Genomic DNA, 72,089 nt, shown 5'->3' on the forward strand with positions numbered 1-72,089 from the left:
GTCAAATGATTTTAAAAAGTGGATTCTTCCATGCAGATCCTCATCCAGGAAACATCCTGATTTGTAAATCATCAGAGGCAAGTCATAAAATATATTTCTTTTTTAATATCTCTTTTTATGTTATTTAATCTCTCTTCAGGTGAATCCTACTCTTATTTTAGAGATGTTTTAATCAAGAGGAATTTGATGTGGAAATGACCGTAATAGTGGGTAGAATATTGAAAATCAGTTTTCAACATTGATGCCTAAAATAATTTTCTTTCTTTTATTTTGAACTATTAACCATCCTAATGTTAGTGACTTCCCTCAATTCAGGTTGCCTTGCTAGACTACGGGCAGGTGAAGGATCTACCAGAACAGTTGAGGCTTGGCTATGCTAATCTAGTTCTTGCAATTGCTAATGGTGATCCATTAAGAGCTGCAGAGAGCTATAGGTACTGAAATGAAACTTGTCTTATCCATGTAATGCTCTCTTGTTTGTTGAAAATCAGAACAGAAGTATATATCTTAGCTAATACTTAGTTACAAACTGCACTGCCAGTGCTGTTGGGAATAGATAACAAAATCAAGGGTTAATTGATGTAGAATATAATTAAGGTTTAAGAGATAAGGAGATTAGAGAGGAGAAATAATAAATTGAGGTAAATGTTGGAAAAAATGAAATATCTATATTAATTCTTCATTGGTAACAATAAGATTTGATGGCTTTCTGTATTTCCTTCATTATACCTTGAGAAAAGAAACTGGATTTGGTACCTTTAAAGTGAGATGTAAGAATGCATTTACCCTTAATTTAAATTATAATATCTCACAAACTTAACCCACTTTAAGTCGAGGGTGGATGCTCCCTTAATTTGTCACTTTAACGGATCCAAAATCCAAGAAACCGTGACTTGAATCTCAATTTGTCTACAATAAAATTGAAGGTACCCTGAATGTATATGAAATCGAGATTGGGTCAAACTATATAGTAAACGGTAATAAAAAAATCTAGTGCCCAATATATATATACCTTGGTATCCTTTCCTAAAGTTGATTTTTTTTCCCTTACTTTATCTATCTCTATAGATACTAAAGTGTTTCACCAGAATGGTTTACTGCTAAAGATGGACTATGTGAAATATGAACTTTTGGAGGATGGCTGGCTTTTTAACTTCGTATTTTGATTTGAAAATGATAGCCAGTTAGTGCGTATCTGCAAATCAAATTATCTAACTGCTTGTTTTCCTCTTTATTTTTTAGGGAACTTGGTATTGAAACCTTGAGCAGTTGTGAAAATGGGCTACAAGAATTGTTTAAACTAGCAGAGACAATGTTCGATACAAAATTGCCTCCTGGGGTGGTAATGCTGCAACCTTTCTCAGATGAATCTTCAATTAAAAAAGTTGCTGTCAAGGTATGTTATAGAATCCAATTTACCGTTTCCCATTTCCTGTTCAGTGTATAAAATTTGTCATGTTAAAAACCTGAGATTGAGGTGTTAGTTATGGATAAAAGAGAAAGTTAATCCCGGGAGGACTTGAGTAGAAAACAGAAGAAAGAGGAAATTTGTTTTTTTAATGGATTTATATATATGATTTTATTTATTATGTCGAGAGAAAGGGATGGAGGTGAGGTTGCAACCTAAGACCTATTGCTAACTACACAAACCTCCCAACCACTAGATCGACCCGATGGTTAGGGAGTTGAATACAAAGGGAAGAAGCCCAACTATACCAGAGCAATATCAGGTTGCGAACTCCCTCATGACCCCAAATTTCCCAACAATTTAATATCATATTTTGATTGTTTTGGTTAGTCTGTGTTATGTATAATGATAATGCGGTACTTTTGAATGTTACAGTAACTACAATGCGAGAAAAAGTCTAGTTTCTTTTACGTCCAACATTGCTGGTGGAAAACCTTTTTTTTTTTGACAACTCATTATTAGTAGATGGAAATATTTTGGCACTGAATCAAATTATTAAATAATGTAGTAACTATTGATGCATGTTAGTTAATGATATCTGTAGAGATGGAATAAGCAGGCAATACTTGTTAATGTTTATGCTGCTAATTTTTATTTACTGAACTTTGGTTTCTTTCTGTGCCTTTTTACTATAGTCCTTTCCAGAAGAACTGTTTTCTGTACTTCGGACAGTGCATCTACTGAGGGGACTTAGCGTTGGACTTGGAATCAATTATTCTTGCGCAGAACAGTGGAGGCCCTTTGCAGAAGAAGCTTTGTCCCAAGCTGGCAGATTAAAAGGTGGCGCTATGAATGACCCTTGCTTAAAACAGACTTTTGATAATAGATGCCAATAAACCGTTTAAGATTCATTTAATTTTTTATAATCTCTTGCCTTACATGTTTTGGATTTGGAGTGTTTTCATTCATTGGTCGCTTTTATGTGTCTATGTCTGTCATATTAAGATACCTTTCCATCTTACTTAGCTACCTCACTTGATGTTTTCACAGATAAGAATGTTAAGACCAGAGGCAGGTAAATAAACTTTTGAAGGGATCAAATGGGAAGATCTATCAATCTAGTTTGTTGATTTTGATTAACGGGTCACTTCTGGGAAGTTGAAGAAAGGTAAATTCAAATGATCTCTCTTATATACGGTAAACTAGTTTGACATTGATGTCATTCACAATAAGATTGTGGTGCCTCCTCAGCAAGTATTCGTTTGGAATTTTAGAATGTTTCGGGATTGTACACGTTTCATTTATGAGTATTACATTGCCAGTATTTTGAAATTTTGAGAAAAATGTTTAATTTATGCAGCCTATCCCTTGATTAATAGAGCAACATACTATTTGGGTGTCCCATCCTTTTCTTAAATTTATTGTTCTTTCATACTACTCTAGTGCAAATAAAATAAGTTTTGCAAGTTGCTTAACAAATTAAGACGCGCGGTTAAGGATGGCTTAAGAGACTTCCTCGGCTTATTCATGAAATGGGTATTATTGAAAAGCTTTATTATATTAAGTGTCAGAGTAAGAGTCTCTAAAGTTGACATAATCATACTATTAGGAAAAGTTAACTGTGACATTTATTTTAGCCCATGGATGAGATTTAATAATTATTGGTACTGCTGTGCTGTAAGTTGAGAAGAGGAAACATTCTAACTGTTGCCCACAGAAGAACTTGATGCACAAAACTAGAAGAAGCTTGATTAACAGAAGCTAAAGAAGATTTGATCTTCTTGTTTAGATGGATAACCAGTCAACCTGTGACACTGATTCTTGACATGACTGATGATTTCACAGTGAGCACACATGGGTCTATCTTTATTGCTCTTGAAATCAAAATCATTCTTAACTACGAAGGTATTGGAAGATTCAATATTGACTGAACTACCAATCTCCTACTGCTTCTCTTCTTGGATGACCAGAGAAAACACCTTGGTGATGGAGGAAAAATGATTCATTGAAAGAATCCGCCCCTAATCGAAGAATAGACTTCATTAAGACCCATAAAAAAGTGCATGACATAATCCATTTGATCATAATCACATCATGGTTGGATGTTGTTGCAGGTACACGAATGAGCAGACTTCAGTTCAGTTAAAAATTTCCAAATTTATCTTAACCTTACTTAATATGATAAGATTGACACGGATCCTTGTTGAAGTGATATAAAATCGCATTTTTTTAAGAAATCAAGGATACATTGTGTTGTTGAAAGCGTTCTTGGACATAACTCCAAACTTGCTTAGTTGAAGAACAAAACACTCATATGCATGTCATGTCCTCTGAAAGGGAGTTCATGAGTCATGAACCAACAATGTTGTTGTTGTGAAGCCAAAGAGAATGTGCATCAGATCCAACATGTTTTGGAATAGAACCATCTACAAAACCATATTTGTTCTTACTACATTCTTCCATGAACTATATTGTCTCCATAAACATGACATGGAGTATTAACTCTTGGAGGGTGTTTGGTACAATTTTTTTTTTTAATTTTAAGGAATGAACAATTATGAATGTTAGAAATGAATAAGATCTGTTTTGTTGTTAAAATATATTTCTTGAAATGTTTACAAGTTTCCCTACGAATAAAAATGCAATGCATTATTTTACTAAAACACTTATTTTTTATCACATTAATTGATTTAATAAAAGTAATATTTATGAATTTGAGAAAGATTTCCACCTCTACTAATAATGAAAATGATTTTTAGAAATTTAAAAAAATTATATCCAAGAAACAAAAAAAATAGAAAAAATATTTTTTCAACTTTAAATTCCTGGAAAACTAATTTTTTCTCGTGTACCAATCGTTCTCTTATACTGTGTTTGTTTCAGGGGTGACATGGTTGTTGACGAGGGATGTGTAAGTGCCACCCCTATTTGCTTCAAGGGTTTAGGGTTTATTTGTCATTTTACATATGGGGGTGCAGAATGCAACTTCCTAAAAGATGACATGTAGTTGGGCTATAGCCCAATCCAAAAGAGAACCGCGTACTGGCTGCTTCTTCCTGCACCTCCATACCTTCTTCTCTCACCTCCATAGATTTTCGTATTTCCAAAAATGACCCTCTGTAATATTCCGGATTACATAATCTGGAAATCATTTTTCAAATTTGTAATTAGCTTCCGGATTATATAATCCGGAAGTCTTTTTTCAGATGCAGGATTACTTTATGGATTACATAATCCGGAAGTCTTTTTTAACTTCCGGATTATGTAATCCGGAAGTCTTTTTTCAAATGCATTTTCGGATTACATAATCCGGAAGTTATTCTATGGGGGTGGCACAAGAAGGATAAAAATGTATTTTCATGTTGTGTATGGAGGTGCCAGAAGAAGATATGGAGGTGCAGGAAGAAACAGTCCCGCGTACTTGGTTGAGTACTTTTGAAGGGAAAAAAAATCAGAAAAGAAAAGAAAGAGGAAAATAGTGAAGTCCTAATAAAAGAAGGGTGCGGGGTACGATTCCCGCTTTAATTCTGCAATTCAATCAGAAAAGGGCGCCAACAAAATCTGCTCCTCTGTATTTATACTTTTCTCTCATCTTTGCGTTGCGGATTACCCGTCCCCCACAGAACCAAAGCCAAGAGAGCATCACAAATGTTCGGCAGAATCAGGGCATCGACTTCATCATTGGAAACCTTAGAGGGTTCTCCTTCCAAGATTCTCAAAGATGACACTCTCTCCATCTACGGTACTCTCTCTCTCTCTCTCTCTCTCTCTCTCTCAATTCGCTTAAAGAAAATTTAGGGTAACGATTTTAATTTTCAATTGCAAAAATGTGAGTAAAGAACCTAAAAGAAAATCTTGAAATGTTCATTTTTGCAAGTTTAGATTCAATACGAAAGACAATTAACCTGAGATTGTGCATACTCCGTACCACTCTTTGCGTCAGTGCGTAATTAAAAGGCACTGTTTGCGTATATGACTTGATATTATCCTTATTAAAATGTCTTTCCTTCGATTCAGAGGCTACTCTCATGAAGCTAAAGATTGGTGCGCGACTCGATACAAGTGAGGTTATAGATGATTCTTCAGTTAGTTCACCTTGTGCTAAAGAAGCAAATCAGCCAGATTTTAATCCAGAAAGCACTTCAAGTCCTGAGACAACGATGATGGACACCGAGTCTGATAACTCTTCGCCTAGGGTTAGTGACATTGTTTCTAGCGGGGACTCGGAACAGAGAAGACAAGTTAACCTTTCAATTCTAAATTTCTTCAAAGTTGTGGATACCGGACATGAACGTGCTTCATCTTCTGTAAAGACAACAACTTCAACGGAGAGTGGAAGTTCTGAATCTATCTCATCAACTTCTGTTGAATATGATTACGGAAGTGAAGTGGTCGGTGTTCAGATTTTGCACGATTGTGAAATGTCGGATTAAAGATGTATTTATAACCTGGAAGCAATGAAACGAGTAATTATGCCAACACAATACCTTCCACTGCTGTTATCAGTTAAATTCCATGAAATTATTTTCTGATGTGTTGTATTGTATATCTTCTGTTTACACTTCAGGTGTGGACCATGTTTTGTTTCAAGTATATTAGATACTCTAGTTTTTAGAACTAAGTTTGGTAAATGAATAGTGTTTGGGAAAATCAGTGAGTAAATGGGTATGAGTTGAAATGCTAGTTAAAAATCAATAAGCGAGAGTATATGTATCTCCAGTGATCTGAGACTTCGCTACTCCAAAAATCTTTCCGTAACTTCAAAGAAATGTACACTATAAACCTTTTTCCTGTTTTGGTCATTATTCTTGTTCACTGGCTGGGCTCGTTTTTATGAGTAAATTTCACTAGATTGTGGATTTTCTATTTTCCTTTAATCTCAACACTTGTTTGCAAAAGTTAGTATTCAAGTAACATGACCCATTTAAATCTGACATGATAGGAAAAGATGGTATGGGCTAGAAGAATCCCGAGTCAAGCAAAATTTAACAAAATTTGAGTAAGTGTTTAAACACGAAAATTAAAGCAGTGCTACACTTGCCACTGAAAACAATTGATGGATTATTGAAACTAAAAATGGCATGAACATTGTAACTGGAAATCTGTGATTTTATTATTCTCTAAGCCACGGTGCTTGAACAGGGGTCCATTCGCATAATTCGCCTTCCTTGAACCATAGAGCTGGCATACATGGAAATAACAGTAAATCAGGAATCACATTATTATGAGTACCATCTACACACATTCCTCTAACTATTAAAATATTATTTCCAAACACGATAGCATCCTGTTTACTAGCATCAGATATTAGTGCCCAAAATTACACCAGAAATTAAACGGGAAAATGCCATCCCAACCCATTATTGTTTAAAAGAATAATCTGGGAGAAGTCAACAAAACATTTACTATCTTTAATAAACCAGATTATTTGGTTTGCATGACATATTCAAAAGATTAAGAATATAATTTTATTTATGATTACAACCTTAAAAACATAGATGGTAAGATGGTCTAAGGCAGCATTTGATTTATTGGCGAACATGGTAGAAGTTCAGAATAACAATGGGTAGGATTATTGCATAGATGTTGATCTAATAATGTATTCAATATGCATTACAATTGTCTGTAGTTAAGCTAAGCTAACTATTGGAAATGTATCTTGATTCTCCAGTTAACTCTCAAACGGTTGCAAGTTTACAAGAAGAGGGCACAGGTAAGTTTTGTGTATCTACACTAATTGAAGTTACAAACTTGGGTTTATCAATGGTTTCAACCTCAAAAATTGATCTTGTATACTCAGCTCGAATTACTATGCTCTGAAACATATATTGAGATTATCATGCTAATTTTAAGTTCTCATTGTTATTTTTTTTCATGTTTTGTCCACTAAAAAATAATCAAGTGCTGGGCTAAGCATAATATAGCAGTTTGGTCAATAGAATTATGTTTCATATTTTAATACCTTAAATTGCTTTATTATGAAGTTGGAATGTTGGATATCAGTTAGGATGCTACTATTTTATGTTTGGATCCTGTAAGTATGTTCTAAATGATTATTTTATAAGTGTTTGCAAGTCATGCTTTTAGTTTACAAATGTGATTGATAGATAAAATTTCATTAAAAGTATCAAGAGTTTTCGACAGTGATTAATTTATTGGTAAATACTTCGCACCAATGTCATGCTGAAAAAAAAAAACTACATCAGAGGTCTTACCTATTTCACGCTTGCCATTCTCAGGACTGTCACTGCCATGAACAACATTCCTGCCAAGTCCAACAAAAAAATCTTGTCACTCCAGAATCCTGTTACTCGAGTCAACAAGAAATACACATGCTCCGCAGCATATCTTGATTCTTAAAAGAGTGAAGAATCTCAAAAGCGAAAGTTAGATGTGAAAGATTAAAGGCCTTACCTTCCTGTTTGAACAGCAAGGTCTCCTCTTATTGTGCCTGGTTCAGCTTGAAGAGGATCAGTAGCCCCTATAAGCTTACGTGCGGATGCCACTACTCCAACACCCTCCCAAGCCTTGCAAACATGGCAAAACGAGAAAACAAATTCAGCAGGTACATTACAAAAATGTAGGTGAAAGTGGGATTCTACTGGATCGGGTTTATACCATAGAAACAACAGGACCTGAAGTAATATAGTCAATGAGCTTGGGGAAGAATGACTTTTGTTTTAGGTCCTTGTAATGCTCCTGGAACCATAAACAGTCACCATAAGCCTTATAAATACAATAAGAACATTAAGATAGACAAACACGATAGAATCAACATTACTGCAAACACAAGATGTAAGTCCACATCATATGGTCAAGTATTCAATTATTAAAATATGGAACGAGTTATTCAAGCACTCCATATTGTTGCAGTACATGCAACTACAATCAAATCAAATAGACTGTGTTATTAATTGTTAGAAAAGTATTTTATTATTTTTCTATTGGAATCGTATACACAAAATGATTGATCTAATATACCTTTCAAATGATACAACATTTAGAATATATCATAATATCTTTGGTGTACCTTGAAATGCTTTGAAAGATCTTTCTAATACATTTTATATTCTTATTGTAAAAGCAATATTCTCATTGTTTTTCTCTTGTTTAGTTAGGGAAAAGAATAATCTTTATTGTATCATTGGTATAAATAGGACCACTGAGTTAATATTTTGTAATGATATCACTATATATTCTACTAATTTCATAGATTAGAATTAGGAGGCTCCTTTCTCTATTATCCTCCTTCCCTACCCAAGACCCCATAATCAGACCATGGTATCCACCTTGAAGAGAGCCTCTTGTCTCAAGTTTATGGATCTCATTAAATCTTTACTCACCTCCACCAAACCCAGTTGCTGTTTTTCTTCTAATCTCTTTTACTCTGTTCTGTTCCAGCTGCATTTTAAACCGTAAAATTCTGCTCCAGTCTCCCTCTTACTACAGATTGAATCTGTTTGAGCCTGTCTAAGAACATGTTGGGTCTGTTCCAACCTGTCCTTTTCCAGATTGGCTCTAGAGCAAAATGTGGTTTGGCTCCTCTCCCATTGTGTTCCCCAATGAGGGTACTTCTTCCGGCATGCTCCTTGACAAGAGCACGTCTCCTATCGCATGAATTACTGAACATAGAGTTGTTTTTGTGTTAATTTATAGCAACCTAGAGTCTATAGAAGAATTGTTACTATTGTATCCTCTTTGTGTCTTTGAGTATCATAGAAGATCTTCAGAGAATATTTTGGGTAATCATTTAGTTTTCTAATCAAAGAAAGGATTTCCTTAGTTAATTATAGTTAATTGTAGATTTAATACTGTGTATCATTTCATAGTCATTATTATCCATATCAATTTAATAGAATATCACTGAGCCTCCGCTCTCTCTTTTCCTCCTTTCCTACCTGCACCCTATAACCCCAACAATAAAAATAAACAATGCACTCAACACAAGATATTTACACAAGCAAGCACAAACCTCAGCCAATTCTTTAGAGCACTGGAAGAGCTTCAAGCCAGTCAACTTAAACCCCTTCCTCTCAAACCTAGAAATAATTTCTCCCACCTATCAGTTCAACACAACAAGAAAATTCAGCATTGAGAACAGGGAGCCAAATCAACAATGACCTAAAGATAAGCATAAAACAACTACAAGCTTAAACTCAATTTTTCTCTCCTTTATTCCTCAAACCAGAACAAATGAAATTGCAATGAAGAAATCAGGAGGCTTACGAGGCCACGTTGCACGCCGTCAGGCTTCACCATTATGTATGCCTGGTCAACTTGTTGCTGCAGAATAGAATAAATAACAATTACAGATAGGTTCTGAGAAATTAGAGTAAGAAAATTGAAATAGTTGAGAGAGGGAGAAAGAGTAAACCAGAGAAGCAATTAAGTGGGGAAGGAAAATAGCGGGTTTGGTAGTGTTTCTGGCGCGGAGGGTTTTGGCATAGGGTGGAGATTGATACGAGAATAGATGGGATTGTGAAGGAAATGGTGTTAGGTGTTCGTAACTGACTCGGTACACAGGAACACTGCTTCTGGTAAGCCTTGCTGAGCGCGGAAGAGATGCTGTGACGCAAACCCCCCTTCCACACACACCTTCCATCTTCGTCTACGGCTAAGCACCACACTTCTTCGCTCTTTCTTCTTTCGATATTTTCTTCTCAATAGATTTAGAACATTTATCTTCTTTATATACACAGTGGTAATAAAATTCTTGCCAGGAAAGAAAAAAAACAAAATAAATTCCCCCCGACATTTAATTTTATTTGTTCTTGTAAGGATGATATTTTATATATATATATATATATATATATGCATAAATTTTGGTAAAAAAATTACACGAAAAAGTAAATTTTAAATTATTTAACGACTGATGATAAATTGTATTTCAAAAGATAATATAAAAAATTGTTCTTTACAATATAATTTACTTTTTAAAATAAATCAAAGAATTCATTTCATTCCCCATTTAATATTTGTTTAAATAATAAAGAAGTTTTAAATGGATGTACGATTTACCTTTTTCTTTGAAGTTTTGAATTGATAATATATGACTAGAAAAATTTATTACATTAATTATTATCTAAGATCATTACATTTATTAATGTTTTATTTAATTTTAAGAAAAACAAAATTATTTTTATGAATCGATTTTTTTAAAATAATCGTAAACGTATCATATAATCAAGATTTTAAAATTATGACGTTGAAGTAAGACTACAAAAATTCTCTATCCTAATGATTTATCATAATTTGTTACATTGTAAGTCATCTTAATATCCAACTATCACCTACACAATCAAAATTCTTATACTTGTATGAATATTTACAAATAATTATGAATATTTACAAATAATATATCTCAACATCTTGGGTAACTTTCGGAAAATTAAATAATCCACTCGGCATGAAAAAAAGATAAAGGTTCTGTTGTTTTGAGAATTGTTATTTTCGAGTAGACTATAAATCTACATTAATCACATAGATTAATTTGAAAATTAGTTCAAACTATCATTTTAATTACTATATTAAATAGTAGACCCAAAGAGATATGGGTTTTTATTAAGTTCGTGAGTATTATATTAGTATAAATAGGACCATATTTCACCTTAAGACATTTGTTTTGTCTTTATAATAACATTAAAATTGATAAAATATTAACTTAATCTTTGAAGTATATTTATAGTTACTTATAAATGTACCGGTACGGGGGAGAGATCGGGACCCACCCGGCTGCCCGATGCCGTGTCAGCCTGACCGAGACCATGAGAACCTGGTCAAGACCTTTGAAGACTTGGCCGACCGGCCGGGGGCCGGAACCTTTGAAGACTTGGCCGACCGGCCGGGGGCCGAAACCTTTGAAGACTTGTGCCGAGAGGCCGAAGCCTTTGAAGACTTGTGCCGAGAGGTCGAAGCCTTTGAAGACTTATGCCGAGAGGCCGAGACCTTAGAAGGCTTGGCCGAAACCGCCAAAGACCACAGGGATTTGGCCGATGGCAGACCCGCACCGTGGGAATTTGGCCGATGGCCGAACCCCATTACAATTAACGCTCAGACCGAGATCAGTGAAGCTAATCCATCATCAAGAATTAGGTAATGCAACCCTAAGCGGTATCCACCTCGATAAACGGGCCCAACAAGGTAGGCCCACTAGAATAATATAAATAGCACGCATTTCAAGGAGTAAGGTATGTCATTATTACTGTTCACCTACCTGAGAGCTAACCACCCGCTTTACTGACTTGAGCGTCGGAGTGCCTTCGCAGGTACCCCCACCATCCGGTGTTCACCCGACGACCGAGTCCCGAGTGCCGAAATATAAGCAGAAGGAAGAGAAGGATCCCAGTTCATCACTCGGCCACCTGCCCGACCGAAGGAAGGAGAAGAAGACTTCAACAGTTCTCTAGGTCCCATCTCCCTAGCAGGAACAATAAATATCTAAAATAATTGAAAAAACTAAAAGTACAAAAATTCAAATTAAGACAAGACACAAGATTTCACCATTTCTCAAAAGTTCATAGAGGATAATATTGGAGTATGTCATTCTTTTAATTTTTTTAAGAGAAGGTGTTAAAAAACATAAAAATTGGGCTTGTTCATGGCCCATAAAGAAACCCTAACATATATAAGATCTTCCATATGTAGTCCCTAGTCACACTTCCCACATTAAGCACATGCTTAAATGTAAGAATAATGACTCTCTTAGATCCACTTTTAGTGGCACTAAATTAGAAAGCTTAAGCATGTTTAATTTGAATTTGAATTTCTCTCCACTCCTTAAACCTCAAGCACCTACACTATAAATAGGTGGTCACCCCCTCTTGTAATAACAACACATTTTGAGTAAAGAAACTCTGTTTGAGTGAATTTCTTAGTATCTAGTTTTCTCTGAGTCTTATCTTGACAAAGATGCTTCGAGTGACGACTCACTTCATCACTTATCATGAACTTCTCCTCCTCCAAGTGGTGTGACTCTTAATCTCTCCACCTCCATGGAAGTCTTCAACCATCTATGTTCTTCTTTTCCTCTCTTTCATTTTCGTAAACTCCTATTCTAGTATTTTTTTTTTTAATTTCTTAATTTTTCGCTTGCATTATCATTCCTTGTGTGAGTCTTTTTCTCTTTGCTCTTTAAAGAGAAACTTCACACTTAACTACTTGGTTAAGTTCGTGTTGAGTGGTGACATCACCTTATTTTGTTAATCAAAATCCTAATCAAAGTGAAGTTAATAACTCAATGTGTGAGTCTACTAAATCAACTCATATCACCATTAGGATCAAAACCCGATCAAGAGAAAGTAGCGGTATCTAGCATGCCTCCCCCATCAAAGTCAAATGAAGGAGAGAGTTACCATATGCCATAGAGTAGACTTCCCACTACACATATGGTTTTCGGCTTATCCTCTAGAAGACATCATTTTACTAAAGAATTATGGAAACTTATATTCTTGCCAATTGGAAGGATCTGACCTTTGAACCTTATAATGGAAAACCAAACCCTGATGAACACATAGATATTTACATAATTCAAGTTAGTCTATATATGTCAAATCTTGTGCAAAGTCTTCCCAACCTATATACGTCAAATATTGGCAATGTGAGCTACCCCATAGGACCGCCCCACATTTGGCCTGCAAAATGCGGGTCAGGTTGACCCGCCCCACATAGAATATGTGGACTGATTTTACTAGCCCGCCCCACATAAGGGTTGTCCCGTGGACCAGCCAACATAAGATACTTCTTTTAAAAATTAATAAAAAAAATTAAAATTTAATTTGAATAAATTTATTTTTTTTATTTAGATGCATTAAATAAATGGTCTAATAATATTATTTTCACGACACATGCATAATAAGATGTGAGTAAAAAATTTGGAATGTGAAATATGAGGCTACATGAAGAAAATATGGGAGTGTAGAAAGAAATTTCAAGATTTTTAAGTTATGCGGGTCAGCCCACTCCGCCCCGCACTTGGCCTGCACGGGCTATGAGTTATGCGGGGCGGGCCAATGGGTTGGAATAAATAGTCTGCCTCGTGTTTTTCTCAGCTGCCCGCAGGTCGATCCACACAATCCATCTCGCTTTGCCATCCCTACTTATAGGAGCAACACTGAGTTGATTGTTGCCAGGCCTTTGTGAATTTGAGCTCATGTTGTTCAAGTACCAACTGATGTGCCATTTGAAGATCTTTCTTCAATCAATCATTTCTCACTTGTTGGACATGGTGAGAAAGAGTCATATCAATCAAACATTGGTGAAGGCCCTCTACTTCGTCAAGAAGTCTTTTCTCCGTCGTAATTAGTTCGATAACCTTTATAGACAAAGTTAAATTTTCTAGACCACATAAAGAATATGCATCCTCTAAAGCTTTCACTTTGTTGTCGAGTGAGACATTGTCTTGGAGAGCCTCTTGTTAAGAGCTAGAAAGCTTGACCAACTCTTTCTTAAGTTTTTGCACTTCAGCAATCGGCGTAGCCTTTGATAATTCCTCACTCAATCGGGTTCCAATCAACATAATACGACCAAAAACTTCTACCAGGACATGAATTAATTCAGCGGGAAAGGCTAACTAGTATAAGTCCCTCTCAACACTGGTTAAACTAAAGGCCATCTTCTCAGTAACCCTTAGTTCAGTACCGAACAAACCATTAGGCAAAGAGGCGCATGCATCTCCGAGACCTCACTGACCTCTCTTTGGATATCTTGTTGATGAATACTTCCCATGGACTTTTGAGAAGACTTCTCTTTCTTCTTGTGTCTCTTTTTAGCATCAACTATTTTCATTTTTTCCTTCTCGACAATGCAAAGTTGACGAGTTAAACCAAGTTCCTTAAAATAAACTTTTACTTGTTGAGTAGCAGAACACATTATATTTGCAATAAGAGAAAAAATTCATCAAAATTAAAATTGGATAAGACGCAACAAAAAGGGAAAAAAAACACATACCATAAAAATCGTCCTAACAATAAGGCGATAAGTAAAACACTGAGAGATTTTCGAGTCAACAACTTCTTCGGAAACTACTCAAGCATGTTCAAGTTTTTCAAATTTTTGGTCGTTGTTAGAATTCTCGTTCTCGACCAAGAATTACATTTAACTGGATCTCTAGTCCAACAAAAGGGGAATTTCACCCTATTTTCGTCATAGAAATGTGTCATCAAGTGTCCTTAAAAAATAACAACCAAATCATGATGCTTGAATTGCTAACTTATAATAATAAAAAAAATACATTCTAACTATCAACTATAATTTATAACTTTTTGTATAACTATCAACTATAATTTATAACTTTTTTTTATAAGTATAACTTATAACTTTTTTTATAAGTATAACTTATAACTTTTTTGTAGTAATAACCATTTATAGTTTTTAACTTGAGTTTGACCCAATAACATTATAATATAATTTTAAAAGAAGAGCATAAAGAGAAGATTTAACCTGTACTTGATCTAATAACATTATAATATAATTTTAAGAAAGAGCATAAAGAGAATATGCATGTATGTTGGGAACCCTCCTTATTTTAATGAGAACTCTTATCAATAAATCTTGATAATTGATGGTCATTCCAAAGTTTTGGAATTATATCTCTCTTGAAGACTATGAAGTTCAACCTTGAAAGTTGAAGATAGTATTTTCAAGGTAGGTTGAAAATGTGATAAGCATTATTTTTCCACTATCTCTTTATGAAGAAACCTTCCTCTTATTCTCTATATAAAGAGAACTTGTGAGGAAGAGAAAGGCAAGAAAGGGTGAAACATAGAGAGAATAGATATCCACTATAGTGTAAAATTATAAATCCTAGTGAGAGGCTAGAGAGACATTGTATTCCATTCTTGTTGGATGAGATTGAGTGTTATCCTCACAGAGTTAAAGAAACAAATATTGTAATCCTACTTTCATAATGAAAACATTTTATGGACTAGGTCCCGTGGATTTTATTTTTTAAGACAAGAAGATTTTCCCACATTAAATTTTGTTGGTGTCATTATTCTATTTTGCTCTATTTTTTTTTATCTGCTTATCGCTTCTGCAAGTGCCCATTTTGTATCTACACCAAAGAGAAAGAATTAATTTTGATTTTTCCAATAATGCATACATGACTTTTTATTTTTATAAAACCAAAGAAGGGAAAGAAGATGAATCTAGATTCAAGGATTTACAATCTCAACTTAATTAAATTAAAGTTAAATAACAATAATTTAATTTAAACCAACTTTACACCTTACACCCAAAGAACACAATTACATATATAATAAAAAAATATCATTTGCATGAGTTAAATTTAATCGTAAATAATACAAAGAACTTAAAAAAAACTCTTTAAGAGAATTTTTAAATCGTAATAGTAGTAATGTGGAATAATTTTAACAATAAAATAGGAAAAAAATTACAGCATATATGGTTTTTTTATCTTTTATTATTTCAAAATAAAAATGTAAATGATTATAAATATTGAGTTAACATAAATAAAATCAGTATTAAAAATAATTTTAATAAATTTATAATTTAGAAGTACACTGGTAAAAGACTTTTACCTGAGTAAGAATACAATATAAAACAAAAATTAAATATAGGAGTGACCGGAAAAAAAAATACTTGTATAGAGACAAAGAAACCTGAGTTATGATAAATAATGAATTGTGTCAGATTTCAACCATTAAAAATAAAAAGAGAAATGATTTTTTATAGAAACTTTGAAAGTTGGTAAACTGGGTTTGACTATGCACTTGTAGTTGAAGTAACATTTTTCAAGAAATCTTTTGCAAGTTCTTCAACCGCACCACCGTGAACTCCAAATTAACGATCTAATTATTTGCGTAAATTGAGATTTCATCACCAATGATTTGGATCACTGATTGAACCATACTGTCACTCTCAACTCATCAATCTGTGAACCAGTCCCTCAAAGGCTTCCAACAGATCTTATAAACCAACCTCCAAACTTTTCCCTTAATTTCTTCTGAGCATGTTTTGCTTATTTTCTCCTTTCTAAAGATTCTCAACAACGCTCTGAAAGATTGTCCTTCCAAATGATGCCACTATATATAAGGCACAGTGACACGGACCGTGGCGTGTTAATTTCATAGTAGACGTGAAGTTCTATGATGTAATTTCATTGGGTACATATGAATGAGACCAAACGTGGAAAGCAAGATATCTCCTAAGCATTGTTTTGAGCAAAGTTTTGGACTTCCATTGACGGTTTACACTAAGCATTTAACTGGAATACTTCTCCACAACATATGGTTTTGGAATTTCATGAGCGGTTTAAACTGAGGTCCCCACAACAATATATTCCGTGATTCAACAACATTTTGTTCTTTTCTACCTTGTTCTTTTCAGTGCCACAACCGACATCTGCGGTAAATATTTAATATTATTTGGATTTCTGTATAAGTTGGCATCACTTGCACGAAGGTTCTCTCCGAATCTTCAGCAAGCAAGGTGAGGGAAAACAAAGGTGTTGCGGATATTTCCTTCTGGGGTGAGTTTGATGGTGAAGATTGGTCTAGGTTTTGCTTGTGACATATGAAGATATCCCTATTTTTGTGAGCATCAACAAAAACTGTAAGTTTCCATCTGAAGTCCCTTTTCCTTGACAGTTATAGTAACCATGCATACACATATACACTATACACACCCTTGATGAGTTACATTAGTCAAAACTGAGTGCTAGTATTCACCAACTTTTTACAGAAAATTGCCTAGTAATAATTCTTAGCTTCCTTATCAGTATCCTATTCTGAATGGCTTGGCAGAAGGCTTCATTTCAGAGATATGATTAGACTGAAGTGAAGATATCTACTTTTGCTGCAAGAATGAGGCTGCACAAGATAATACCATAATATATATGGGGCTAATATCTTGTTTAACTCCTAATTATTAATTGCTTTTTTCAGGGGAAGGTCGAGTTTAATTCATAGCTTGAGTTAAGAGATTAATTTACTGAAGTTTGAAATTTATTTAGAACTAACCTACAAGTAGTTTAGCATGATGATATACTGCGGGATTGCATAAACATGATGAGAAATCACGTATCACTATTCAACTCTTCCATTTCACGCTTTCTAATGTATAAAATTGAGAAGCTACTATAATGATATATTAAGAAAAAACGGAAACTAGTTTCAATTGAACGTTTTTTCAAACATCTGCTTTGAATAGTTGAGTTCGATCAAATTGTCACTGCAACAACATGTTTAATAGTACCTGAAAGTAGAAATGAACACTCTAGTCTTGTACTACACTAACAAGATCAGATTAATTTTCTTAATCACAGTTTCTATTCAATTCATGATCCTTGACATGCATAAATTTCTTTTCAAAAAATAATCTGAAATAAAAGTATGAGAAAACTTTCAAATGAAGGTGATATTGTTAAAAGGAGTTGTTATCACACAAATAAAAAATTTGCTGAGAAAGGGGAAGATATGGTCACACAGTGAGACCATGATAGTGATAGTCATGACATACTATGAAAGGAAAAATTATCATTACTACATATTTATTTTTCTTATAAGGGTGGCCTGTAATATCAGTAACTTTTTCTTTTCAATTTTTTTTAATCTGTCTTCCTTGCATACATATGTTTCCACATTTTTAAGGAATCCGTTATTCATCCACTTATATTATTTTTTATCTATACGATCAGGGTCTGTATTTAGGGTGTTTGGCACTAATATATGGACGAGGGACTATTCTTTAATATTTTAAAATTATATTTTTTATAAAAAATAATTATTTTTAAATATATTTTTTATAAAAATATTTTTTTTTATAAAAATAATTACTTTTTTATTATGTTAAAAATAAAATTGGATATATATATCCTTATTTATTTTTTAAAACTACTTAATTTTCATATTTTTTAGTCTTTATATCGTATCAATAGTAAAATCATAACAAATCTTATCTATAGATGAGAAATAATAAATTTATTCTCTATTCTAATTTTAATGGAGAACCCATATTGATCAAGATTGTTTAAATCGGATACAAGAATAAAAATATGTATTTACATATTTGTAGTGGTTTCAAACTACTAAATAGTTCCATTTCAATAGAAAAAGTCTTTTTTTGCTAAATGATTTTTCAATCTTTCTCTCAATTCTTCGCCTCATTTAATATTCATCTTCAAAGATATTTTTGTTCTCATCACAATCTCAAATACACACTTTCTAGAAATGATGTATTGCATTTCAAAAAAATAAACTTCAATTTTATCGAATTAAATTATTTTTAGGAAACACATCTAATAATTTATGTTCATTTTTAATATTTTTTTTTATTTTATATTTTTTGTCTCAAGAAAATGTTTCACTACCAATTTTGAGTATGTAAATCCTTAATTTTGTTTCATTTTAAGAACTCTTCTTTTGCTTTACAAATTTTCATTGTCTCCTAATGGTTCAATTCCTTTAATATTCACCAAGTTCATTGAAATCCTTAAGGTATTTTCCCTTTCAATAGTTGCAAAAATAATAGATGTCTTAATTGTAATGAGATTTCAATTATTTCTAGTTGTTTACTCTTTTATATAATTACTTGACATTTATGAAATTGCTATTTTATATTTTATTTTGAGAAGATGTGTTTCCTTTTGATATTTAATTTTTTTTTTAAAAATATTTAATTAATTATTGAGGCATTGTGGGAAAATAGTGAGTATATATATATATATTATATATATATTATATATATATATATATAATTTAATTTGATAGGATTGCTTTTGATTGAAATTAATTTTAATCATCCAATATAATCAGATGTATATGTAAATTAGTCTGATGTACATAATTATATTAAAAAGAATATACTTTTCTTAAGAAAATAATAAATTAATTTTGCAACTTTGAAAAGTTGTACCATAACAAATTCACATGCTTATATTAGTTACCTAGCAAAAATCTAAATATGATAATGAAAGTCACCGTTTTCTCAAGGGAGACAAGAGGTCATCTATGTATTTTATAGAAGAAATTAGAAAGACAAGTCCACTAGTTTAAGGAATAAGTGATATATTTAGTGTAAAAATGTTTTTGAGAACCCACAATTATTGCACTAGTGAAAAAGAACTGTATGAGGTAGGATTCACTAATTCCATTATGTTTAAAATTAATTATTATAATTAATTATATTTGGTCAAATTCATTCTAAAGATAAAGAGTACTAATTAACAATAAAGAATATTTGATTAGATGATGACATATAGGAATTACATTAAATATTGTAGAAAGAGATTCAATATAACAGTATAACAATAGTTTAAAGTGAGAAATAAAAAAAAATTAAATTATGAAAATAAATGAAAATAAAATTTAATTAATACTAATTATATCAAGTTATTTAAATAAAAAATGACTTGTCCAAGTAAAAAAACTTAGACAAATTTTAAAAATAAATAGAAAATTTCAAAAATTTAATAAATATGTTATTAATTATAAAATATAAAATTATAATTTGATAATAATATATTTTTTCCAAAATATAAATTTTATTTATATAATAAGACTTATATAATTTTATTCTGAACTAGTTTACCAAACTCTGATAATAAATTAACAGTCTATGCCCGAGATAGGTTTGTCCAAAAAGTCTTAAAAATACATTTGACCACATTCCTTTTTATCCTGTGTAGTAAACACAAACACATTTGACTAAAATAATTATAAAACAAAAAGGCATCTAAAAAGAACATATTATAGCGGTTGTAGGTTCTAACTGGTGTAATATGTGCTTCGGAGTCACATATTTAATGTACATATTACATCGATAGTAGGTCCTAACCGAAATAATATGTTACATTTACATCAGTTATTCACATAACTGATGTAATATGTGACATTTATTTTTACAAAATTATTAAAATGTGATTTTTTCCAACATGTAATTGTGAAATCGAACCATAATACTAGCTAGATCAATTTCTATATTCATAAATATAAAAACATGTAATTAAAACTAATCAAAATGATATAATTAAAACTAATGAAAGTGTACATATATGTAGAAAGTTACAAATCATGACATGTTTTGATTCCTAATCTCTAAAAAATATGTGGATCATTCTTGATGGATTTGTTCAAGAGTTTGTGTGCTTAGTGGGGTTGTTGCAAAAAACTGAGAAACGTAATAGTATATTAGTGTTCATAATAACAAATATGAATTTATAATGAGATGTTAAAGTATTTAAAATCTTATAATACTTGCTCCCATCCATAATATTCACACGGGCTATGGTCTACATCCAATGCATTACATAATAACCACATTCAAAGTTTCCTTATTGCTTATTGCACTATTATGAATTATAAGTAACAATTAATTTAATTGAACAACTAAAAAAAAGTAAAATTTAATAGTTTTAGTGTAAAGGTAAATATATACCCTAGGAAAAATCCAGTAGATTTTGTAATGATGTGGCGGATCTACCACCTAAGACATTGCATACATTAATTGCACTTAAAAGAGAAAAATCATTACTAATTGAGAATAAATTATATAATTTACAATAACATATTAATAAAAACATACCTTTATACTATTGTCTTCATATCTGGACTTGGCTTCCTGTGCAATGAACAAAACCACACAACAATATTGTCCATGGGGCAAATAAGCATCAATTGCCAGTGAGACCTAGTATAAAACATTTTATTAGTTATTTTTATAATTATGTAAACTCTAAAGGTAATAAGTTTTACTTGCCCATTTATAAAAGGAGTCATATATATCCTCTGGATGTCTAAATTCATCTTTGAATGTAAGTCTGACATTCAATTTTTTTATTCCAAAACCTTTGTATGGATTGCGGCTCAAGGAAACCATAAATATCAACATTGCCCATGTTGATAATTATCTGATTTATATACCTACATTGCTAATATAAATATCGGTGACATGATTCATGAAACATCATTCGATTAAATAACATGTAATTATTAAGGATACTTACATCATCCATAGTTGAATAACTTTGATATTCAATAATTGATTACCCTGGATGATTTCAAAGACATCCATAGTTATGTACAATGGTATACCACCATTGTTAACACCAAATATTGTGGCATCCCAAGGAATGACACAAGAATCCTAAAACAATTGATGTGAAACCCTAACCAACTCCTGGATTGGATTCACACATGGTTGGGCTTGTGGTTGCGGTTGAGGGCTTAAATCACCACCAATTGAGGCATGTTGTCTTGTACCAGAGTCCTACAAAACATAAAAAAAAAATATAAAGTATAAATCTAAATAACATTAATAGCCCTTAATGAAATATGCCTGATAGTTTTTTGAAATTGCCTTACTCGGATGTGTAGGCATGCAATAAATTTTTCAAGTACCTCTCCCACTGTATTAACCTTTGTTGTGGGCACTAGAACTACATCAGATGCATCTCTAACTTTTTCAACCACCACTCTTGAGAAATCATCTTGCATGGGTAGAGTGTGCATGATTGAACCTCTTGGATACACTCTCCCAATGACTATTACACGAGGAGGATTTTCTTGAACAAACAACCTACATTGATAGGAGGATTCATTGTCATCATCTTCTAAGTCCCTCGACATCATAACTACCTTTTGTGCCAGCTCGACTACGAGCATGAAGTACATCTACTCGTTCTACTGGATTATATTGTTGCTCGAATTCAGCTCTTAACTCATTAGTAACTTATTCTTTTATGTTCTAAGTTAGTTGTGGTGTCAGTCTCTCTATCAATTGTGTAGCTAATTGCTCCACCATCTTCTGACTGACATTTGCAGTAGAAAAGTTGGGTCGAGGAACTGATCCAAAGTACTGTCTCACCCCAACACCAAAACCAACATGTGCTTAATGTGGGAAGTGTGATAAGGGTTGCACATGGGAGACCTTCTAGATGTTAAGGTTTCTCTATGGGCCATGAACAAGCCTATTTTTTATGCTTTTTAACACCTCCTCTTAAAAAGATTAAAAGAGAGAATAGTTAGTATCCATCTTGAACCATGCTCTGCTGTTCTGCTCTTAATGATTTTCTGAGAGATGGTATGACCTTATGTCGTACATTGAGATGTTTAACCTAACCTTGAATATATATTTTTTGTTTTGGTCATTTTCTTGTAAAGTTGTGTTAGTTTGTGTTAGTTTTGATAAATGCTCCTTTTATGGTTACCTGAAATATGTATGATGCCTTTGATTTGTTGAAAATAGAAAGAAAATAGTTGAAGATATATATAACCAAACACGAAGTTGTTTATTTCATGTGTTGGATCAGGATCCAGAACACATAATTACTGAAAATAACAATTATTATGGGTCTAATTAACAAGATGCATGTTAAAATGACATTATTGAATCACACAACAGCCCCCGAGAAGCTGTTATTTATTGACATGGCCACCAACTTCAGACTTAAGAGGAGATTCATGATTTCTTTAGCTCAGCATTTCCAGCAAGAAACCGCCACAATAGGCTTCGATTTCCATCCAAGAACCAAACACCCTTTCTCTTCCACCACCGTGTACCCTTCACACACCTTGCTATTCTGAAGCCACTGCTTCGCCTGAGCCACCATCTTAATCGGCGCAGCCTGAAACCCCGCCCTGCTCATCCTCCTCCGCCACTGATCAACTCTCTCGTGTCTCTCCATCCTCAACGGCCCCTCACGGCTGACTATGTTCTTTATCTCCTCAGCGAAATAAAACTGCTCCATCTTCGCTCTCTTGGTGTCATACTTGGGCAACATAACATCCAAGGAGTCGAATATGGCAGAATAATAGTGCAATGATTCCATAAATCTCCCGAGAAAAAAGGGTCCGTTGTGACTCGAGTCCTGCTCCATCATCACCAACACTTTCGGACCAAGCCCGTGAACCATCTGCAGCACTGAATTCAAAGCCCCTCGGCTTTCCTTCACCACGCAGTGCAGCTGCAGAATGCTGTTCACCGCAAGAACCTCTTCTTCCCTCACTTCTATGTCCTCAGGTTCCAAATTTTCCAAATTCTTTTTCACCACTGAGAACTCGAAGTTGATGCCCAAATTAGTTGCATACACTGAGAGTTCGTCACCAATGGATTGAAGTCTGTCGCAGAGTCCCACTGCCGTGATTCGCAGACGACGAACACGTTCGTCGGCCTTGCGATTGGCGAGGCTCTGCATCAGTCCTCTCCATTGGTGTCCATGTCGTAAACCCAGAGTCATGCCGAGATCCACGACATGGACAAAACTCTCACCCACAAAGGCTTCCAATACTATGGAATTAGTGACAAAGTGCCCGAACTGGATGTGTGGACACAGCTCGTAAACCAATCTGAATGCTTCCTCCATTTCTTCCGAGGCTGTGTCCATAATGTTCATCATGGCTGGCATCGGGCTCACGGGCCCGGTGGGCTGAATCAGATTCAGCCTCTCCGTTAGTCCTTGAACAAAACAAGAAGCAACTCTCTGAAACGAAGATCCGAATACTAAAGCGTTGGCTCTCAGTTCTGATAGTAATATTGAAGCGTGCGATTTATCTCGACAAGCCACTGCTTCTGCACATGCTATTAGAAGTTGAACCAGCCTCACTCCGTCGTGACAACCATCTTCTTCAACCCCACCACCTTCTGAACTATTTGTATCTTCTGGTGCCTCTTCTTCTGGTTCCGCTGCCAGATATCTTTGAGTGTAAGTCCGTATGTGATCTCTGAAATGAAGCTTTGGTATACTATCCCTATTCCTATTGCTGATGTTGTTGGCGCTGGTGTTGAGGAAACTATGGGAGTTTCCGATCAAATTTTCTATCCAATCAAAGGGGATTCCCACCGTTCTCTTCACCCTTTTGTTATCCCTTATGGTTCCGTCACAAAAGGGGAGAACTAAGGTAGAACTGCTACTCTTGGAAATAGGTTGATGAGGAAAATAGGGATAGTGATCGGTTGCCCAGATATCAAACACGTGAGATAGGTTTTCACCATCGATTTCTCCGTTGAAGGGACTACAATGGGTAGGGGCCATTTATTCAACCTTTTTCTTCCCTTTTTTTCTTCTTCTAAGGATATTCAACAACGCTCTGAAAGAGCCTCCTTCAAATCATGCCTATATATACACGTTAGTTTCCTAGAAGACGTGAAGTTCTATGTTTTTCATTAGATTCATAAGTATATATTCTATGTAGCATGAATTACAGACTTGCCCTGTTCAAATTCAGCATAGATCAATTAGATATCTCCGAAGCATAGTTCCTCCCATGATTTTGGAATTTCGTGAACGGTTTACGCTTATTGGTCCCCACACCATACTTTATTCCCTAATTAAATTACATTTATCCATTTCGTCGCTTTCTATGTTGTCCCATTTTCAGGCACAGAACTATGTGATATATGCATGGGTAACATAGTTTCAACAATATTTAGTATGATTGTATTTACTGTGGTAGTGTGAATTGAACCTATATCTGCGGCTGCGGTTCTCAACTCAACCTCTAACTCGTTCAGAACTTCAGGCTAATCGTTTTTCTCAATCTGCATTATACAAAACACCATTCTTCATAGATGGGACTCTGCTTATAGAAAGGTTTAGTTTTCAAACTCGTTAAATCCTTTAATAAATCCTTTGGAACCTCGGCTATTACAACGGCATCAATAAAGACGAATCCTTCATCCTCAAGAAAATGAAGTAGTTCCAAATATAAATTTTCCTTCTCTTAAATTTTCGAGTGAAAAATATCTTTAATTTCAAACCTCCCTTACGCTGAGACTCTCCCTCACGCGACTGTCAACTCGTGCGTAGAATTATATGTTATGGGTGGTCCGATAGCGGTTCGATAGCGGGTGACACGATATGTCCAACACAAACACTTATTAGAATAGACTCGAAATGACTTTGATACCATATTACAAAGTGAACTTTAAGTCTAACTCAATCTCATAAAACCGGCTCAATGAAATGGGATGTTTACACTCATTTATATACTAAGAAAAATTCTAATTCTAATCGATAGTGAGATTTCCAACAAAATCATATTTCCTTAAATTTGCCTAAAGTTCTATGAAAAAACATGGATGGAGTTTTTTTAATGTGAATTTTTGCGAATGCAAACTTAAACGGGACGATCTCACATGTATCCACCTCAACCTAAAAGGAAAGAGGAACAGTGAATATTTCCATAGTAATAATACAGCAAATATAGAAAACAACAAAGTGAGAAATTAATAATTGATGTGCATTTACTGCACAGAGTTTTCGCTTTAAACTAGAATTTTAGCATCTTGCACTATCACACTTACATTTTACTTGATTTTTCATTTTATCATCAAGGCTAACTACTAGTTTTACCGTTTTTTACAGTCTAAATCCTTAATTAATTTAGTCTCTAATTATTTATCAAATTGATCTTAAATTTAAAAAAGTCATAAAATAGTTTCTCAAATTATATATTATTAATCAATTTAGTCTTTAAAATTACAGTAATAAAAGTGGTTCTCGAACTAGGTTGGGGACATTGGAGAACTATTATCTTCGGATGTCACTCGGTCGGTCGTACTTCACTTCCTCCTTCGGTCCTTCACGCTGAATGACTCCTCAAGTAGGTGGGGTACCTGCAGATGGCACTCCAACGCTCAAGTCAGTGGGTATCGTATTCGGCTGGTTAGAATACTGTAGATAATGACGAACCTTCTTCCTTGGAATGCGTGATATTTATATTACCTTGATGGGTCCTCGCTGTTGGACCGAATTAGGGGGTTGTTTAGCGATTAGGATTGGATTAGGTTGTTCCCTAACCGTGGGTTGACCTTTGCTAATTGGGTCAACGGTTTGACTTGAGCACCTTATGTCGGTCGGCCACACATGACACGTGGTCGACCTCATACCTTAAAGTATGGTTTTGACGCATGGGTTGACCGGGTCAATGGACCGGTCGGCCATCCCGGTACAAAAGTAAATTTTAAATTTTGAAAAGCATTTATGGATTTGGTGAGGAAGAAGGAAAACAACAGGGTTTAGAAAAGGGGCCAATGGGTCCCTTTCCCTCACAATTATTATTATTATTATTTATTATAATTTGTTTATTAAAAAATACTTTTTATGCCCATGAAATGTATAATAATTCTACCTAGTATATTCTATAGAATCGACATAAATAAAGTCGTTTATAATAGTGAATAGACACGACCCTTCACATTTTGTTCATTCTTATCAATAACCAAATTTTCATCATCATATATGTCTAATAGACTGTCAATATTGTCTTCCTAAAATAAAAGATAATATTATATTGAAAAATGCAAGGTTACAAATCACCAAAAAAATTCAAAAGCTCAAAACACATTTATCCTAATTAAGTAAAAAGTCTTCCAAGTATATATACAATCGTTCTTAACAAGTGTGGAATGAAACTATTCCTTTCTACTCTAAATTAGTAATTACTTTTTGACAAAGACCCTAATAAGAGAGACCACTCAAGATAAACATCCCAAATTCTCAAATATTAAAGTCAATTGTGGGTAGACTATTGTTATTGATTATTATTTTGATTCTTGGAGCAAATAAATAACCAAAATATTGTCCTTCTAAATAACATAAAAGTTAAAAAAATTAATACACTTTAAAAAAATAAAGTCATCCAATTAAGTTCATATGATAAATCTTAAATAGAGTTTATCACGTAAATGTCATCTAATTGCATTCCATTTCACAAAATTGAAAAACTATAAAATAAAAGTTTTTAATTGAAAGATTAAAAAAAAATAGTACTCCCAAATTAAAGTACTTAAATTATATTTAAAATCATATATAACTTCATTAGTTTTTAATATACACAAAAATAGAATATCTCAATTCGAGGTTTAAAATGCTGCTTTATTTTGCTTTTATCATATTTGAGAAGAAAAGAAATTGACTCTTAGATGTTTTTTTTTAAGGGAAAGATGGTTTGTCTTTCAAATCATTTTTTCATTCTCACATATGGTGATGACTCGATGTTTAGATCTTAGGTTCATTACAATAACACTACTATAATTAATTACTATCCTGAGGTATTATTTGTTTTGAAATTTGAAGTTTCATTACGAATTTATCATTGAAAGGCGTCTCACAATATTAAGAGAGGAATGTATATCACTACAAGAAAATCATTAAATAGAAACTAATTTTAGAAACCAAAATAATTAGTTACTATTTGACTAAATTAGAGACCATTTTATAAATTAAAAAAATTATTGATATCTAAAGTAATTTCTGTTATTAATAAAAAATTATAAAATAGTTTCTAAATTAGTATTTAATCATTAGCTGCCAAGATTTTAGCTACTTGCTTCTTTATATTCTAAATTGATCTCTATTAGTCTTTTAGAGACTAATTTAGAATCTAAAACATAAGTAGCTAATTTATATACCAATTTATAAACCATTTTATAAATTTTTATTAATAATAGAAAATATTTTAAATACAAATAATTTTTTAATCTCTAAATTAATATCTAATTTAGTCAATATAGTGACTAATTATTTTTTATCTCTAAATTTGGTTACTATTTAAAGATTTTTTTTATAGTGTATTTAAACTGCTCTAAACTCTAACTTGTGGGATTAATTGACCTATCAAAACAAGAACCTAACAATTTGTGTACATGATTTAACGAGATATTCTTTAGTACATCATTGTTAATATCACAAATTCCAATTATCTATCAATATATTCGTCGGTAATTAACAAAGGCCTCATTCGTCGATAATCATTTGTGTACATATCATTTAACGAAGGATTTATTCATCGGTGATTAATGAAGGGTGTTATGCGTCGATAATTAATGAAGGATGTTATTCGTCAATAATTAACGAATGAGACTATCTATCGATAATTATCGAAGATTTCATCAAAGGATACAATAATTATCGATGGTTGTATAAATTTATTCGATAACTATTATTGACATTTTTACCGATGGATATATTGTCGTTGATTTTCCATAAAAAATAAGTACTTATTGACAAATTTTTGGTTTTAACTGTGAGGAAATAGTTTGAAGATTTATAATAAAAGTTTGGATAATTATTGTAATAATTATATTTAGTAATATATTTTGATATTTTATAAAAATAATTTAATTTATTATTTTTAATCTATTTTTTCATTAAAATTTTATAATTATTCATTTTAATTTAAAATTAATTATAATTTATATTTTTTAAAATTATTTTTTTATATTAACTTTTTTACAATTTTTTAATTTACCACATCAATAAAATCATCTACAAACTTCCATACTACTTTTTACTTAAATCCATTCACTTCTCCAACATCCAAACAACTTCAATTCTCACTCTGTTTCACTTCATTTTCTTCTCTTTCCACCCTCACCCTGTTCTAAACAATGTCTAAAATTTGATATAACTTAAGAATAACACAGTAATGAGCAGTAAAAAATTGTTAAATAAATCATCACACTTGTAACATAGTACTTTTAAAAAAGAAATTGCTTAAAGACTGAATTTGAATTGCCGGCTTTACACCCAAGTAACGACAGCGAGAAAGAACAAACAAATTAAGGAACAAAACATGGGTTAAATGAGTCCCATACGTTGCTTAATGTAACTTTATATTCTATTTCCACACTGCGTCTAACTATTTAGTAATGAATAATTAGTTTTTATTGTTCCTAAAACTCTAATACTTTTTCTCCTCTTGTTTCTCTTAGACGAAGCAAAATTCTTGGTCGATGTCGTCGCCACCATGAATATTCTATTCTACTATCAAAATGCTTCAAACGATAATATTAATTGAAAAGGGAAGAAAAACAGCTATATATTAAAAACAGGAAGGATAATTAGTTACATTATTTTGTCTCTATACGTGTGTAATGTATTATTGATTTATTTTCTTTACAAATTTTAACCACTAAAAGGTAATTATGTAATAATATTGTTAACGCTCATGGTTATATAATGATAATGTTCAAACCAAAGCACCATGGAATAATCATGGATTCAGAATTTTTTGTATGGAAAGAATCTCCCTCTTTCAATGTCAAGGAATCTAGGATCCATATCCAATGCCTTAGACCTGTCATCTCATCATATTGTATTGTGAATCTTGTGTGTAAGCCATTATGTAAGCAACACCTTAATTTACATAATAAAATATGTGATTGTGTCAAATCATGTGTTTGTTATATTTAGGTGTCAAAAAGTAATAAAAAAATAGAAATCCTTTGATGAACAAAACAAATGAATGAAAAGAAATGTTATCTAAGGAAATATGAAAAAAGAAAAAAACTCTTTGGTGTTTAGTTTTTCACCCTACATAATTTAACTCAATTAATTCTAGAAAAAAACATTTTTCTCTATAAACATCTATTCAAACCGATATTCATAAAAACGCCACAAATAATTTTTATTTTAATAAAAGAAAAAATACCGAAAACAATAATATATTGGTTAATTTTGCCGGCTGTTTATGTTTGCAATCATAGATACAGAAATATGTTATAAACTACAAAAATTTAAGAAGACTAAATCAATCTATATACATAGAATTTAATAACATTGAAAATAAATATGTAACTCTTCATAACTAGTATTGGATATGAAACTAAGGGAAATAATATATATTTGACTACATCATAATGAGTCTTTTTTTCTTGTTTTAGTTGCATATAGTATCTCTATCCTTTTGTTTGCAATCGCATGACACTTTCAACTTCCTTAGCATGGTAACTTAGCATGTATCACATAGAAACAGTTATTTTAAAGAAAAAATAGAGATATATCTATTTACTTTTAATTTTCTTGAATAAAAGTACAATATATTGCAAGTTAAATTATAAATAAACAAATTAACATTTGTTAATTAAACACCAATCTTTTTTTATTTTCTGCGTGATAAAAACATCAATATCTTTATTCTTTTTTGTTTTCTTTCTAGTATTGATACTAGGTTGTCTGTAATTCACATTTATATATATATATATATAAGTGTGAAATCTTCTTATAAATTTAAATTTCGAAAGTAATTTCTGTAAATGTTAAACTTATAAGAAATTTTGCCAGTAATTTTTCCGTGGAATTTGAATTACCTGCAATTTTTTGTGAAATTTTTTTTAATAATTTTTTTTTATTAAAATTATTCATATTATTTAGTTTGCTTCTTTTTCAGATAATATGTTTTTTTACGTTTGAATCTAGCGACTTCTTTTGGGTGTAGGTTTGAGCCTTTGCTTAATTAGAATTTCACAGCTTCATAAAATTATATATGCACATAAAAGGAGAGTAGAAACCTCTCAACAAAAACATTATCCAAGAGGTTTCAACCCCATTGTTTTAAAGTTCAGTTTGAATGTATGTAAGGAATGTGAGAGTGGAAGAATGAGATGAGGTGAAGGAGGAAGTGAGGAAATTCTTCGAGAAAATATTTAGTGAAAAAGCTTGGGATCAACATAAGATGGAGTTCCACTTTAAATTTATTAAGTTTTGTTTGAACTTGCTGAAATAAGATATTACAAGGATTTTGGAAAAAATAATCAAAATGGAAAATTCTTTCTTTTAAGTTAGCAACTCTTCACTCATTTCTCTAATTCCAAAGGTAGACGACGTACAAAAGTTAGAGAACTTTAACTCTATATAAATATATTAGTAAAGAGGATGAAGAAGATGTTGTCACAAATCATTGGCCAAAGGTAGAGTTTGTCCTTAGTTTGAAGGAACTTACAAAAAGTGTGTTGGTGATTAACGAAATCACTGATGGAAATTTAGAAGAAAATAAATGTTTGATTTTAAAAGCTATGAGAAAGTGTATGAAATTTGTGTATCTATATGTTACAAAGACAACTTGGTTTTAATGAAAAGTGGATGGAAATGAGTATTTGTTCTCAATGTTAGAAATCAAGCTCCGTTCACTAGTACAAAAAGGTAAATTAACGACGGTTAAAATCGACTTTTAACGACGGTTTCCAGAACCGTCGTTAAAAGGTATGGACTTATAACGACGGTTGTGAAAACCGTCGTTAAAAGTGGTTTCTATTTTTTTTAAAAAAAATTACGTGACTTTCAAAGACGGTTCCTCTAGGAACCGTCGTTATAAGTGTTCCTTTTAAAGACGGTTCCAAGTGGAACCGTCGTTATATGTACTGTTTAAAAAAAAAAAATTTATTTTTTAAAAAATCTCAAATAACCTGCATAAAGTTTTCAATTTCAGAAAATAAAAACATTTCAAATCATAATTTAAATATAAAAATTACATACAACAAATTATAACATAATACAAAAAAGTTTGGTAATATATGAAAAAATTTGTCATTGTAATGATTTATCTATACTAGAGTGTTATACATGGTTACAAAATACTTTGACCATGTTGTTCTCACATACTTCAATGCTTCTAAATCTAGCGGGTGTTGGTCGTTGAACAACTGTGACATTTGAAATATTTTGAATTAGTGCATGATTAATAAATCTCAAATTTTAAAGTGTTTATTGTATTGAGGTATTACCTTATCCCAACCTTTCTTAATTTCAGCTTGCAAAATAGTCAACATCCACTGCATAACATAATAACCGCACTCATAATTTTGAGGTTGCCTGTTGGACTGCATGTGAAAATAAATGTATTAAATGAATGAGTGAAACACATTAAATTAAGTGAACAAATATACTTTAAATACCTTAAGGTACATCCAAATGAGTTTTTGTGCGTTTGAAGTTCTCCTCCCACACAACATATTATATCCAGAGTAAGCACTAAAATAATAAGATTTCATGTTAGAATACATAACATTATATAATATATAAGTAATAATAAATGTTAAATGAAACTGTCGTACCTATCTATAATGTTTTTAAAATAGGTAGGAGGTTTTTTATGCAAGGAGCAAAACCATGCAGCGGTATGATCTTGAACAGATATGATCAATAGTTGCCAATGACGCCTGTATAACAAATCAGTTAATTAGTTTCTCTTATTTCAATAATTTATTAAAACTTATTTAATAAATAAGAACTTACTCATGGATGTACGGAGCAAAATAAATGTGTTTTCCACCATTCTTTAAGGCAGTGGTGATGTATGTTTGTGTTTCCGACTTCTTGTTTCCAATTGATTGAGTGATTTGAGGGTCTAAAAACCCATATATATTATGTTTCCCCTCATCAAAGCATAATCCAGAAAGATACCTAAATTTCAATAAGTTAGTACTAGTATATTTAATAAATCAAAAGTATAAAGAATTTAAAATTTGAACTTACATCATCCATAATTGCAGAACTGTTATGTTAATCTCTTGATCTCCAGATGCAAGGTCCAACAAATCAGACATGTGAACGTACAACGATAGATTACTATGCCTTCCAAAAACATTGGCATCCCATGGAACCTCTAAGACGGTTGTATCTAAAGCTGTAGCAACTTCCACCAATGCCGCCAGAGGATCATCAATGGAGACTATTTTCTTCTTTCCCAGAGGCAAATTTGTCTTAGGTTCCTGCTACTCATCAAAACAAAAAATACTTAAATTAGTTAGAATGTAATATATCATAATTGTATTAGTATTAGTGCAAATATATACCATAGAGTCTATAGGTCTGACAAGATGTCTAGGCCAGGCAACGAAAGTATGTAATGCCTCTGCCACAATTGTCACCTCTGATGTCGGCACAGGAACTGCAAGATCACCATAAAGGACCTTCTCCACCGTGACCTTCATCAAATTAGAAGAAAGAGGCACATTGTGTAACATTGTGACCCCTTCATAACACTTACCCAAGGCAACGAATCGGGTTGAGGAATTACACTCAACATATAATTCGCATTGGCTAGTTGAGCCAAAGTCATCCCCTGATAGATCAACTGTCGAACAACTCCCTTTAGTGCTGACTTTCTTAATAGGAGGCGGAGGTGGTTCATCTTCTACCATAGTAGGTGGTTGCTGTGAGTGTCCTAAACCCTCCAACCGCTTTTTGAACTCCATTTCCATTCGCGCACTAAACTCCTCCATGAAGCTTTCTTTAAGCTCTTGAGTTACCTCAGTCTTTAACTGCTCACGTAGTTGTAGTAAATACTCTTGGCTAGGTTCATTGGACAATTGTTCCTTGCTGTGTGATGGAGGTCCAAAGTATGACCGAATCCCAACCCCATATCCAGCTACACGAACACGTCCAGGGTGTTCAGGTCGTCCGAGAGCAACATTAAGAATATCATTGCGACCACATGGTTTAAAAGTCCCCTGTGTTGATTGCTCATTAAGAGAATCCTAAAACAAATGAAAAGAAATTGACAAACTTCAACACATTGAATTTAAAATAACACATAGAATTTAAAATAACACATTGAAAAGAAATTGTCAAACTTACAATGCGTTCAACTGTTTCTTCTGTAGACTTAGAACTCCATGTCCCTAATGTGTTTATACGGGCACCCTTCCACATCTCATGTCAGAGTGGTGGGGATGGAGGTCTTAAAGAATCTACACTATTCATTTCCTCAATGGAAGTAGAACGTGCTTTAATCTTTTCTTCAAGCATCCTCTGCTCTAGCAACTTATAACCACCACGAGACAATAGGTGTGGGGTATCATTATGTGCCTGATTGGCTTTTGCTTTGTTTCGAACCTCCTATCATAACACTCAAAATTTAGTAATACGTTAATATAAACTATATTCAAATATAAAAGTGATACTAACCTGCCATTTTTCAGTTTGTCGAATATTGACAAACTGCTGCCAAGTTTCTTCATCAATGGATGCATATTTTGCACAAGGATTTTCTTCTTTCCTTTTCCCATATATATAATCTGTTGTCAATTTTGATTTAAACTGACGAAACTTGACACCCACATCTGAAAGAACCTTCGCTTTCAAGGTTTCCACATTCGGGATGTTGTAATGTGTCTACATTGTTTGAAAGAATTAGTTCATAAACAAAAACAAAGTATAAAAGAACTTTAGATTTAGCAAAGTAAAAACAGTTACATACCAGAATATCTTGCCAAATCATGTTTTTCTCGTGGTCAGTCACGTGATCCCAAGACTGAGTTAAGATAGAGATCCTTTCACGAGAAAGTACTCCGAGATAACTCCTATATTTCTTTGCATGTTGAATCAGCAGGATGACGAAGTAATCCATCACATTTTCTATTATCTGCATGCCACCTAAGGTTTTTAGCGTCATCTGCATTTGCAAACAAACGCTTAAGCCTTGGAATTATCGGAAGATACCAAACAACCTTAGCAGGAGGACCTTCCTTTGTCAATTCATCAATTTCATCATTCTGACCAACCTTAACCTTATAGCGTAACAAACCACACCTGGGACATCTTCTTAAATCTTCATACTCATTTCTGTATAAAATACAATCGTTAGGACATGAATGTATTTTTCTATACTCCATACCCATTGGACAAAGTATTTTTTTCGCCTCATAATTTCGATTGGGCAAGGTATTTCCTTCTGGAAGCATGTCCTTAAGCAATTGAAGCAATTCTGTAAAACTTTTGTCGGTCCATCCATTCATTGCCTTCAAATTCATCAACCTTAACACTGCTGATAATCGTGTGAAGTTAGTTGAACCAGGATACAAAGGAGTCTCTGCATCATTAGACATATTTTCAAAAACTACATTAGCAAATGATTCTGCTCCCACGTCACGAATCATGTCTTCTAATCTATCATCCATTGAGAAATGAACTTCCTCCGAACCTCCGTGCACACTTGGCAAGTCTAACAATTCACCATGCCACGTCCATGTCGTATAACTTTTCAAAAATCCATCACACAAAAGATGTTCTCTAATTTCATAAACAGTCAATATCCTTCCATTTAAACAATTGATACAAGGGCACCTTATCCTTACTCCATTATTATAACTAACGGCATTATGTTCTGCGAATTGTATGAACTCTTCCACCCCTTTTTCGTAAGTATCACTTATTCGTGATGTATTAATCCAACTCCGATCCATAGAACTGTTAAACTAAGAACCAGTGTGAACTCAGAATCAATACGCTCAATATGTAATCATTAAAAAATAAATCAAAATTGCCGAAGGTCGGACACCTCCGGACTCAGAACCAGGGCGTTCAATATGTTAAAACAATATAGAACCATTAAAAAATAAATCAAATTTGCCGAAGGTCGGATACCTCCGGACTCAGAACCAATGCGTTCAATATCTCAAAACACTATATAATCATTGAAAATTAAATCAAAACTGTCGAAGGTCAGACACCTTTGGACTCAGAATCAGTTTGTTCAATATATAGAATCAATAACTCTAAACAAACACTTCTAAAATATAGTAAAAAATAAATAAAAATATACTAACCTCAAAATGGGTGGCGGTCGCGGTCGAAGGTCACAATGTCGCGGCTTGGAGGGCACGGTGGGAACGGTGTCACGCCTTAGAGGTCACGGATTGCTCCTCGGCGGTCGCAGGGCGTGGGTCAGCGGTCACTGGAAGCAGGGGTTGGGCGGTCGCGCCTATCGAAGGTCAATGCAAGCGGGACGACGGTCGGGGGCGGTTGCGCGCGGTCGTGCAGTGGGGTGTGGGTCGCGGAGGTCGCACGGAGCAGTGGCGGAGGTCAAACGGTGGCGAAGGTCGCACGGTGGTGGAGGTTGTGCGGTGGTGGAGGTCGCACTGTGGTGGAGGTCGCACGGTGGTGGAGGTCGTGCGGTAGTGGAGGTCGCGCGGCGTCGGTCGTGGTGGTCGCGGTGCAGGGCAAAGTCGCGGCGGCAGCAGATTTGGTAAGAGGGAAGAAAGGAATAGCTGTGTGAAAGAAGAAGAGTGAAGAAGCAAAGTTCAGCGCTGGAATTTTGAAAAGGGGACCCACTTTTAACGACGGTTCAGTGTGAACCGTCGTGGAATATCTACTTTTAACGACGGTTCCAGGGAGAACCGTCGTCAATTCCTACACGCTCCGCTTTTAACGACGGTTTAAGCGGCAACCGTCGTTAAAAGTGTAAAAAAATTTCAAAAAATTTACGAAGTTGCCACCGCCTCGTTTATTACGATGGTTCTTTCAAAACCGTCTTTAAAGACTGTCGTTAATGAGATATTTTGTACTAGTGGTTATATTGAATAAAAATGAAAAAAATTGAGTATCATAAAAAAAAATACTCACAAACTTATTACAAGGTTTTGAGTAGTTGAGCATGTGTGGGATATTGGGAGGGAGAAAATAAGGTACAGGATCTAAAGTGGTGTACGAGCTTGTTTGAATATGGAAGACATTATGATAGAGAAGGTGCAAGAAGTATCAAATGTGAGGCCACAGAGAGAAGCAATTAACAACTGGATTTGGACGGAACTATACATAATAAATTTTGCGTACGTTGTATTCACAGCAGAGAGGAAGCCAACATGAATTTTTACTGAATTTGACTTGAAAAATGAAAGCTCAAAAATTGTACATCCAACTTTAATCATTCTTTCTCACTATGGACAGCGAACCCGGGTTTATCTGCTTCCATGGTAGTTGAATTAGGAGCATAAACCTTGCATTGCAACACTCGGATCTGAGTGCACAATATTGGGTTTGGGAGTGGCTACTACTACTGGCAAAGGGAAGACAAACCAAGACAGCGTGAGAAAACAAATTTAGTTTTTTCTTAGGTTTCTGCAACAGAGAGCAAACCATGGAGTGAAAGTACATAAGAACCACTAGAATAAAATCATGAAATATAAACAAATTTTTAGATACCAAAATAATTAGTTACAATAAGAACTAAAATAGAGACCATTTTAGAAACTAAAAAAAAAATTGGTTTCTAAATTAGTTTATATTATTTTTTATTATTGTTAAATAGTTTATAAATTGGTATCTAATTAGCAACTAAGATTTTAACTACCAATTATTTAGTTTCTAAATTTGGTAGCAAAAACCTTAGTTGTTAATTAGATATCAATTTAGAAACTATTTAACAATAATAGAAAATAATAAAAACTAATTTAAAAACTAATTTTTTTTTTAGTTTTTAAAATGATCTATATTTTAGTTACTATTGCAACTAATTATTTTAGTTTCTACAAATTAGTTTCTATTTCATGATTTTCTTGGAATGAAAGAGAGATACATCAAGAGATCAATCAACTTTACTGCAAACAACTTTGGTGATTTTGTGCTACAATTTAAGCAAAGCCTGAGCGAAACAGAAGACTGCTAGAGGTTTGGTTCGTGTTAGAAATTTTTCAGGCAAAAGTGAAATTGGGAGTGCAAAGGACAAACTCCAGACACATAAACTAGAGAGTTTGTTTTACTATAGATAAAAATTGGTAGATTGGCATTGTACCAAAAAAGGTTCAGGCTACTTCATTTAGGGTCCTTAGACAAGTGAAGATGAAGAACCTACCAGACAAAAATCACAAGACAATAGTTCGGTGGAAATTATTTTAGAAAGGACCAATGGAAAGTGTTGAGGGCGTCAACATTATTCCGCTCATCTGCCCTACAAAACAACATAAAAAAAAAATCTATTTCTTTTCTTATATTTATACAACATCTTTTATAACTATTTTTAATTTATCACTTACTATCAAATGGTTAATTATTATTGTTACTAAAATTCTATATCAACTAAATATAAAAACATTTCATAATATATAAATGGATATAAATTTTATTTATTTTGAACATTTAAAACAAATAACTACAATCGATTAACAGAATAAATTACCCTAAAATTTAATGTCTTGATTTTGTGTTTATTTCAGTTTAACAATAAAAAAATTCTTTTCCTTATTTTTTTTAAGAACTCCGCAATATATATTGTATAAGTTAGAAATAATTAAATTTATTATACATTTTAACTAAAACCTGTAAAACTACATCCTTACATAATCATTTTTTTATGTTAGGAAATATTACATTAATAAATTCATTTTTTTTTCTTGGAAACTTAAATTCGAAATGAGCGTCAATTAGAAAATAGATGATAAATGTTAAGGTATAGGGATGTTTCCATTTAAATATATACATTGCTTTTAAATATGATCCTACTCAGACTTATTCAAAACAAATCCACTCAATAATTCCTTTTTATATAGTAAAAAAGTGTTGTCCCACACACGCATGATATATCCAATCCAATAAACGCTGCTAAACTTACCATATGACTTTTTTTTCTTGTTTTTATCTGCATACAAGATGCAGTACTGGTGTGCTACTGGCACAAACTCCAACCATTTCTTTGCTGTTTGAAATTGAAATTGAAATTGATAATACTTAAACTAAGTTCAAACATTTTTTTTAATCCTATAGACAGGATAGTATTTACTTTTAATCATTAAAAAATAAATCTTCGTTGTTTAATCTTATTTTCATAAATTAAACAAAAAAAAAACCAGACGCATTTTTGTAAGTACTTAGAGGATAAAAGAGAGATCGTTTATTTTTGAGAGATTAAAAATAAATTTCATCTTGTTTTCTGAGACCAAATACGTGTTTAATTCTTTAAAACATCTCAAACTATATGTTAAGTGGAACGAAAAAATATTGAGTGGTACTTTAGAAACTTACTAATGTATTGAACCATGGTACACTTACTGAAAAAGAATGAACTGAAAAACCCTTATAAACAGGATACAAAGATATAGGAAGGTAGAGTGGAAAGAATAAGGAAGAAGAACTGAAGTTATCTATAAATTTCTATTTGATAAGATAGACAAAGAGAAGAAGGAATAAATTGAAAGTGGCATTTATGGAGGATTGTGTGCACTAGGCGTAGGAAGGGGCACAAGCTATGCAAGCAAGAAAGAGAATGGCAGAAGAAGCACCATCCTCTTCAAGATTGGAGCTGCTCCTCTTGAACTTGCCAGCTTTTCCTTTGTTGCACTGAATTTGTTTCTGCAGCTGCTGTTGCTGATTCTGGCCTTGTGGTTGCATTTGCTTGTTCCTCTTCATTGCTTCTTCCACTCTAGACACCATAGTTTTTTCTTCAGTGATGTTAAAGAAAATTGAAATAGAAAATTAGGAGGCAAGAGAGAGAATATTGTGCATGGAGACAACCCTACATGCACCTCCCCTTTTATAGACTTTTCTGGAATCAAAATGCCCTTGATAATAATACAATGTATATTTCCCACTTTTCACTTACTTCAAGTGGTATAAGATTGGGCCATGTTAAAAATGAGACACCCCAACCAAGAAATGTGTTTTCAATGTATCCCAGTTGTAAACTTGGAATCAACTAGTTGTATACCTGATTTTCACTGTTATGCCAATGTTTGATGGTAAATTTCCTAATCTGCATTACTTGTTCCCTTCCATGTCTGACTAATAGAAAAAAAAATGACACCTAATAAGCTGAAAGAAATTATTCACAAAACAAGACACATAAAATGAGAGTTTTGAAATGATTGCATAATTACAAATTACAATGAATGGGACTACGTGCAATTGCCAGACTAGAACTTAAACCAGGGTTGTCCTTATCATATTATTGACATTTAAGAAGAAATAGTAATCATCATAATTGAATCAGCATGTGCATAATTCTTTTAATTTGGTCATAAAACGGCATGATATAATCCTCTTTGAGACCAAATTAACAATAAGAACGATGTTTTAGTTCATAATTGAAATCAATGATTACACACAAAGGCTCATACGAAGTTGTCATAGTGTACAATTCAAATCTGATGAACTACCATTACACGGCAAAAATTCTATCACTTCAATGAAGTGCAATTATAAAGGATAGATATGAAAGAGGTCACCATTTTCTTTTATATAATTTGAGAGTATCTTACAATTTCTATTTAATATCTAACTGATTTCTGTCCTCATTTAAGGATAAAGTTAGGTCTGAGTTGGATTCTTAAAAAAAATAGTTTTTTATTATATTTTATTTATATCTGATTCGAATTTATTAATCAAAATAAAATGATATCTTGAATGGAGCTATTAGAAAGTAAATTTAAAGTTTAATTTAATTTTATAAATACTAAATAAAATAAAATAAAATATTTTAGAAGTATAAGTCTAACTCAATCTCATAAAACCAACTCATGGGATGAGGTTTGCACCCACTTATATACAATGAAATACTCTAATCTCTAGTCGATGTGGGATCTTCAACACACCCCTCTCTAGTCAATGTGGGACAACATATTATGGGTAGTCCTATAATAGGTGATACGATAGACCAACAAACACTCGCTAGGATAGACTTTTTAAATGACTCTGATACTATATTACGAAGTAGACTTTAAGCCTAACTTAACCTCATAAAATCGGCTCATGGATGAAATTTACACTCACTTATATACAATGAAATACTCTAATTTTAATAAAATACTCTAATTTCTAGTCGATGTGAAATTCCAACAAACACATTTTTATGTCCAATTGACGTAACATTTTAACACAAGATTAAGTGACATATTTGGATGAAGAATTTGAGGTGTTGAAGTGTATGGTGGTGGTGAGGGTGGGGTATAAGCATGTGAGCATGTGCCCAACTTCTTTGAAGTTCTTGTCCTCTTCTACTCTCATCTACTTCCTTTGGGCCCAATGGTTTTCTTTGTAACTAATAATAACAACAACAAACTAATAATAACAACAACAATAAGTAGCCGTGGTATGCGGATTTTGTAATGCCCCACTTCTATTTTAGTCACCTAATAACCCAAAATAATCATTAATAGCCATATACTAAACCTTGTCTGTGATGACAAAACATGTTACGTAGCTATCTAGCTTGGTTCATGAATTTACCACTATAACTCTACCCCTACATCTCCTCTTCATTTCACATGTTATCAACTGAACACCACGTGACTCTTTTTGTTTTCCACCAACCATGAATCATAATTAATGTGCTCATCTTCCCAGTACCATCACACAATCTCTCTGGGTATTTATTATTTAATTCATAATGAATCATCATTGAATTATTGCTTATTATAACTTCCTCTTTTAGGTTTGACTTAGTCTCTTGGAAAACATAACCTCCTTTGTCCATTTATTTAAATACTTATCTAATCTATAATTTAATTAATTATATTTTAAAACTACAACATCTTCTTACTAATCGTTATAAATGTACATAACAAAGAAAAACACTGCCATAGATGTACACTAAAAGAAAATTTATGGGTAACTAGCCTTGATACTCTGACACACAATTTTTTTTATCTCAATAAAAAATAAATAAATGGGAACTAATTCAGGGGTAGTCTAACCCTTGTACAAAAATTACTTTACCAACCTTCTAACAAAAGACACCTACCAGAGACTCAAACAGTCTTAATGAATCATCCTCATACAATCCAAAGGATTCATCACCCACATAGAGTTAGGAAAGATAGTCCAACTGGACTTTGCAAAAATCCAAGACCAAACTTTTACCTGCATTGAAGCAAACACTTCTACCGCATCTGTCACACCCCTATTGAAGATGACAGAGTTCCTGTGTTTCCAAATTTCACTCACTACTCCAACCCAAATTGTACTCCACACAACGTTGAACGAATTTGAAGCCTGACACAACCTGAATTGTAAAAAGTTTGACTTAGGGTCCTTGTGAATTACTGACGAAATTCCAAACCACTCAAAACATAGACTCCAGACACGCCAAGCAAAGTTGCAAGTAGAAAATAAATTACTAGAAGATTCTCCTCCTTTCCGCACAAACAATATTCACGGTAAAATATTAATTAAACCGAAAATGAAAAAAATGTGCTTAATCGGTTGAATGATGGGAACATGAAAATAGTGGAAAGTAATTTCACACTCTACTTTATATCTTACAACAACACATATACTTTATTTAAATATATATATATATATATATATATAATTAGTATAAATATTATATAGGGATGACAATGCAAGACGATCCATGTGAGTCGACTCACAATCCGTTACCAAAAAGTGTGGAGTAAGCTCACTAATTTAGCTCACTGACCCGCATCGCATAATTCGCAGCCTACGCAAATCAACCGCGGGACGGGACGGGACGAGACGGGTTGGCCTGTTGGCCCAATAAAAAAATAATGATTTTATTTTTTTTGTAAAAAAAAATCATATCTCATTCATCCATTATTGCAATGTGACATTTATTTTATTTTAAAAAATTGAATTTAATGAACTAAAAAAAGAACGTTTTATTTTAATCATTTAAAGAAGTTAGTTTTTTTATTAACAATAAACAAATAAATAAATAAAAACCACTTTATGAGTGATTCAACTCATGTACAAAATCGCACAAAAATGAACAACCCTTCATTCTAGAAGTTTGTCACTAACTTCCTACTAAAACAAATACAGTCCGAAATGGAAAAATAGCACAAATATCTTAGTTTCGAGCTTAAGGGTCAACTTCCACAAGTCAAAGATAACATCAATAGGTATTGAAATGGAAATAACTAATACTTATGCTAAAACTCTAAATTGTAGTCAAATGACTATCCCTTTCAAGTATTTAGGTCTCCAGGTAGAAGACATGTTGGAGATCCCACATCGACTAGAGATAAGGACAATTCATTATATATAAGTGGATGCAAACCTCATCCCATAAGCTAGTTTTATGGGTTGAATTAAGCTTAAAGTCTACTTTGTAATACTTTTCATACAACCAAAAAACTTGTTAAATTTTACAATAAGATTAAAATCAATTTTTTATTTTTATAATAGTTTTTTATTCTCTTTTTTCATTTTACAGATTACTTAATATGGACTATAATGAATACTTAGTAAAAAAACACATTTAATATATGATAAATAAGTTTATGAACCTTTTTTAATAACTATTTTTAGAGTTATACTAATAATTGATGATTTTCCATTAGTTAACAATATAACATGGTAAGTTATGTTTTAATAAAATAATTTTATGTTCTATTTATACTTTTATTGGAAAAGTCGCATTACTTTCAATTGATTTTATTTAAAAAAAATAGAAAAAAAAATAGTTATCATTTTCACTTGCGGTATTTTATGTATATATTTTTAAAAGAATTAGAAACAAAACCAAATCAATTTTTTTTTTTCAAATCAAACTATTCCTAAATTTGCACTAAATTTGCAATTATATCCCAAATTCAGATATGGTTTATGGCTTGACTATGCAATCTGCTTTTGGAGTATTCTTCATGGATTTCTCAAATTTAATTTCTCCATTCTCAACAATTAGTTAATGATTTACTTTATATATATATATATATATATATATATATATATATATATATATCCAGTCTCATCACTCCCTAGGTATATAGGATTTGCAGTTAAGAATAAGCATATATAAGAGAAGAATCTAATCACCAACCAAATCTTAACTCAACAATAAAATTTGGGAATCCTTTTCCATCTCCCTTTGATCACCCAACATATCATGTGACCAGACATAAAGGAATTTGATTGTTACATGTGTTTCTGTTTTTTTTATTATTATTATTGTCGTATCTTATTTCTTCTTGAGATGTGTTGGGTTTATTAGTTTTGTGTGTATAACATATATTTCAACAGATAGAGTATAATAAATAGGAAGAGAAATAAAGAGAGAAAAATTCTAACATGAATTTTATATAATTGTAATTATTGAAATGAAATTATCATTGTTAAGTAATTATTGAAACAATTTAATAATTTTATTATTTAAAATTATCATTTTTTATTGCATATTTATAAACACTCACATAAGATACTACTGATTGCGAAAAAAAAATAGTAATTTGAAATTGTTTCTAACTTGGTTATGATAAGTTCAAGATGCGCATAAGGTTACTCAAAACTTATATTTATTTATGTAATAATCTTCTTATGAATCGAACAAAATTATATTTAATATAATACTTATACAATTAAATTTAAAGTCGGCCTTAAACTTATAAATTTAGTAAAATAAATAAATTAACTAATTGAACACGTTGATTTCAAATAATTAAAAATAATAGTAACTCACCGAATTTTCTTCTATATATATGTAATATTTCCATAAATTTGGCAAAAACATTGAACATTTGGTTTAGTGTATTTTGATGGAAAAGGTTTTTTGTTTTATAGTTTTTGTAGAACTTTATTTCTTGTACAATTTTTAAAACAAGCTTTTTCCAAACATGTACTTATTCTATCCACTTTTGTGTTAATAAAGAAAAGTCCACTTTAGTGCATACAAAATAATTGAAAAAATAAAATGAAATCTTAGAGTACTCTGATTCTATTCAACCGAAACAATTTAATCGCTAAATGCTAATAACATAATACAGCCAAAAGTGGTTGCTATCTATGCTTGCGGTGTTGGCTGCAGTGAAAATGATTAGCCAAACATCTCCAATACCTGACTAGTCTTTATCCTACAGTATCAATTTTGAAATTTAATTAGTCTCTTGAAATATAGAATAATTCTATTTTTATCCACTAATATATTTTTTTTTAATCTTTCAAAATAAAAAATTAAATTTGAGAAATTAAAATTAATTCTAAATTTTAAATTTAAATCCTAAAGTTTATGTTATAAAAACTTTAGACTCTAACCCCTAACTTTATGTGTGGAAATAAATTTTTTTTTAATACATTTAAATTCAAATTTTATTTTAATTATTTAACTTTTTAAATTTATTATTTAAATAGCACAAATTAAATTTTAATTTTTTGTTTAAATAAATTATTTTCTTTAAATATAAAATATAAAATACAAACAGTATTGCTTTAACCTTTCATATATTCACAAAAAATAATCACGGCATAGTTTATATATTTATATTTACGAATTATTTATGAATTATTAACATTGAAGGTTCTTAACAATTAAGAGTCTAGAATTTTTATACATAATCTTATTTTTTTTTAAAATTAGCTCTAACAAATATAAAAAATAATATTTTAATTATAAACATATAAATAAATCAATCAAAATTTTTTTCAACAACTTTACATTGATTTCATTTAAAATAGATAATAATCCAGAAAATCATCAAATATAAATCAATTTTTAGATATCAAAATAATTAGTTGTAATAGTAACTAAATTAGATACCACTTTAAAAACTAAAAATAATAATTTTAAAATTAGTTTCTATTATTGTTAAATAGTTTTTAAATTGGCATCTAATTAACAATCAAGATTTTAATTACCAATTATTTAAATTCTAAATTTAGTAGAAAAATCTTGGTTACTAATTAGATACCAATTTAAAAATTATTTAACAATAATAGAAACTAATTTAGAAACCAAAAATTTATTTAGTTCCTAAAATGGTCTCTAATTTAGTCACTATAACAACTAATTATTGTTGATTTTTAAAATTAGTTTCTATTTCATGATTTTCATAAATTTTCATAAAATTTTTATACTTTTCAACTATCTACCTAAATTTAAACAATCTTGTTTTTTATTTTAAAATTTTCTTCAAAATCATCTCAAATTCAAAGGATTCAAAGTGTCTGAGTGGAGAAATTTTGTTGTGTGAAACGAGATTTTACAAGACATTGAGATCCTCCTCCTAGAATAAGAAAGACAATTAACTAAAAGCAATTGTTAGTTTTAAAAAGTGGTCTAAAATGGAGTTCTGGAAATAGTAAAGTTGATGAACTAAAAAAGTTTGTCGGCATTGAAAGGGACAAAGAAGTAAAGGATGAGGAGGTGAACCCATAATTCTAGGCACGCAGGGCCCTAGGTTTAAGAAAATGGGATGTTGGGCATTCAATGAACAAACAACCCTAGTTCATTGTTTGGGCCCCAAGGACCCTTAGTGCAGGAATTAGTTTACTCTGTCACTTGCCCAAATTCATTGCTTCTCCTACCCTCAATCCAAATAAAGATATCATGTACGTTATCAATTTTTATCTGAAAAAAAAAAAAAAGGAATAATATCTACACTTTGCTTATAGTTTCCAATATTTGGAGTTTCTTGTATGGCACATGAAATTCTCCAGGCAGCTAGGGACACTGAGGTAACCATCTTTAGGTGAGGAATGGTCCTACTAAATTATAACTACAACTTCAATCTCTCCTTAAAAATTCATTATCATTAAATAATTCAAACCCAAATTTTTTGTGATACAAAAATATGTAAGTAATTTTTTATTTAGATTTAATCATTCTTTTGTAAAAAATATTTTTTTTTCAAAAAAATTATTAATTGAATAGTTAATAATAGATAATAATTTTTAATTTTAAAAATCCTCAATTACATAACATCTAAATGATTGTGTACTCGTGAACATTGTATGACATTTAAAAATAGTTTCCATACTTTTTTTTGAGAAAAAAATTCAAATATTGCAAACCAATAACTCGAAGTTAGTGTTGAGTATTTTGTTTTTAATTGTTGCTCTTCTTTTAAGATGTGTAGTTCGAAAATTAAAATGATAACCTAAAATCATGTTAGAAATATATTCTACGATATCATGATTTTGATAATGTGTTGTTTGTATTTAACAATCATATTATGTACTATGGTATTATCATAAACTTTGTTATTAATTGTATGAAAATTCCATAAACATGTAAAGATGGATCAAGATTGCAACATTTTAAACACATCTTCAACATCCTTTATTAAGAGTGTGCAAAAAATCTAATTAAAATAAACTCTTCTATTTTTAAACTCCTCCAATCCATTTCAAAATCTATTTGTTTAAATCTGATTTTGATTTTGATTCATATTTTAAAACTTTTCCAGATCAGAGTTCCATTTTATTTATACAGATTTTAGAAAATGGATAATCCAAATATCCAATCCATATTCATTGTATGGTCACAATGTGAAATGTACTACAAGATTTCATTTTCTCACGCTCAAAGGTTGGTTAACCACAAATTATTTAAAACCATGGTTATATTTGCTGGAAATGTTGTCACATAAATTATTTCAAACCATTATAACGTGAACGCCTGAGGCACGGATAAATTTTAACAATTTTTTTTATTTTAAAAAATGTATAGAGAAAAAAATACATGAAATAGAAATATTAAATTTTTGTTTTTTATCAAGAGGGTATTCATTTTAGAATTTTGAAAAATATTTTTTTTTCTACTGAATTGACATCAGTGAAAAATAATCCCTTTTATACAATTTATTTTAATATTTTAAAAATTAAATTATTTTTATAAAAAAAAAAATAGAGAATGTTTTACCTTAATAAAAATAACGGAGTAATTTTTTATTAAGTTTTTTTATCAAAATTAAAATATGCATAATACGAAAATTTTAAATTAAACATACTAAAATTATTTAATTTATATTTTATCTGAATAGATATAATTGAAAATAAAATCAGGATAAAAAATTTCTCCTAAAATCAAACTTACTTATTTAAATATATATTAAATAAATAATAAATGCGTAAATATAAAAATGTTAAGCTACTATAAAATATTAAAATTAATAACTAATTGAAAACATAAGCTTAACATTAAAAAAATTAATAGTTAATTTTTATCATAAAAAAATTAAATTACATTATACTAATAATTTTTTGATATTATATAAATTTATAAAAAATATGGATTTGTATTTAAGATCCAATCCAAATATTTGGATTTGAATTTATAAAAATCCAAATTGTGTTTTACAAAAAAAAATATGGATTTGGATTTTAAATGTGATCCAAATATTTGGATTTGGATTGGATTTTATATCCACCCTTATCCTTTATGCATGATTCTATTGAGACCCTAAATAATTTAGACGGTCTTCTTAAATGATATGATAAGCTTATATAAAGTCTCTTGACTAACTAGACGGTCTATGAATCATATGGACGATCTGATAACCAGAATATCTTATGTGACATTTATGATTTTATGTTTTGATGATAAAAAAACTAACATAAAAATTAGATATGGTTCATATAACATGTATTGCATTTGTTAAGACCAGGGACGATCTAAGACCTTATAAACGGTCTGTTGAGACACTAGACAATGTATAACCCACTAGATGGTTTGATGTCTACAAGATCATGAGGAGTTTATGTTTTTATGATAACAAGATCAACCAAAATGGTTTATTTGTATTTTGAAGATTTTAACAATGTTTTGTTCAACTACAATACATAGCAGACTCTCTGAACATCTACAACATGTGTTCATGTTGTTTGATAAGATTTGTTAATTATATAACAAAATTCAAATTGAATATCTTATTTATGATTTGAAAGACATATTTTATATTTGATTTAAATGATGTAACAATTGATAAGTGGAAGCTACAATATGCATTAGACCCTTTGAACATTTACAATTTTGTTCATTTTATACAATACAATAAATATGTTGACCAAGTAAAATATTTTTATTATAACATTAAATAGAATATTTTGAATGATATATCTACTAAAAATGCATTCAATTAAAAAAATATTATATTAAAATATAAAAAGATTTTGATTTGAATGACTATGTTATGTTTGACCCTATCCCACAAACTTTATTATCATAAGAGAAAAGTTTATTTAATATCATCAATAATAAAAAATATTTTTTTTTAACAAACACCTATAATTATATTTTTAATTAAAAAAATAAAATAAAAATAATAAAATATTAATTTATTAAAATGTGAAATGTAATTCACAGTAATTCCCACAATCCACATCGTGAGATGATCTCAAAGAAAACATTATCTTTGACATCAACTTTCTTAATGAGTCTCTGACAAGGCACTATTCATAAAATTATCAGTTGTCCTTATCAGTAATAAAGCAATATGAAGCATCAGACTTGGTTCATGAATTTTGTTATTGGAGAATGAGGCATGGGCCAGGTACACTTGTATCAACTAATCACATCATAACATCTCAGCCTCATCCAATTCAAGTAGCAAGAGAAAAGTAGGGTTCAAACAAATATCTAAAGTTATAAGAAAAAGTGTTTAATATTAATATATAAAATACTATTTTTTATTTTTTTATCTTTTTCATAGCATAACTTTTTTTAAACAATATTGTTTTACAATCAAATTTTATATAAGTAATATCACGTCATATAATCTAATAATAAATCCTAAAGAAACATTGTTTAGGATAAATTATTTAAAATTTTAAGGAATGGACTTAGAGATTAAATTATTTAAATTTTAAAACTTGAATAATTTAGGATTTAGGATTGTGAGATATATAAAAGTAAATTAGGTAACTCAACCATATTTCATCTTGGAGATACTCACTCTTAGCTTCCTGCACTTGTGAAATTTTTATCTTAAACAAAAAAAAAAGGATGAATTATTGCATTCTTGGGTCAAATTTAAAATATTTTGTGAGTTTAGAAGAGTTTAACCAAATTTCTTTTCATTCTATATTTGATAAACTATTGATTAATTTTAGATTTTACCTTTTCATTCGGTTAATTTGGTGTTTGAAATCTTATGCTGCACAATTCTTCTTGTGCGATGAAAGAACTTTGATCAGCATGTGCATTTTTTCCGCACGATTCTTAAATATAAGAGATGATATGGTTATTTAACATTTTCAATTACTAAACTTATAATAATATCACGTATTTTCACTAGTTTGTTTTATATTTTTAAAAATTGTAATAACAAATAAGGCGTTGGTTTGAACTCAAGTTTGAGTTTTGTGGATTAGAATATTATTAAAATATACTTTGAAAAATTTAATATTTCCGTAAAAAATAATATATAATTTTAAGGAAATCCTTTTGTTCAATAACCTTTTATGGGCAATATAATATAATACCTGAATATGGACAGAGTCCGGTAGACTGGGCTTTTACGTGGGGGTGGACACATACCGAAAGGCTATTCTTTTTGCAACCCATGTTTTGAACATTCACCCCATAAATTTTTAAATTCTAAATTTACCCCTGTGAAAATAATTTAGAATGTGTGGGATTATGAGTTGGTTCCGTGTATTTTTGGTTCAAAATATATCATTGGTGAATGGTGGTGGTTGATGTCAGTGTACAATGAATTCAAAAAATTTATTTATTTTTTATATTGTTTAATGAAAAAATTGACGAATTTAGTAATGATTGTTGAAAATAAAGATGAAATTTAAACTATGGAGTAAAATATTCAATGAAGTGGATGAGTTGTCTCATGAATAAGTCAAACATAATGAAGTTTGTGGCATCGAAAGATGAAGTGATGAAGGAGATTTGGTCAGCCATTTACAACATATGAGGTAAATGTAATTGTATTTATTGGTATAAAAAATGTGTGATATGACATATATTTAAGTTGTAATGTATTTGTGCATGTATTTGGTACACAAGATGACTTGCTTCAATGGATGCATAAGGTGGTGCTTAGGTTTTGTAGTTGTCATCTTCGAGGTCTCACAAAACAAATTGACAACTCGGAAAGAAGACGTGTATATTATTAAGTTGCGAAAGGGGTGATAAGTATAAGAAATACAAAAGTAATTTGACAATGACGGTAACTGGTACAAGAAAATGTGATTGTCCTTTTAAATTTTGAGACAAACCATTTTGCAATGGAGAATGATTCGTGTTTAAGGTAATATGTGGGAGTCTTAATGTTGTGGTTGTGCACTCAAACATATTCATGATTTACCTTGTGCATGTGAATTATCGATATACAACCTTTATAGCCTTTTCCTATATGCATTTCATGTTATATGGATCATTTTGAGTTTTCAGATATGTCATCACGTGATTCATCCTCTAAGTTACCTATTAAGTAAGAATTTTATGTTATTTTGAATCATTTTAAAGAACTTGGCATTGCATGCAAAATGGCAACTAAGAGCAAGTTAGGTGAATTGCATACTTATACATGACATCAATGTGTACACCAATTTATAAGGTAAAAACCAAAGGATCCCAAAAAGTTGAACAAATATATTTAACAGGTTTACAAAGTGTGACCCCATCATATTTTGAGCATGTTGATATCATTCATTATATATGTATGATAGTTTTTCTACATGAAAGTCAAGCAAAGCGGGAAAAAATGACAGGCAATTTCAATATTGAACTAGTCTCATCCCAGTACTCACCCTTACATAGTTAATGTCATTAATATGAAGTTTATGGTCAATTCGGTTATCAATTTATAGTTCCATTATTGGGAATATGAGAAAATTGATGGTTGTTTGCTATAATGGATTTGTTTAATGAAATTGGATGGTAGCATGATGAATGTGTCACATTGTTGGGTGGTTATAAACAGGTAGGCCAACTAGAAGGTCCAACTGACTTTTGTCCAACTTCTACACTATAATAATAAATTTGTAATTGACATTGATGCCTTCATACTAGTGTAGACAAATGGATGACTATGCCCAATATGAGATATGTGATTGTTAGTAGATACAATTTTGTTTTAGCGTGTTTATCATTGAAGCAAAATATGATGTTATTCCCTTTATGAAGTATGCCTCCCATGAAGGTCAATTTGCATGGACGTGTATGTCTTGGACATGTGAACGAATCACACTTTGTTTAGGTATTTTCTTGTGTGTCGTTATGTTTTACGTTCGTATCCCTATTTAAATACCAATTACATTATACATTCCAAATTGGTGCAGATAAAATTGCAAGATAGTAATCTCATACTAACTGGAGATATATTATGGTTTACATACTATTATGAAAAACTGGAGAAATGAAGGGAAGTTCAGCACAAACATAGACTAAAAAATAATCAAATCAAAATAAAGTTAAACAAAACAATTATAAACACGTTACTTGTGACTGGGATGATTATATTTATATCCCTATGTAATTCATAAGAATGATACAACAAAATTTTGTTTTTCAGAAAATATAAAATATCACTTTAGAATTTCTTTAAAAGAAAAGTTAGTTACTCACATGTTGATAACGAACCTCTAAAATTGTTCAACAACATTATTTCTAGCAAAAAAGGTGAAAGAAAATTGAAAACAAATTTGATTTAGTGACTTCTAAATCTCTTATAAGGTTACAAAATGACACCAAAACAATCTTTTTGAGCCCACTCATCTCTGACTAGTTCCCCAAGCAAGCAACAAGCATAGTATGTTTTTATGGGAAGAATTGAAACAATGTAAGTGAAAAACAACATAACCTAATTATGTAGGGATCCACCAATCATGAGATTCTATCATTATTAAATTAATTGTATATAATTACGTATAATTTGACAATTATTATTTCCTTAATAAGTCCATTCCTTAATAAAAGCGTTATGGCTATCGAAATTGTTAAACTATGCGACAGGTAATAACAGAAAATATTTGATATTTTTGTTACCAAGAACCATCACCTTTCTCGACTCTTCAACATTTTACCTAAATGTGTTCCTTCTTCCTAATTCTTAAAAGTTTCATTGCATTTGTGCAAAAAATATGAATAGAAAACTGCACCTTCGTCACTATTATTAAGAAAATAATAATTATCAAGTTATACGTAATTATTGAATGCAATTATAGTACAATATTGTACGAAATTATATGCAATTAATTTAATAATGATAGAATCCATAATGAGTGGATCTTAACTAATTAGTTTGTAATTTGGAGAGAAAAAATCTCTATATATTTTCTATAATATTTTTCTTTCATGCTTATATGAGTCTCATTTATTATTCTTTCTTCATTAGGACCAAGAAAAACCCTCCTAGACAAATTGACACCAAGGAGCACGGTCTTTTTTTTACGATTTAATATTATATGTTTTTTTTAATATTTTTTTGAGATTTTTATCCTTAGCATACCTCAAATACGCATACCCAACGTGTAAGACTAGCAAAAAAATCAGTACAAAATGCATATCATTTTGGACGTGGATTGTGCTTTCTCATATATCATATTTTTTTGCTCTATCATCTTCTTAAACTTCTCCATCCTTTTAGGGTCTATTACAATATACATGACCGAAAATAAATGCTCACTATTTGATTAAGTAGAGAGAAATTCTGTTACCAAGAACCATCACCTTTCTCGATTTTTCAACATTTTACCTAAATGTATTCCTTCTTCCGAATTCTTACAATTTCAGAGCATTTGTGCAAAAAAAATAAGAATAGGAAACTGCACGTTCGTCACTATTATTAAAGAAATGATAATTATCAAGTTATATGCAATCATTATATGCAATTATTGTACGATATTGTACGCAATTATATGCAATTAATTTAATAATGATAGAATCCATGATTAGTGGATCTATACCTAATTAGATTGTAATTTGGAGAGAAAAAGTCTCCATACACTTGTATATATTTCCTGTAATATTTTAACATTTTTCTTTCATACTTATATGAGTCAAGACCAAGAAAAACCTCTCTTGGACAATTTGGCACTAAGGAGAACCGTCTAATGAAGAAATATAAATTTGATAGGATTAAGTTTGAGAAATTGAAAGATTAATATGATACTCATGAGAAATCTTAAGTATATTTCATCATATCTTATTAAATGATTTAATATTATTTGTCTTTTTTGTTCCAATTTTTTTTAGACCTTTATCCTTAGCATACTAGCAAAAAAATCAGTACAAAACGCATATCATTTTGGACATATGACTGTGCTTTCTCATATATCATATTTCTTTGGTCTATTCTCTTCTTAAACTCCTCCATCTTTTTAGGGTCTATTACATTATACATGACCATAAAATAAATGTTTACTATTTGATTAAGTTTCATTTAATTAATCTCTTTTAGAGAGAAATGTTACCAAGAACCATCACCTTTCTCGTTCAACATAAATGTGTTCCTTCTTCCGAATTATTATAAATTTCAGTGCATTTGTGCAAAAAAAAATAGGAATAGGAAAGTGTACGTTCGTCACTGTTATTAAAAAAATAATGATTATCAAGTTATACGCAATTATTATATGCAATTATTATATGATAAATAATGATTAGTGGATCCCTACCTAGATTGTAATTTGGAGTACGATTTTTTTTTTGGACTTGGGACGGTTCCTTCTTCCGAATTCTTACAAATTTAAGTGCATTAGTGTAAAAAAATAAGAATAGGAAACCGCGTCACTATTATTAAAGAAATAATAATTATCAAGTTATATGCAATCACTATATGCAATTATTGTACGCAATTATATGCAATTAACTTAATAATGATAGAATCCATGATTAGTGGATCCATACCTAATTATTTGGAGTACGATTTTTTTTTTAGACATTTGTTCTTAGCATACCTCAGATACGCATTCCTAATAACAAAAGACTAGCAAAAATAACAAAATGCATCTCATTTTGGACTTGGAATGGTTCGTTCTTCCGAATTCTTACAAATTTAAGTGCATTTGTGTATAAAAATAAGAATAGGAAACATTTGTCACTATTATTAAAGAAATAATAATTATCAAGTTATACATAATTATTGTATGATATTATACGCAATTATATGAAATTAATGATAGAATCCATGATTAGTGGATCCCTACCTAATTAGATTGTAATTTAGAGAGAAAAAGTCTCCATACACTTATATATATATATATATATATATATATATATTTCCTATAATATTTTTCTTTCAGGCTAATATGAGTCAAAATCAAGAAAAAAAACCCCTCCTGGACAAATTGACACCAAGGAGAATCGTCTAACGAAGAAATATAAATTTGATAGCATTTGGTTTGAAAAATTGAAAGATGAATATGATAGTTATGAGAAATTTTAAGTATATTTCATCCTAACCAATTAAATGATTTAATATTATATATCTTTTTTGTTACGATTTTTTTTAGACTTTTGTCTTTAGCATACATCAAATACGCATACCCAATGTCCAGGACTAGCAAAAGAATCAGTACAAAATCCATCTCATTTTGGACCTAGGATTGTTCTTTCTTCCGAATTCTTATAAATTTAAGTGCATTTGTGCAAAAAAATAGGAATAAGAAATTGCACGTTCGTCACTATTATTAAAATAATAATAATTATCAAATTATACACAATTATTGTACGATATTGTACGCAATTATATGCAATTAATTTAATAATTATATAATACATTATTAGTGAATCCTTGCCGAATTAGGATTGTAATTTGGAGAGAAAAAATCTCTATACACATGTATATATTTCCTATAATTTTTTTCTTTAATGCTTATATGAATCTCCTATTAGGACCAAGAAAAACTCTTCCTAGACGAACTGGCGCCTTTACAGATTGAGCAAGGGGAACTGACTAATGAAAAAAATATAAATTTGGTAAGATTAAGTTTGAGGAATTGAAGGATGAATATGATACTTATGAAAAATCTTAAGTATAATTCATCCTATCCTATTAAAAAATTTAAGATTATGTGATTTTTTTGTTAAGTTTTTTTTAGACCTTTATCTTAACATCCTCAAATACGCATACACAACGTGTAGGATTAACAAAAAAATCAGTACATTGTACGTTCGTCACTATTATTAAAATAATAATAATAATTAAATTATACGTAATTATTGTTGTACGATAGTGTATGCAATTATATGCAATTAATTTAATAATGATATAATACATTATTAGTGAATCCTTGCCTAATTAGATTGTAATTTTGAGAGAAAAAATCTACATACACTGTATATATTTCCTATAATCTTTTTCTTTCATGCTTATGAGTCTCCTATTAGGACCAAGAAAAACCCCTCCCTGAACGAACTGGCGCCTTTACAGATTGAACAGAACCGTCTAATGAAGAAATATAAATTTGATAGAATTATGTTTGAGTAATTGAAGGATGAATATGATACTTATGAGAATTCTTAAGTATATTTCATCTTATCAATATTATATGTCTTGCGGTTGTGGGATTAGTGTACCAATTTTTGTTTGCAGAGGGTAGTGTGTGTCTAATTACAAAGTCTAACAGGAAAACCGCAACACCACAATAGAAGATGGCTTCATTAAAGAATAATAGCTGAAAAACTGGAGGAATGAATGGAGTCCGGCATAAACATTAGACTAAAGAATAATCAAATCAAAATAAAATTAAACAAAGCAATTATAAACATTGTACTTGTAATTGACTTGATTATATTTATATCCTACTTAATTCATAAGAATGATACAACAAAATTTCATTTTCCAGAAAGTATAAAATATCACTTTGGAATTTCTTTAAAAGAAAAGTTAGTTACTCACTCGTTGATGGCGAGCCTCCAAAATTGTTCAGCAACATTATTTCTAGCAAAAAAAGTGAAGGAAAAATAAAACAAACAACAAGATGGCAGGGCCCAAAACCCATGACCATGATATGCTCTTCTCAGTACTTTTTGGAGCCCACTCATCTCTGGCTGATTCCCCATGTAAGCAACCAGCCTAGTATGCGGTTTATGGGAGGAAATGAAACAATGTAAGTGAAAAACAGTTTAATCTTGATATCAAAATTATAAGGCTTGATAATGGTAAAGAGTTTGATTTCATTGAATTATATGATAAACTTGGGATCTTGCATCAGAAATCTTGTGTTAAACCCCTCAATAGAATTTTGTTGTTGACAGAAAACATCAACACATCCTTAACATAACTCTTAGTCTTATTTTTCAATCTGAACTACCTAAATCCTATTGGTCTTATGCTGTTGCACATGTTGTTTACTTAATAAACAGATTACCTTCAATTGTTTTGAAAAAAAATTATCCTTATAAACTTTTGTATAAAATTCCTCCTACTTATCTTCATTTAAAACATGAATGTGATAAAAAAGTTTTAAAACTGCATGAATTATCCTCATCTCTAGTCGATGTAGGATCTTCAACATTATCATATAAACATTTGACTGAAAAGCATTTAAATTATACTCTTGTTATATCCTCTAATATTGAACCACAGTCTTTTGAACAAGCATGTAGACAAACAGAGTGAGTTGCTACTATGAATAAAGAAATAAGAGCTTTACAAGAAAATCACAAAGCGGATGGTACTATTGAGAGACATAAGGTCAGACTTGTTGCAAAGGGTTATACCCAACTTGAAGGGATTGACTATTTAGGTACCTTCTCTCCTGTTGCTAAACTTACTACTGTTAGACTTTTGTTAACCATTGCTGCAAAACAACAATTACCCTATCACTAAACATTAACATAACAACAATTACCCTATCACTAACCCTACCTTCCACAATCAGAGAACTCACTTAAACAAACCACAATCAACGGTGTCTTGGGAACGCTGGTGGCTATTAACAAGTAACGGTGTCTTGGGAAAATCTTGAATATGCAAGATTGCAAGTTCAAATTCTCAAGAACTGTATGGCGAAGGGCATGAGGATTAATGGTCAAGTGTATAATATATTTATTGAAGAGGAGTACTCATGTGCTAATGGAGGTCAATGTAATTGCCCCTATAAACATTTTGCATATTCTAATAGTGTCACGTCGTCAGATTCTTTTGTGGAAGAAACTGTGGTTTCTGCGGGTAGTTGTGAAGAGGTGCTCCGGCAAAGGGAAGGGGTGGAGCGTTGGATGACGGTGAAAGCAGGGAGAGGAGTTAATCGTCTTGCGGAGACGACCTTTATAGCCTTTCCCTAAATGCATTTCATGTTATGTGGATCATATTGAGTTTTCTGATATATCATCACGTGATTCATCCTCTAAGTTATCTATTCAGTAAGAATTTTATGTTATTTTAAATCATTTTAAAAAACTTAGTATTGCATGCAAAATGGCAACTAATAGCAAGTTAGGTGAAATTGTATACTTATATATGACATCAATGTGTGCACCAATTTATAACGTAAAAACCAAAAGATCCCAAAAGATCGAGCAAATATATTTGACAAGTTTACAAAGTGTGATCCCATCATATTTTGAGCATGTTGATATCATTCATTCTATGTATGATAGTTTTTCTACATGAAAGTCAAGCAAAGTAAGAAAAAATGACGATCACTTTAAACATTAAAGCAATTTTAATATTGAACTAGTCTCAATCCTAGTATTCACCACTACATAGTTGATGTCATTGATATGAAGTTGATGATCAATTCATTTATTCATCTATAGTTGCATTATTGAAAATATGAGAAAATTGATAGTAGTTTACTATAATGGATTTGTTTACTTTTGTGGACTTTAAAAATTACTTTTGACACCCTCCTATTGCTATCTATATTCTCTAACTTTTTACTTTTGTAGATTTGTAAATTACTTCCGAGATAAACAAATTTTTATTGGAGTGAATTTAAAATACACAATTTTTTTAGTAGTAGTTATTTTTAAAAGAATTAAAACAACGACAATTTATTATTTAAGATAAATTAACACAAAGGAAACAAGCTTTTGTGTTTTATTTTATTTTAAAAAAAACCAACACAACAAAATTTAGTTTTCGTTGTGTTAAAATATTTTGATTTTTAAATTTGAAAGGGTGCTGCAAATAGCAGGGTCCACGTGGGTATGTAGGCCTAAGCCTAGAGGTTCATCAATTAAACTATAGGTTTTAATAGAAGACTACTAAACCTTCCTCCTTTGGTCAACAGAAAATTATATTTTGCATTAATTTGGTTATTAAAAGATTACACGTTTATAATTCAGTCTCTAAACTTAAAAGTTCACTAGGAATCAATTCTTTTACTAATGGTTGTTAAGATTAAAATATTAAATGTTTGAATAAGTTCAGAGGATGTGCAATAATGTTTATATAGTTTTAAATAAGTAAATCTCATTACAAATTAGTCTCTCTCTAGGTAGTTGTTAAGATTTTTTTTTTAATTATCTTTTTCAGTTATTTTAATTTCAATAAAATAAAAATTTAAGATTGAGGTGATGACTAACTCTGCGTGAAGACATATATAGATAACCGTTCACTCACACTTATAAACTCTCGATAAAAATTTAACAGGAAAGAAAAAATTATTTTTTTAAAAATCATAATAATAAATAGAATATTCACTTAAATATTGAGAAAAAAAATAATTAAACCTTAAAAATTTACTTAAATATAGTGTATAACTCAGAATGCTGTTTCATTTAAAATAACTAAATAAATTATGAAAAGCCATGAGAAAAGGTAAATAAAAGTAGAACATTCTTCTCAAGTTAACACGAGATTAACGATTTAATGATTAAATTTTAAGATTTGCAACTATTTTAATTTTGTTTAACAAATTATATGTTACAAGAAGATTAAATAACTGATTAAGAGTATTAAAGATGACCCACACTGTTTAAAAATATAGAAAAATACTTCTTAAAATTTATTTTTATGACTAAATTAGACTTGGTTCATTTTTAACAAGGTACAAAGTTCAGCAATTTATGCCAAGCTTATCACCTCGCCCATATCTATGATTATCATCTTCTCCAAATCACTTATAGTTTTAAGATTAATTTCATAATCTCATAATACTTTAATAATCTTTTTAGTTATCTATATCCATGTGTTAATGAGGCATATTTAAATATACGCACTTAATATGTTTATTCCTAATATAATTGAGAAAATTTAATTGAATTGATAGAAGAGTCAAACCAAACAAGTTAAATAAAACTGAAAAATGTTTTCTACTTTTTAGTTTTAGTCCCTTAATTTTGTAATAATGTAAAATTTTAATTGCGAGATTTGGTTATTTAGTTTTTGTAAAATTAAAGTTTTTATTTTTCTTAAAACCTAGTGTTAGGGCAGGGTAGAGCGAGGGTTTTAGCGTGAGCAGCAGTGATCTCCGCATTCGGAGATACAGCCATGGCAACCGCTTCCCGCTTGTTCGTGATCCCGGCGGCGAGGCCCGCTCTCGCCAAAACCATATTCTTCATGTCCTCTTGTTCAGCTCGCACGCTCGAACCGTGCGAGCCGCCACATTCCCCTGCGCGCTCGGAGGAAGAATCGCGAAACGTGAGGGTTTGGGCATGGTGGGACTTCAAGAACTGCCACGTGCCCCTGGGTTTCGACGCTTCCAAAGTCGCACCGGCAATAATGGAGGCAGTGAGAGCAAACGGAATCAAAGGCCCTCTCAACATCACCGCTTTCGGCGACGTTCAACGACTCCCCCGGGCACACCAGGAAGCACTCGCCTATACCGGCGTTCGCTTTATCCACGTCTCCGATGGTTCCTCTTCCACCTCATCCCTCACTATTCTTCTGTTTCTCTTTTCCTTCCCATCTCTCATTTACTTTAACGCACTGTTGCAGAGGGAAGAAACAGTATCGATATTCTCGTTGACCTAATGTATTGGGTTTCTCAGAACCCTCCGCCGGCGCACATATTTTTGATATCCGGCGATAGAGACTTCGCTGGCACGTTACACCGCTTGAGAATGAGTAATTACAATATCTTGCTCGCTACGCCGGAGAAAACTCCCAGTGTTCTCCACAGTGCTGCTACTATAGCCTGGCTGTGGCCTTCGTTGCTCAACGGAGAAAATCTTGCTGGAAAGGTCCTCAACCACCCTCCTGATGGACCTGTTGGGTCTTGGTATGGAAGCTACAACGAGCCGGTGACGGTGGAGGATCCGGCGACGGAAGAACCGGTCTCAGTTGCAGCTCCGCAGGCTACCTCGTTACCCAATGTGGAGGTCTATGGGCCTTCCCTGAGCTCGGTTCCTAAGTCAGTTGTGAGGAAGGTTTGGAATATTTTGAGTTTGCATCCAGAAGGGATATACATTACCAATCTTCGCGCTGAGTTGGTGAAAAATGATGTCCGTTTGGATAGGAATTTGTATGGACATAAAAAGTTTTCCCGCTTTCTGTTGTCGTTGCCACGGGTAGATCTTCGGGCCGGTGGTGATGGTCATTTTAGTGTACATTTGGGTCCTTTGGAATCCATGGAACAATGTGAGAACAGCTCTTTGGAATCAACAATTTCTGGTGCTAAGAATGAGGAGAAAGGATGTGCAGCGGCTCCAAAGCTAAATGGTGAGGGTAAAAGTAAGGTTAGGGATGCTGATGAAAAATTGTCAACTGCTCCGGTCTCTGAAAGGAGTATGACCGACGATTTAAAATCAGTACAACCGGGGACTTCAAAAGGGAGACCTGTTGAGGAAAATGAGTTGCGGAAGTCTGCTGTGGCTAATTCTCCTCAGTCAGAAGCTCAACTGCCACACAAGGACACCAAAGGTTCCAAAACTAAGATGAATACCTTAAACAAGAGTTCTAAAAAATTGTCTGATATTAACACTGTTAGGTCTAAAGTTGCTGGTATGGAAAAACATACAACTAAAGAGAATCACTCTGCTAGAAATGGTCAATCGATGGTGGAAAGCAATGTTATGGCAAATTATGTGTCTGATAGTATTGAAGCAAAGAATAAATGTGAGAATCGAACTAGAAAGGAGGTTGACGAAGTTTTTCCAAGCCTATCCTCACTAATTGATGATGGCTCTGAGGCTGCCCAAAAGCCTAGCGGAAGTGCTGAAACTAATAAAAGAAGTCCAACTCTGTTTCACTGGATTAGAAGGTGGTGGCCATTTGGGAAAAACATTGAAAAGTATGATGATTTGACGGTTCATCAGAGGGAGGGGGTTAGTCATGTTGAGGATTCGAAGTTATCTGAACTGGAGAAGACACTTAGTCAGTCTGAAGAGGCCAAATCATCTGAACTGGATCATACGTTAAGTCAATCAGAAGAGCCCAAGTTATCAGAACTGGATCAGAATGTTAGTCATCCCGGAAAGCCTGAGTTATTTTCCAGTCCTTCCTTTTGGAATGATATGGAATCTTCTATTTTTTCACCCAAAGGATCACTTCTTTTCTCCCATTCAAGAAGCAGGTTAGTATGCAATTTAGTTTAGTACATATCTTGTAAATTTTCCCCTTTGTTGTGGATAGTAAAAAACTTTAGGCCTCCGCGTATTCGTTCGTCCCTTGTTCTAGTCTAAATCTCAACTACCAAAGAAAATAAAACATTATAACAAACTAATTATATCACAGTTTCTGTTGAAAGTTGTGTACCTTTTGATATTTGTGGTAATAATTATGTAGTCACTTGGTGAAAGCGTAATTGAATCACATTCTGCTACGTATGATTTGTGCCAGGGAGGATGTGGCGCAAAGATTACAGAATGAAGGACCCCTGCTTCTCAGATCACTCCCCGAAAAAGATATCCTTCAATTGGTTGAAATGTTAATAGAAGACAAAAAATGGTTGGAGGAAAGGCCCTCCCAAACATTTCCTTTTAAGCTAATTCAGCCAGTTCATAAGAATTTATCGGTGGACCAATCCCATGTTACCAATGGTTTGAGATCTCTCTTTCTAAACAGAACATCACAATCGAACTTGCAAAAATCTTTAGAACATGATGTGGGGAAACACAATCAGAGTGTTTCTCATACACGCATTTCTGCGGCAGCGACTGAAACAAAATATATTGAGAGATCTAGAAATGATATATTAGATGACTGTCAGAAACTTGTGAATGAGATAGTAAGGGAACACCCAGAGGGATATAATATTGGTTCTTTCCGAAGACTATTTGTTGATAGGTATGGCTATCATCTTGATATCCAGAAGCTTGGTTATCAAAAATTGGCAGCCTTGTTACAGATAATGCCTGGGGTTAAATTTGAGTCCACTTACATTTTTCCTTCTGTTCCTGCTGTCTGTGATTCTGATTTCGATACTTCTATCCCCAAAACTCAAGCAACCACTGATAATCATGCAGTCTCCAACTCTGATAGTGAATTATCTGAGTCAACCTCTGAAGATCATGGCACGGAATCTCCGTGGGAGGAGTTAGGTCCTGTTTCTAACAAAAATTCCGACAAGACTGGTTTGGGTTTAAATTCATGTCAGAAAGTTATGGAACTGGATACATCAAAATCAAAGCATCCTGGTTATGAACTTGTTGTATCAGATGACGATACTTCTGCATCTGAAGGAGATGACTCTTGTTTAACTCAATCTGAAGAGCAGAGGAAGTCAAATTGTAATGAACGGGACAGTTCGTTTTGGCAAGCTATGGATTTCTGGCACAGCTGCAAGGAAGAAGAGAATAGTGTCAAGAAGTCGGACAATGTTGACAGCTTGGGTGCTTCTCTGGTTGATATTTTAGATTCATCCACTGAGTCGACCAGTGGTACCATTTCTGAAATTCCTTCATCAAATTACAGAGATAATATTGTCAATAAGTCAGACAATGTTGACAGTTTGAATGGTTCTCTGGCTGATATTTTTAATTCATCCCCTGAACCGACCTGGGTTACCCCTTCCAAAACATCTACATCAAATCACAGAGAGAAACAAAGATCTCACAAGAACTATTCCTTCGTTGCTGATCCAGTCTTACCTAACAAGGACAAGCTGATTGGTGACTTCAAGAAAACAGATGAGTCAAAGATGCAAAAACAGAGGAGTTCCTTGTGCAAGTAGAGCCCGAGTCCTAAGCTTCCATAGTAAGAAATTTGGGATTCCTGGTGTAAAATTACAGACAGAATGAGATCGTGATACCATTCTTTATATGAAGGAATTACTGTTTTTTGATGGCCATGACCCTGACATTTCAATCGAGGAAAGATTCAGATGGTTGCTAGTTGCAACTCCAGAAATTCTTCCATTTTGACATTTACTATATTGTGACTCTTTACAGTTGGAACAGTTGAGTTTTATGTCACTAGATGATAGGCAATTCTTGACTGCTGGAGCATGAGTTTTGGTTTTTACATGCTGTCTTGGCAGGTGATGTAGTACGGGAAGATTCGTAACATTCCTTCGAAGGAACAAAGCCACCACTTGGTAGCTAATAAATTATGACGAGGGTTCTTGAATTCCCCTTTTGGTTCTTGAATTCTTGTTCTTCTAATTATTATGTGTAACCTCCAAAAGTCTTTTATTATTAACCTAAAAGATATCGTTTAGTTTAAATTTTTTAATATATACGTGAATTTTATACAACTTTAACATTGTATATTAGTTTTCTGTGAATCTGTTTACTGGTCTCTTGTCATTCATGTGCACACTCTACTGCATCTGCATTTGGTGGAGTATGATGTTAACCGAGTAGTTTTAATTGATTTTGTTAAATACTTTAGTTGAATTATGTGCAAAAGCCTTTAAAATACACTGTAAAATTATTGTTAATTTTTTTAAAAAAATGACTTTTAACAATAGTTATTGGTTAGAACTATCAATAAAAGTCAATTATAACTATTTTTTTTTATATTAAGTATTATATTTTTTATTTTATAATGGCAGTTATAAAATTATTTTCATTAACAATAATTAAACTGTCTTCAAATACTATTTTTAATTGTCGGTCGAATTGTTTTTTAGTAGTAAACTACTTCAATTAAAAATAAATACATTGCATAATATATATATATATATATATATATATATATATAAAAGTGAATGAAATTTAAAATAATTTTATAAAATTATGTTAGATTTAAAATCTATTTTTTAATAATAATTAGAAAAAGTGATAGTGTCTAAAAGAAGTGAAGTAATAATAATTCATACAGAATTTATTATTTAAATGTTTGGAAATATTAATCTCACCATACATAGGTAAGATGAAGGAATGAAATAAGTTAGATGAAACCTATCAAAAAAAGTATTGAAAGAAATGTTAAGGGCGAAAAATCACATTTTAATAGGCTGGGATCATAATGAGTAACTTAAATTGGGTTGGGGAAGTAAAAAGGAATATAAACAAATAAATTTATATATTATTTTATTAATATATATTTATAAATGTAAAAGTGGATATTCCTTATATAGAAAAAAGATAAGAAACTTTGCTTATTTACAGCATCCTTTTTAGATCTTATGCTTATTAAAAGTAAATACTAATCATATTTTCATTTCAAGGAATCATTTGACTATCTAAAAAATGATTATTTTTACCCCACACTCTTCTCTCGGATGTCCATCATTAAACTTTATTGTAGAAACTATGTTCCAAAAATACTAATTCTTCGAAAATCCTATTCATCATACATTATTAAATATTTTCCTATTAAAAAACATTATATATCAAGAAAATCCCAATTAAACTGTTCTGTACGACTAACAATTTAGATGAATGTTTTAATTACAGTGAAATATAATACTTTGGAACAATAACTTTTCATTCTATTTTCTTGTTCATGTTTAATCCTATATGTTCAAAATAAAAATAAAAATTCATTCTTCTTAAATATTTTATTTTAAACTAGTGAAAAAACATACACAAACGCATATAATTTGAATGAGTTAGAATTTAATATTTATGTTAATTATATGTATATATATTGTTGTAAATTCTCCTTTTAAGTTCTGTCAAAATATTAAATTTTAAATTTTTTGTTTTTCTAATGAGACATCAGTGATAAAAAGAAACAATGTACTGATCGTACTGGTTATAAAATAGTGAAAAAAATTCATATATCCACAATTGTGATTTAATGACTCGCATCTTAATAAAAAAATTAATCCTTTTTATTAAGAATTTATGGTTTTCTGTTTATTTTTTGTTTAGTTAAAAGAAGAAAAAAAAGAGAACATGGGCAATATGAGAAAATTTAATTTATAAAAACAATTGCATGTTAGCAATCCTTAATTATGGAAAGCTAAATAAAGACAAATAATGATCGAAAGAATAATTATTAATCATGACATTAATAGAGACATACTCCTTGATAACCTAACCACCCTGAATGAGTCTTTTAACCTGATCACTTAAGTTCCTCTTATCATAACACCATGTAAAGAGTCTCCCTTTTTTGGGTAAATTTTAGAGAAAAACTTATTTAAGATTAGAAAGAAAATCTTAAACTAAAAAAAAAATTACAAATAAAAATTTAAAACTTTTGCATTAAAAAAAGAGTAAAACCACATCTTAAATACCAACTTTTTAAATTTAATTTACCATGTAAAGCACTGTGTTAATTATCTAAATGTAAGAGCCTAGTTAGAACAATTTAAACTATAGGACTAATTAAATTTCTCCAAAAGAAAAAAAAAAAAGACGCTATAAAATTTTATGAAGAAAAAGGAAATAATAAGCATTATATATTATACTTTATCGTCTTTTGTGGACATAATATTACATGTTTATCTTCTTCCATCACATACGATATAATTCACACTAAATAATAATAGGTGATTGCTATCACACATGGAAAGCTAGATAGTATTTTAACACTACATCATAAAACTTGAAAGAGCCATGATTTTGGATATAACATGGAAGAAGCTACAGAAGAATTCAGAGGAGATAGTGGTGATGCAGATGTGTATGAAGTTGATGAGTATTAATGAGTCATTTGGTAGTGTTTTTGGAGAAGATTTGTTGTATAGTGGGTGGTGGTTTAGTAAGAGCAGAGCTTGAAGCATTTTCCCCCATTGAAGGTGGAGGATTTTTGGGAGAAAGAGCACTTTGGATTGTAACCTTTTTAGGAGGTGCCATGAATGCTACCCTTTACACCTGCAAACTAAAGGCTTTCAGAAACTTATCCTTTGTTAAGGTGAATTTATAGGGATATATATCATCTGAGTTTCTATTAAAATAGTGATGTTGCTGTTTTGCCCACCATATATTCTCCTTTATTTTATATTCATTTTGTTTCAAATTTAAATTCGAGAGACGCTAATCAATACCACATTCAAACTATTGTCCGTTTTGAAGGTTAGTATTCCGTCACGATTTTATCTTTGTAAAGACACTTGAGTAGGTAATTCGATAGGTGAAAAGAAAAATGTGTATTTAAAGTAACTTTGATCTCAACTCCTAAGTTAAATAGTAAGTGAACACATTTCTTTAATACTATTATGATAACGTATCATGCCAATGAATATATTCAATTCCTAATCACTAATGATTGTTTCATCTCTAAAATCAAAATATAAGTAAAAATATTTAATTTTACACTAATTAATTTTTTGATTTGGTTCATTAGCAGTTAAATACTTTGTGTTCGTAATTTGTCTGACCATTAATGTAGTGAAAATCTACACTCAACTCTTACATGGTATAAAAATATTTTTTATTAAAAAATAATAAAGAAAATTAAAAGAAATATTTAACGGATAGTATTAAAATATTTTTTATCAAAAAAAAATAAATAAAATTAAAAAAATATTTAAGAAATACTGCAACCGATAAATCTTAGCATATACACTGTAAAATCCTATAAAAACTAATCAAAGCCACCGAAAATTACGATATCAAATATTAGTTTTTAAAATAATCTATCAAACTCACAAAAGCTTAAGATAAAAAAAGGAAAAATAAGTTTTGAATTAGAGTTAAATTAATAATAAATTTTTTTTTGAACTGAAACTGATAAATAAATTAGTATATGTCGTTATCATTTAAATTCGTCTCCATATTAAAAGAATAGTTAAATTAATCAGGCATAAATATCGGTAATTGAGAAAGAAAAAAGTTTTTTTATTGCGAGCTGAATGCACGTTCAAATGGAGTTAAACATACAGTTACTTTTTATTAATAAATCTACCGTATTAAGTTTATAAATACTTTTTTAATATTTTTAATACATATTACTATTTTAATAAACTAGATTTTTCTTGACAAAATAAAGTTAAAAAAAATAAATTCAAGCAATATGAACCAAAATATATACGTGTTTAAAGAAAACTGATATTATTTAAGGCTTTCACTTTCAAACTTAATTTTGTTCACTATGTTTTATTATTACAAGAATATATACTAGTCATGGTCAAAATAATGTTATTCAATTTCTTGATCACCTTTTAGATAATGGTGCTGGAATTCAGGATAAAAAGGGATATATGATCCGTTTTTAAGGTTGGAATTGTTTGAATAGACTCTGTAGATCCTTGAATGTCATTTGAAGTTTTTCTGCCTTTTCACTACTTTTCTTCAAGATATACATTGTCTTCTAAAACCTAGACCCACAAGACTCAAACTTTTCTCAATGGGGATTTTTCACCAAAAATAGTGTATTTTTTTTCATATTTATGTAAATGGGCAAGAGCACAAAAAATTATAGAAATGGACAATTCTTGGTCAAAGTTGTCAATGGTGTAGGCAACATTAATTAAATTTGTTAATCTGTCAACTTTTTATTTTTTAATTAAAGTTTTTAACGGGATTGTCAACTTCAGTGTAAATAAAATTGGGTACTGGACTGACAATTTCACTTCATTGAAGTTGACAATTCAGTTGGCAAGTTCAGTTGATTTTTTTTGAAAAAAATAACAATTAATATTTTTGGAAATAAAAATATATAGTTAAAATTTTTATTTTAATTATAATATCAAAATTTAATTTAATTTTATTTAAGAAAATGGTATATAAAGTTTGAAGAATTAAAATTAATTTTTTATAATAATTTTAAATAAATTAAGTTAACAATGAGTTGTGTGATAAATTAAATTCCTTTGCAACCTCTACCATGACCCCATCTCCCTACAATCTAATGTACAATGTCTTCACAGGTGTCCGAAAATTAGAATGATGATAATGAAGTCAAAGACATTGACAATGACATTTCACCTCCACCCATCCTACCATTTCATCCGAACAACAGTCACAACAACGATCATGAAGACAACGAAGAATACCACCATGTGGCACAACTTCACATATGACAACTTTTCCTACATTTCTATTTTATAATCATGTATGAATTGTACTTATTTATCATTTTATAAATATTGTTTAAACGCTACCCTATTTATTTATAACTATATCAACTATAAATGCCACTTCACGAACATAATTTCAATCTTTTAAAAACAACAAAAGTATTTTTAATTTTAACATTATTTAAAAAATACTAAATATTTTACATTTATTACATAACCTATTTTTAATCCAACTTAATTTTGGATAACTTTGTTTCTTGTGAAAACAAAAAATTAGTTTTAATTTAAAAAATTATTATTATATAAAAAATTTATTTTTTTTAAAAAATAATTATTTAAAAAAAATCAACTAAACTTGTTAACCGAATTGACAACTTCAACTGAACTTGCTAACGAAATTGACAACTTCAATGAAGTGAAATTCACAATCCAGTATCTAATTTTATTTAAACTGAAGTTGTCAACTCAATTAGAAACTTTAATTAAAAAATAAAAAGTAAACAGATTAACAAATTTAATTGATGTTGCCTACACCATTGACAATTTTGATCAAGAATTGCCAATTTTTTCTACTTTTGCCATTTATGTAAATATGAAAAAAAAATGCACCATTTTGATAAAAATGCCTCTCACTCTGTCAGGTTAATGCATCTATGCAGGTCAGCTTCAAAATTATGATGTGCTTGTGCAGAAAGGACACGAGGGTTAGAAATTTTTTGTATGATTTAGTAGCATCAGAAAAGAAATAAAAATTGAGTTACTAACTAATCCAGCACAACTAGATTCTGATATTCTGGCCCAGAAATTGCTGTTTCCATGGCTTCTAAGGGGCTTTGAAGTTAGCTCCCCCTCCTTATCCAAGAACAATTTGAGTAAATTCTTATTCTGGGTAGCTGGCACTGGGGTGGCCTTAGAGTCTCTCAGATTCCAAAAAATTATCTGAGGCACGACATCACCAAATCCCAACGATTGGCCCCAATAAACACCTCAGGTAACACCAACACCTTCCTCAAAGGCACCAACACCTCCTTCCTCAACCGATCGCGAACTCTATACTTTTCACAAACTAATATATTGAGACTATTATTACTATTATTATTACCCTTGCTCATAAAATAAAGTTTTTGAACCAAATTAAAAGGCAAACTATACTTGTATATACAGATAATAGTATAATACAGTGTTTCCATTTTATTATATTATAATGCATAGTAATTTAAATAATAAATATATTTTACTTAAATATGCCAACTAATTTAAAACGTGTATGATAATTACTTGAAAATTTAAATTATTTTTAAAAAAATTACACAATCAAACATGTTTTAAATTATTTTAAAATATTATAATACACACTAATAGGAAATTATTAAAAAAAACTAATTTTATATACTAAAAATAATTAGTTGATATATTAACTAATTTAGATAATATTTAATAGATTAAAAAAAATTATTGATATCTAAATTAGTTTCTATTATTGATAAATAATTTTTAAATTAATAAACAATTTTTAAATTAATAAATATTTTTTAAATTAATATTTATTTAGCTATCAATTTTTTAACTACTAATTATTTAGATTTTAGAGTTGATAGTTAAATACTATTTTTAAAATTATTTATAATAACAGAAATTATTTTAAATATTAATAAATTTAATTTTTAAAATAATATTTAATTTAGTTAATATAATAATTAATTATTTTTTATCTTTAAAATTAGTTTTTATTTATGATTGTATTGTATTATTAAGTTTGATTATATTATAAGCTGCGTTGGGAAGGTTTCTGTATTAGTTGGATTAAGGTAACTGATTAAAAAGTTTTGATATTTTTTAAATTTATAATTTTAAAATATTTTTTCTAAATTTTAAAAATATTTTTGTAAAATAAACTATAATATTTATACTTAAATAGTTACATATTTTTAAGATACATATTCAATTAATATTATAATAAATTAAATTAAATAATAACTATATTATTATTTTATGGTTTTTTAGATTATGCAAATTTTTCAAACAACAATACTTAAAAGATTAAATTGAACTAGGTTTGGTTAATTATAAATAAATAAAACATTTATTTGAGTTGAATAACAATAAGTACCAAGTATAGTTTTTAAAAAAAAGTTAAGTTTACACTTGTAACTAACTTATTTTATTTTGAGCTAGTTGATTAACTAAATATTTAATTTAGATGAGATTAACAAATACTGAGATACTTATGTATTTAAGATAGCCGACGGTTACAAATACGGAGAAATTCATATTCATAATCCACTGTAAGCAAATAACAAGGAACAGAACGCAGAAGACATGGAAGTAGAAGGTAACGAATGTGGAAGAACAGCAACAATGGCAAAAGAAGTTGAGAGAAAGAACATCAATGACTGGCTTCCCATCACTAAATCCAGAAACGCAAAGTGGTGGTATTCTGCTTTTCACAATGTCACTGCTGTTGTTGGAGCAGGAGTGCTGGGTTTTCCCTACGCTATGTCAGAGCTGGGATGGTTTGTTCATCATATACTTTTCCCTTTAAATTTCTAACCATTTGTGATTTTGTGTGTGCATGTTTTACATGATTACGTTGTTTGTGGTGTGTGGCAGGGGTCCAGGTGTTACAATATTGATTCTTTCATGGATTTGCACTCTCTACACGGCATGGCAAATGATTGAAATGCATGAGCCTGAACCAGGGAAAAGGCTTGACAGGTATCATGAGTTGGGGCAGTATGCGTTTGGAGAAAAGCTAGGACTGTGGATTGTGGTGCCTCAGCAACTAATGGTTCAGATTGGTGTTAATGTAGTATACATGATAACGGGTGGAAATTCTCTAAAGAAGATACATGATATTCTTTGTGACGGATGCAGTCCCATTAGAAGAACTTACTTCATCATGATATTCGCTGCTGTTCAATTCCTTCTCTCTCATCTTCCCAGTTTCAACTCCATCACTGTTATTTCTTTTGCTGCCGCTGTCATGTCCCTCAGGTATAGGGTTTATTCATTGATCCAATACATGATAAAACAATCCCAAGAATGATGTAACAAATAGTACATGTTTGGTTGTTGTGCAGCTACTCCACTATTGCGTGGATAACGTCACTTCACAGGGGCGTTCAAGAAGGAGTGCAATATGGTAGCAGATTTTCAACCGATGCAGGGAATGTATTTGGGTTTTTTAGTGCCTTGGGGACTATTGCTTTTGGGTATGCTGGGCACAACGTAGTTTTGGAGATCCAAGCAACCATCCCTTCCACACCTGAAGAGCCCTCAAAGAAAGCCATGTGGAAGGGCATGATTGTTGCTTATATTGTGGTGGCCCTTTGTTATATTCCTGTTGCTGTTTTTGGTTAC

The 72,089-nt window shown here is 31.2% G+C and overlaps 6 protein-coding genes across 6 annotated transcripts in view; 4 read left to right on the top strand and 2 right to left on the bottom strand.

Annotated features, from left to right (window-relative positions):
- The window catches only part of LOC137807946 (uncharacterized), an 8,362-nt gene extending 5,552 nt beyond the window's left edge, over positions 1 to 2,810 (top strand). Inside the window, exons 8-12 of the mRNA XM_068608812.1 lie at positions 1 to 77; positions 316 to 434; positions 1,243 to 1,396; positions 2,104 to 2,248; positions 2,459 to 2,810. The exon at positions 1 to 77 is cut by the window's left edge and continues 32 nt beyond it. Of these exons, the coding sequence (XP_068464913.1) occupies positions 1 to 77; positions 316 to 434; positions 1,243 to 1,396; positions 2,104 to 2,248; positions 2,459 to 2,487 (524 nt within the window). The 3' untranslated portion in view covers positions 2,488 to 2,810. The remainder of the gene's footprint in view (positions 78 to 315; positions 435 to 1,242; positions 1,397 to 2,103; positions 2,249 to 2,458) is intronic.
- A 2,154-nt stretch (positions 2,811 to 4,964) lies between these two features.
- Positions 4,965 to 6,210, top strand: LOC137807948 (uncharacterized). The gene is made up of 2 exons (XM_068608815.1): positions 4,965 to 5,150; positions 5,426 to 6,210. The coding sequence occupies exons 1-2, from the start codon at positions 5,057 to 5,059 to the stop codon at positions 5,839 to 5,841; spliced, it is 510 nt and encodes a 169-aa protein (XP_068464916.1). The 5' UTR covers positions 4,965 to 5,056; the 3' UTR covers positions 5,842 to 6,210.
- A 157-nt stretch (positions 6,211 to 6,367) lies between these two features.
- On the bottom strand, positions 6,368 to 10,100 carry LOC137807947 (nucleoside diphosphate kinase 2, chloroplastic). The gene is made up of 7 exons (XM_068608814.1): positions 9,783 to 10,100; positions 9,635 to 9,691; positions 9,381 to 9,467; positions 8,027 to 8,107; positions 7,823 to 7,935; positions 7,624 to 7,673; positions 6,368 to 6,589 (listed from the first exon to the last, which is right to left on the bottom strand). Exons 1-7 carry the CDS (start codon positions 10,008 to 10,010, stop codon positions 6,522 to 6,524), a joined length of 684 nt encoding a protein of 227 aa, XP_068464915.1. The 5' UTR covers positions 10,011 to 10,100; the 3' UTR covers positions 6,368 to 6,521.
- A 12,511-nt stretch (positions 10,101 to 22,611) lies between these two features.
- Positions 22,612 to 24,469, bottom strand: LOC137805941 (GRAS family protein RAD1-like). Its single transcript, XM_068605818.1, has one exon. The coding sequence runs from the start codon at positions 24,393 to 24,395 to the stop codon at positions 22,839 to 22,841; it is 1,557 nt and encodes a 518-aa protein (XP_068461919.1). The 5' UTR covers positions 24,396 to 24,469; the 3' UTR covers positions 22,612 to 22,838.
- A 35,384-nt stretch (positions 24,470 to 59,853) lies between these two features.
- LOC137807949 (uncharacterized) lies at positions 59,854 to 63,960 on the top strand. The gene is made up of 3 exons (XM_068608816.1): positions 59,854 to 60,287; positions 60,371 to 61,946; positions 62,213 to 63,960. Exons 1-3 carry the CDS (start codon positions 59,924 to 59,926, stop codon positions 63,543 to 63,545), a joined length of 3,273 nt encoding a protein of 1,090 aa, XP_068464917.1. The 5' UTR covers positions 59,854 to 59,923; the 3' UTR covers positions 63,546 to 63,960.
- Positions 63,961 to 71,010: 7,050 nt separating this feature from the next.
- LOC137805942 (lysine histidine transporter 1-like) overlaps positions 71,011 to 72,089 on the top strand; it is a 2,122-nt gene continuing 1,043 nt past the window's right edge. Inside the window, exons 1-3 of the mRNA XM_068605819.1 lie at positions 71,011 to 71,242; positions 71,340 to 71,723; positions 71,810 to 72,089. The exon at positions 71,810 to 72,089 is cut by the window's right edge and continues 114 nt beyond it. Coding sequence (XP_068461920.1) covers positions 71,049 to 71,242; positions 71,340 to 71,723; positions 71,810 to 72,089 — 858 coding nt within the window. The 5' untranslated portion in view covers positions 71,011 to 71,048. The remainder of the gene's footprint in view (positions 71,243 to 71,339; positions 71,724 to 71,809) is intronic.

This window comes from Phaseolus vulgaris, chromosome 3, assembly GCF_000499845.2.
Source record: "Phaseolus vulgaris cultivar G19833 chromosome 3, P. vulgaris v2.0, whole genome shotgun sequence".
Taxonomy (NCBI): Eukaryota; Viridiplantae; Streptophyta; class Magnoliopsida; order Fabales; family Fabaceae; genus Phaseolus; species Phaseolus vulgaris.

Coding starts and splice junctions, on each gene's coding strand:
- LOC137807948 (XM_068608815.1), top strand. CDS start 5,057: ATGTTCGGCAGAATCAGGGCATCGACTTCATCATTGGAAACCTTAGAG. Junction 5,151..5,425: donor TGACACTCTCTCCATCTACG/GTACTCTCTCTC, acceptor CCTTCGATTCAG/AGGCTACTCTCATGAAGCTA.
- LOC137807947 (XM_068608814.1), bottom strand. CDS start 10,010: ATGGAAGGTGTGTGTGGAAGGGGGGTTTGCGTCACAGCATCTCTTCCG. Junction 9,468..9,634: donor ACGGCGTGCAACGTGGCCTC/GTAAGCCTCCTG, acceptor TTGAACTGATAG/GTGGGAGAAATTATTTCTAG. Junction 7,936..8,026: donor CAGGTCCTGTTGTTTCTATG/GTATAAACCCGA, acceptor CATGTTTGCAAG/GCTTGGGAGGGTGTTGGAGT.
- LOC137805941 (XM_068605818.1), bottom strand. CDS start 24,395: ATGGCCCCTACCCATTGTAGTCCCTTCAACGGAGAAATCGATGGTGAA.
- LOC137807949 (XM_068608816.1), top strand. CDS start 59,924: ATGGCAACCGCTTCCCGCTTGTTCGTGATCCCGGCGGCGAGGCCCGCT. Junction 60,288..60,370: donor CTTTATCCACGTCTCCGATG/GTTCCTCTTCCA, acceptor GCACTGTTGCAG/AGGGAAGAAACAGTATCGAT. Junction 61,947..62,212: donor TTCTCCCATTCAAGAAGCAG/GTTAGTATGCAA, acceptor GATTTGTGCCAG/GGAGGATGTGGCGCAAAGAT.